General features: G+C 38.1%; 1 long non-coding RNA gene across 1 annotated transcript; it reads left to right on the forward strand.

The window, feature by feature from the left end:
- Window positions 1-10,227: 10,227 nt before the first annotated feature.
- On the forward strand, window positions 10,228-39,673 carry LOC140515526 (uncharacterized). The gene is made up of 3 exons (XR_011971067.1): window positions 10,228-10,610; window positions 11,599-11,641; window positions 34,437-39,673. It is a non-coding gene; the product is annotated as an uncharacterized lncRNA (long non-coding RNA).
- The last annotated feature ends 32,416 nt before the right edge of the window (window positions 39,674-72,089 follow it).

The raw sequence follows: 72,089 nt of genomic DNA on the forward strand, positions 1-72,089 counted from the left end.
AAGGAAGGAAGGAAGAAAGGAAGGAGGATGGGAGGGGGGGAATGAAGTAAGGAAGGAAGGTGAAAGGAAGGAAAGAGGGAGGGAGGGAATGAGTGAAAGAGTGAGGGAAGGAATGAAGTAAGGAAAGTGGAAAGCATGGAGGGAAGGAAGGAGGGAAGCAGGGAGAAGAAGCAAGGAAGCAGTCAAGCATGGATGTAAACTCTTATATGTTACAGGGCCTGGGTTAAGCATTTTCCAAGCATTATCTCGTTTCCACATTAGTCGTGTTGTGCAAAAATAGTCAGAATGAAAAGACCCCTGGAATCTCCCTCTGAACAGTGGTGTGACCCCTTCACCATTGGGGGACTGAGAGCTCCAGAAGCAGGGGCTGCCATCAGCCCTGCTGCTACAGTCTTTCCCAAAGCCTTCTCCTGCTTTGCTGTGGTCAGGGCTGTGCTGGTAAGGCCTGCGTTGGGCTGTGCACCTCTCTCACTCTGGTGCAACAGATCTTTCCTGCTGCCTTTCCAAGTAGTAGGAGGCTGGAAATTGGTTTCACTCTGTCTTTCTGTGGTTTCTGCTGCTCTAGAATTTGTTGAAAGTCATTCTGAAAGGTATTTGAAGGGGTTGAAGGGGTGTAGGGGAGAACTCAGGGAGGTCCCTACCTTTACTCCCCCATCTTGGCTTGCAAGTTTGTGGACACCAGCCTTAGCTTCTAGATGTTTGCTGCTCACTTCTCTGTTCTGTCACCTTCCCAAGTTCTTCATCCTTGCTGACTAGTCTAGACTTTGTTCCCAAGTTCACCACTGAGCTCTCCTGGACACACTTTGGTCTTAACTTCTGTGACAGCTCATTCTCTTGGATCTTGGAGAGGCAGCTAGGGGCTGCAGGGGAACCAGAAGGCCTCCCACAGGGATAGACCATCTGGTGTGCTTTTAGAGAAGGCAATTTCCATTTGTCTACCTCACTTTCCTCAATTATCAAATTTGAGAAGTTCAGTAATACCTCTTTCACCCCTGCCCAAACAAGATTGATTATGGAGGAACAAGCTACATCCAATTGCTTGCTGTCTTGGGGAGGGGACGGGAAGGGACAAAAATCTGGAACTCAAAATCTTACAAAAATGAATGCTGAAAACTATGTATCTATTGGGACAAACAAAATCGTGTTGTCTTTCCTGTTTTGATGTCTGTGGCTGAGATCCTGCTTGTAGAGGGGAGATGGAGGCTGGAGGAGCTAACTGATGTGCCTCCCCAGGTTTTCCCTCCCCCCCACACGTTGATGTTCCATTCCCAGCTCTGATTCTGGTAAAGACTGAAGGCACAACGAGATGGAGACAGGAGGGGGTGAGGTAGATAGTGTCATGGATACCATGAACCTGAATTTGGAGGTTAGAAGGCCCCACCATGCTGTTTTCCTTGAGATCATGAAGAGCTGAACACCACTGAACAACAGTGGAGAGCTAATGAGTCAAGAATAATTCATAAAATGATAGAAAATTCCCCTTATGAAAAAAGAGATATCAAAACGTGTAATTCTCCTCAAACTCTCTACAGCAATAAAGTATAAATCAATGAATTTGACAGGTAACTAAAAAAACCAAAACTTAACTAAAAAAACAAAGAAGACATTCTGGAAATTAAAGAAATTTTTAATAGACCTGAAAGCCAAAAACCCACATTAAATTGATAAATAAAACTTGGAATTTGTCTTTGGAAAAAAGAACACATCAAAATAGATAAACAGCCAATCTGATTTTTAAAGACAGCGATAGCAAATTGTTAATTTCAAAAATGAAAACTGAAAGATTCACAAGTGAATAGGAAATGGAGTATCAGAAGGTGCTGCTGCATTAAATGTTCCAATAAAAACCATAGGAGTAAATGGATGGATGCTCATAAAAACATCAAATGTCCAGATTAACAGAAGAAGTAATAGATATTTCAAATAACCCTGTATCAGAAAATTATATCGAATAGGCTAAAATGAATTTTCAAAGAAAAATCTTCAAGTTCAGATTCAATTCAATTCAAGGGAACTGCATCCTAGATTGAAACAAAGATTAACCCTAATATAGCATAAACTGTTTGGAAAAATGGAAAATGAAGGGAGTCTCCCAATATCTTTCTATGATACAAATGTGATTGTAATACCTAAATCAGGGAGATACAAAGCAGGGAAAAATGTGTATATGAGAATGAAAGTTGACACAAATATTTTAAATAGAATATTAGCAAAGACACTGCAACAACATACTAGAAACCCTAATCTATTTGGATTTATATCAGGAATGCAGGGTTGATTCAATATAAAGAAAACTTTAAACGTAATGAACTGTATCAATGATTCTGAGAAAATAAAAAAAAACTACATAATTATAGCAATAAATCCTGAAAAATCTTTTGACGATATCGAGCATTCATTTTTGATAAAAAAAAATTGTTAAGCCTTGGGGGAAGAAAAAGACTTTCCCATAACTTAGTAGCATTTATACAGTGCTTTAAGATTTGCAAAGAACTTTACAAGTTATCTCATTTGATCTTCAGAATGTTAGAGGCACCCTCGACACTAATAAGGTATCAAGGAAAATTTATTACAGCAGAGTTCAGGGGAATTAAACCCCTTGGCCAAAGTGGGCCCCCATTCTTTTCAGGAGGAGAGAATGTCACATACAGAAGCAAGATTGGCTTTATACTGTTAATTCAGGACAGAATCTCCCATCAGGAGATGGATTGGTCCATTCTCCATGAGGTCACCATCTTCTTTACATGCCCATTACGTAACCTGCTTAGTGTGATTCCCCCTCCCGAACATGCTCTGTCTTAGGACCCATAATCAGAAAACGGAGGGATAATTTTATGTGCGGTGTATCTACTTATATGTATGACATTCATTAAGCAAGGGCAGTGAAGAAAAGCCTTCTCCACGTAACTCTAGGTCATTTTTCTTGGCTAGTTCCAGTTAGCTTTAGATTTGGTTCCTTTATCAAAAACTTTGTAATTTTCTGAAGGTCACTGCCTGTCTTGATTGGTTGAGTCCACTGGCAGTCTGCTGAATTTCTTAATATTTGACTTATTCTCAGTGACTTCATCAACTAACAATAACTTACTGTGGAAACTTAACTTTTGCTGTCTCTCACAAGAATAACCCAGTTGGGTAGGTGCCATTATTATCTTCATTTCATAGATGAAGGCTGAAAGTAATTAAATGATTTTTCCAGGCTCAAACAACTAGCATTTGAGGTCAAATTTGAACTCAGATCTTCCTGACTCCATGTCCAACACTTTATCACTGGGTTGCATTATCTAAAACCAGGGGTAGCTAAATGTATCAGTGGATAGAACACTGGACCTAGAGTAAAGAGTTCAAATCTGGGCTTGGATGCTTATTAGCTGTGTGATCCTGGGTAAGTCACTTAACTTCTGTTTGCCTGTTTCCTCATCTGTAAAATGGGGATAATAAAAACATCTAGTTCCCAAAGTTATTGAAGAATCAAACAAAATACTCATTGTAAAGTGCTTTGTGCAGTACTTTGCACATAGTAGATGCTATATAAATATTAGCTCTTTTTGTAATAGCAAAGAACAGAAACCTAGGGACTGTGGATGGGGGCGGGGTGGGAGACATCTGCACACTGACAAATGTCTAAACAAATTATGGTATAAGAATGTAATGGAATATTATTGTGCTATAAGAAATGATGAAATGAATGGTTTCAGACAAATCTGAGAAGCCTTGTATGAACTAATACAGAGTGTAGTGAGCAGAATCAGGAGAATGATTTATACAATGAAGCAATACTACAAAGAATACTAACTTTGAAAGGGTATAGAACTTAAATGAATGCAAAGACAAACCGTGATTTTTGAGGCCCAAAGATGAATTGTGCTACCCAGGCTTAATAACTTATTTACTAGCTGCCTTTACCCTAACCCCCAACCACTGAACAAATTAAAAAAAGAAAAGAAAAAACCCTCACAGGAAATATATGAAGATGAACAAATTCTCTAATTGGCTACATCCAAAGATGTATGATTCATTTAACACTTTAAGTCCATCATCTCTATGGTAGATACCCTGTGACCCACTGCTAGCTGTGTGACACTAGGATAGTCACTTAACCCTGCATGCCTCAGTTTCTGCCTCTGTAAAATGAGCTAGAGAAGGAAATGGCAGACCAGCCCAGGAAATTTGCCAAGAAAACCGCAAATGTGTACATGGAGAGTCAGACTCAACTGAACAACAACAGTAGCAAACTCAAGAGGAGTCCACAAGGACAATGTTAGTTTGGAGCTGCTTTAAGAGAGAGGCACAGCTTCCAGGAATAAGGAGATGGTAGATCGATGGGCCCTCCGTACTCTGCCCTGGTCAGACCACATGGCAACTACTGTGATAAGCACTGGGGGCCATAGTTTAGGAAGATCACTGATAAGATGGAAAGTGTCCAGAGGAGGTCAGCCAGGATGATGAGTCCATGCTATATGAGTATTGGATAAAAGAACTAGGAATGTCTTGCCTGGAGAAGAGAAGACTGGGGAGCAGGTAAGGGACATACTTATACTTTGCATGTGCTGAGATTTGTAATCTTATAGCACTTAATTTTGTGCATTTAGAGCTGAAAGGGACCTCAAAGGTCATCCATTCCAGCCTCAAGCTACAGATGTGGAAGTGGAGGCCAAAGAAGTTAAGTGACTTGCCTAAGATGGCACAGACTGTCAAGACTTGAATCCAGGTTCCCTACATTTACTCCTAACCCTCTTTACACATCCAAAGTACTTTCCTAAACACTATAATCTCCCATTTGCATTCAAGCAGGATTTTTCATTTTAATCTTAAATTTTAGATAGAAGCAAGGGATGGATTTGGAGTCAAGGGTAAAAAAGCACATCTCTGATTCTTGCTAGCTATATTACCATGGGCAAGTCATTTACCTTCTCTGAGCCCCAGGCAGTTCTGTACTGCCACTTAACTCTTACCTGGTCTATTCCAGATTTCCATGAGACAAAAGGGTTTATAAAGCTGGAAGACTCACCTCATTTTCCAAGGGAAAGTGAGGGCTTTAAGAGAGAGGCACAGATTCCAGGAATACGGAGATGGTAGATCAATGGGCCCTCCGTACTCTGCCCTCATCAGACCTCACGTCAGCTACTGTAATAAGCGTTGGGGGCCATAGTTTAAGAGGATCACTGATAAGATGGAAAGTGTCCAGAGGAGGTCAACCAGGATGATGAGTCTATGCTATATGAGTATTGGATAAAGGAACTGGGAATGTCCTGCCTGGAGAAGAGAAGACTGGAGTGCAGGTAAGGGACATACTTATAAAGTTGTCCATTCAAAAGCTGTCACTTGGAAGATGGATTTGACTTGCCCTGTTTGGTCCCAGAGGCTGGAACTAAGAGCAGTATGTGGTGAATATTGTAAAGAGAAAAATTTTGCCTTGATTTCAAGAAAACCTTTCACCAGTCCAAGAGTGGAAACAACCAATGGTGCAGGAGGAAGTGATTTTCTCCCTCAGAGGAGGTCTTTAAGTAATAGGTTGGATGACCATTTGCTAAGTATGTTGAAGAGGGATTTTTTTCATGTATGTTGCATTAAATAGCCACTGAGATCTCTTGCAACTCTGGAATAGTGTGATTCTGCGGTGCCCTTTCTTTAAGATCCCCTATTCAGGCAATAAATCATGTTTTGTTAAGGGGCATTTTTTTAAATCATTTATACTCCCAACTGTAAGTCTATAGCAAGCCATTTGGTTCTCTGCATGTCTCAATAGATCAAGGATCTCTGATTTTCTTGGTATGGAAACTTTCTTCACTGATGCAGCTTGCAACCCAGCTATATTTAATAGATAATATTTTACAGATCTGCCTGAGGCTCAGAGAAGGTAAATGACTTGCCCATGGTAATATAGCTAGCAAGAATCAGAGATGTGCTTTTTTACCCTTGACTCCAAATCCATCCCTTGCTTCTATCTAAAATTTAAGATTAAAATGAAAAATCCTGCTTGAATGCAAATGGGAGATTATAGTGTTTAGGAAAGTACTTTGGATGTGTAAAGAGGGTTAGGAGTAAATGTAGGGAACCTGGATTCAGGTTATCCAATTTCTGTTTTCAGTGTTTTGATGCTTCATTGTTGATTTGCCTATCTATTTCAGAAATCAAGCCTGCTATTTCCTACCAAGGAGATTATGAATATATTATGGGATGACTTTACCAAAGGAAGCAATTGTATTCTTATGCCAGTATCCAAGACTTCAGCGTTCTTCTGCTTGTATCCAAAGCTTACTCTGGTGTCGAAAAAGACAAGAAGGGCATTAGAGTAAAGGAGATGCTATATGCAGCATGATTCAAGATTAGATCATCTCAAATTATCAGGTTGGCAAACAAACAAACAAATAAATAAACAAATGAAATAAACAGGGAAGGGTGTTCATAGCTGTTCAAGTGAATTGTGATAAACTCTTCTTGGAACAAATCTGTGGGAGCTTAAACAAATTCTCATCCCAGCTTAAAGTCAGTCTTTAAAGTTGGCAGTTAATCAAGTTGTTTTTTTTTTTTTTATCATTTGGGTCATTCTGGTCACATTTCAGTTATGTCCAAACATGTAAGATACTTTCGAAAGCTAATTTTTCCCACAGCTAAAAATAACACATCACAACTTCGGATAGTGACTCTTTACAAAATAATACTTATTAAAAATAATCTATAGTCACATGCTTCATCTTTAAGGTCTCATGATATAGAAGTGCCACATACACTGATCCATCATTTTATTCCATCATAAGGTCTATTATAGATCACTGATTCAGACCTTGGGGTTTCTTTTTAATGCCTCCAGTTCTTTTGAAAGAATTATTATATCATAGGCTTGAAAGACATTTCCTATTCTGCTTTAGCTTCTGAAAGATGCAAGCTTTATACTAGAGTCCCCAGGTATGAATCATTTCTATAGGGTTTTAAATATTGCAAATTCTGTAATTCATATTTTAAAATGACAGGGTTGTAAAACTGCTTATTGCTTTTTTTCTCCCTTCTATCTGCAAAGCTTTCAGTAGCTCACTTTCAGTTATGATTATATATATATATATATATATATATATATATATATATATATATATATATATATATATAATAAAGATCCTTTATCAAGGAAGATAAGCCAGAATAATGCAAATGGATTAAGAAAAGAAGACTGAACTCGGATCTGTGAAGTATAATTGCTGTACTTTGTCTAAGACTATATATTTCTAAAGAACTATTAAATTGTCTGTTTCCTTTAAGAGGTAAAGATAGCATCGTGACAAAATTTGAATTACACTTACGTGTGTTGGCAATGATTTTTCCGTGAATTAGAAAACACTGGAATTTGTTTAGATAAAATGTTTATGTGGGAGCTCCGACACATTTTGTCAGATACTGACCTCAACTGCAGTCAACATTTTCATTTTAGGAAAACGTTTATGTAGTTAGCAAGCTGTCATTCAAGAAAACTTGTTTTTTTAATTAAACAGATGGCGATAACAAAGAAATTAATGAACACATACTTGTTGCTTGCTGTACTCATTTGCATTTTTAAATCATTCAGGTTATGCAGTCATTAGGCTTTAATAGATTTTAGACAAATGAATATCTCAAAATGAATGACAAAATGGTGATGAAATTGACTAAGAAACATCTTGGTACCTAATTCCTGGGTATTGTTACCTGGCAACAATTTCAGGAGCACAAATCTGGGAAGAACATGGCTAATGCTGATTTACTTTCACTCAGAGGGTGGTTTTATTGTATTGTGTATAATATATCATGGAACTATTTTGTGAATGTGTGCATGTAACTGGATGTTATACATTTTACCAAATGGGATAACACATGTGAAGTAATTTGCAAACTTTAAGTGCTCTGTAAATGCCAGAGTACTACTATTATTATATACAGAACCTTGCAACTTCTTTAGATGTTTGACATACGAGTATATAGAAGTTGGCAAATGAATACTTTATTATCCCAATTAATTTTTAAAGTAACAAGCAAGTGTCCAAAGAGTCACAACTTGTCACTCATACTTGAAAAATGCTCGTTTTTCCATATGAAAACACCTACTTTGTTTCCACTTGTTCCAGGAAATAACCAATATAAACACCATCAAGAAAGTTACATCTAAGATACAGCCATATAGCTCACCTCTTTTAACAGATGTAGTGAACTTGAAATTTTCATAAAAAAAGAGAAATAAGACCTCATAGGTATTGCCAAGGTTGGAAATATAGCAGTTTGTATTAGACAAGAGAAACAAGATGAAGGGAGATGGCATAATAGGTTAATATATTATACATCTATGTGCATGTAAGTGTATATATGTTTATGTGTGTGTACAGATACATATATACGGATGTGCATTGTGTATGCATTTAACATTTATATTTAAATATATTATATTTAATATTTAACTTATTTTATATATACCTATATGAAAATCCATCAGTCTAAGATTGGAAGTATTTGATTAAGGATAAGATTAGAGGAATAGAAGTGACATCGTTGTGAGCATAGATTATAGACAGTTGATTCAGATGAATAACATGAATGATGACCTAATTTAGATTATGTGTCCTTCGTTGCCGAAGAAGACCATGCCATCAGAGAAATGATGACATGACTCGCACTTGACTTTGTTTGGAGTGAGGGAGGGCAGTGCAGGTCACCAGCCTCACTTCTCCTCCAGGGCCATCTGAATCCAGTGACCAGATGTTCATCAGGATGACTGGAGATGACCCAGGATGAGGCCGTTGGGTTAAGTGACTTGCCCAAGGTCACACAGCTAGTGAGTGTCAAGTGTCTGAGGGGAGATTTGAACTCAGGTCCTCCTGACTCCTGCACTGGTGCTCTATCCACTGCACCACCCAGCTGCTCCAATTTAGATTATAAAACTGGCATAGAAGCAGAAATGGAGGGGAGTGAGGTTAAGGAGGCAAAGTAGTAGAATGGAAAGAACATAAGTAGCATTTAATAATAATAATCATAATAGTTAATACTTACATAACTATGCCATGCACTGGGCTAGGTGCTTTATAGCCATTATCTCATTTGATCCTCACAGCAGCCTTGGAATGGAGATACTATTATTATCCCATTTTACAATGAGTAACTGCAGCAAACAGAGGTTAAGTGACTTGCTAGTAAGTATCTGAGGATGGGTTTGAACTCAGGTATTCCTGAGGCCAGCACCAGTACGCCACCTAACTGCCTTTACATGGAGCTATAAAGTTGGCAAAGAACTTTACATGTGTTATGTCATTTGATTCTTCCAACAACCCTGTGAGGAGTTACTATTATATTCCCATTTTAAAGAAAAAGAAATTGAGGCAAAGAGAGGTTAAATGACTCGGCCAGGGCAATTGCCACTTCATACTAATAGTCACGTTCTGAGATAGCATTTAATCTCATCTTCCTGACTCCAGATCAGGGGGGAAATATCATCATTCTTATTAATGTTCCTTAGATTTTGTTGTGATTTAGAGAAATGCTCTTGATAATTTGTGGGTGTATTTTGTAGCCTGCAACTTTGGTGAAGCTATTGATTGTCTCAATATCTTTTCTGATTCCCTCAGATTTTGTAAGTCATTATGTCTCAGCAGATAGGGATTAGTTTTACTTTTTGCCTGTCTGCATGTCTTGAATTTCTTTCTCTTATCTTTTTACTATTGCTAGTATTTCTTAGAGCTATATCAAATAATAGCAGGGACAATGGGCATGCTTGCTTTCCTCCAATATTTATCAGAAAAGCTTCTAGTCTTTCTCCATTGCATGTGATTTTTGGTTTTAGATAGGTTTTTTATTTTATTAAGAAAAGATCCTCTATGCCTATGCTACGTAGGAGTTTTGTTGTTGTTTTAGCGTGACTAATATTATATTTTATCAACAATTTTTTCTGCATTTACTGAGAATTGTGTGTTGTTGGATGTTTTTGTCTTTAATACGATTATATCCATAGTTTTCCCATTATTAATCCACCTTTACATGCCTGGTATTAATCCAACCTGTTTGTAATGAATGATTTCTTAGAGAAATTACTGTAGTCTGCTTTAGGAGATTTTATTTAAAATTTTTAAATTGATATTCATTAACAATATTGACCCATAGTTCTCTTGTCATTTTCTCTTCCCTGGTTTTGGTGTTAGCACTATATTTCTCTCATAAAAGGAGTTCAGTAGAATGCTTTTGTGAAAATTGTGATATTTGAAATGTATTGTGTGATATAAGTGATAGGACTCCAACATGGAGTCATTTAGACTAAGTGGTTTTAATGACCATGAACATGTAAGCAATGACAGATAGCCTGTACTTCTCCACTGTTGTAATTTATTCTGACACTGTGTCAAACGTAAACCACTGTGGTTCCTGCTTGGATGAAGCTCTCTGCTGACTGCAGCAGCTACATGCCAACACTCATTTCTGGGTTCTCCATGATGGATTTAGACCCTCAATCAATTTCTGGTCCCAGTTAGGAAACTCCTTCACCCAGGTCTCATACTGATAAGTGACTTGGAGAATTTCCCCATAACATCTGACTCTGATGAGGAATGATCCTTTTCGTATCTGGCATAGAGGACTTGTTCTCAACCAAGACCATCTTTAAGGTATGAAATTTCCCTCTTCAGACTCCACCAAGATTTTGTAACTATACACATCTCCTTCACATGAGTGATTCTGAGCATGTATGATTGAATTTGTCTGACTGTACTGCCATATCGCGTGTGTGTGTGTGTATGTATGCTTTTATTGTTGCCTACTTGCTGCACTACATAGTAATAAAAATCGTGCTTGCATAAGCATTACACTTACATCCTTGAGTACTAATTTTTTGGTAAATCCTTAACCCTAGGTCTTTACTCTAACCTGAACTGTGAGGCCAAATAGAGCAGCTTTCTTTCTCAGTTTTTGAGAATAATTTATATAGCTTTGATATTAATGTTTCTGTAAAGGTTTGATTAGAATTATAATGTTAATCCATAATGGGGAGGAATTTTTTTTTCTTTGGTGGTTCCTTTATCTATATTGGTTTATTTATCTACTTTTATTTCCTTTTCTAAGACTGGAAGGTTTAAAATATCTATTTGGTGTTTTAGTATTTTATGTCTTTGTTGGTAATTTTTATTTCTTCTTTTGTTCTTACTTTGCCATACAATTTAATTGTCCATAGTGAGTTCTTACAATTCATTGTTTTCTGATTTTATTTTGATTTCACCTTGCTCATTTCCTATTTTGTTTATTTGATTTTTTTGCCCACTTTTTTCATCATTTTGGTTACAAATTTATCAATTTTTCTAGTCTTTTGAACAAATGAGCATTTAATTTAATTTCATAAGGTTTTATAGACTTTTACTTCCAACTTATAGATTTCTCCTCTAATTTTCAGTATTTCTTCTTTGTACTTTGTTTAATGAGTTTATATTTTCTAAATACATATTCATTTTATATTTCCTTTTGGTTTCTTTGTAGCTAATGTATGTGTTAGGGATATAATTTTTCCCCTGAGGACTGTTTTAGCTACTTCCCAGAAATTTTGACACATTGTTTCATCATTATTATTGTCACTCACATACTCTATGATTTGTTCTTTGACAGATCTACACATTACTTAGGATTTCATCATGAAGGTTCCATTAAGGTCTGTATTTTTTGTTTTTTTCTGCCTATATTGATAATTAATTTTGCTGTGTTATGGTCTGTACAGCATGTGTTTTGTATTTCTGCTTTTTACATTTATTTGCAATTTCTCTGTGCCTTAATATATATTTCAAGCAACTTTCATATGGTGCTGAGGTGTGTGTGTATGTGTGTGTTTGTGTCTGTATATATGTGTGTTGGTGGGTAGGCAGGTAGGTATTTGTTAATGCTCTAATTCAGGTGTCTTAAGTCTTTTAAATCAGGTTGTTTTTTTTAGCAATTTGTCTTGTTCTATAATTTTTTTTTTTTGCTTTTTATTGTTAGATTTTTCCTTAGAGAGTAACATTAAAGTATCCTATTGTTGTGTAACCATTGACACCTTCTTACAAGTAACTTATTTTTTCCCTTGTGAATTTAGATACTATGCCATTTGGAACATGTAAGTTTAATATTGTCACTGGTTTGTTGTCTAGGATTCCTTTCAGCATAATGTCATTTCTATTCCTATTTTGAATTTATTTTTTTTGCTTTGTCTGTCACCATAATTGCAACTCTTGTATTTTTGGATTTACTTACTACATGGTAAATTTTGTTCCCCCTCTCATGTTTATTCCATGCACATTTTTGCAATTTAGATGTATTTCTTTTAAGCAATAGATTAGGGGGTTTTCTTTCCTTGGCCAATCTGTTATTTTCTTTCATTTTATTGGATTGTTTAATCCATTCACATTTAAAGTTATGAGAATTAGGTTTATAGCTCCCTTCATTTAGATCTCTTGTATTGTTTTTCTGAATCAGAGTTTTTTGCTCTTCTTTGTCTTTTAAGTAAATAATTTGTCCCCATGATTAGTTTTACTTATTCTACTTTAAGGCAACCCTATTCTAACAGGTTCTCTTCCCTTTGCCCTCAGTTCTTCTTCCCTGAATATTTGCCAACCTTATGCCTAGTTTTGGAGCTTTACTTAGCTTATTTTTTTCTTTTTATTTCTTCCTTTCATTTAGTTACTTACTTCTTCCCTTCTTTTTTCTCCTTTCCCCATTCTCATCCACTCCAATAGCTTTTTTGACTAGCCTCTTTCTTTTTGTAAATTTTTTCTAAGAATTTTTTCCCTTGTTCTTTTTATTAATTCTTTTTCCATCCTGTTTATTCTAAACTTTTTCTCTTTAATTCATGGTCTATGTACCTTCTTTAACCTCCTTGTGCTCCTCTACGAATGAAAGCTTCTAATATACCAAATTTGAGTTCCTTCTTTTAATCAATTTGCCTTTGTAGATCTTGCCCTCAAATGTCTTTTTTTCCAGTTGTGTTTCACTTTTAAGAAGCATCAATTCATGAGAGATATAATGATTACAGAAACATTGCTCCAGAGTAGGAATTTCCTTGGAATCCAGTGATCCAATTCTATCCCCAGCCTGCCTCAAGATAATTTTCTTTCTTATTTCAAATGCAATCTTCTCTCTGATTCCACGACTTCCCATCTTTTTATAAGTTGACTGCTCCTAGAAACTTTCATTTCTCTTCTGAAGCTGAGCTGTCTATAGAGGTACAAAACTCACTTAGAGGGCGCATACTCCCTGTATAACAGCTCTTCCAGATTAGACCCATTGGAAAATGTCCATCTCTCATTATGAAATATAGATAGATTAAAAGACAGAGAGATAGATATAGATACAGATATATAGACATATCTCCTTCAATGGAAATGCTCTTCACTTCTCCCTCCCCCCCAATTGAGTAGAGATTTCCTTCTTTCTTTCCCCAATTTCAATCCTTTCCATTGCCATCTAACCTATTCAACTTTAGCCTCTCTTTTTTCTTAGAGAATACAATAATTATTTTCCCATTGACTTGATTAGGGCATATCACATATTCTTTTACCTCCCTTCTCCTCTTTTATATGCCTTTACATTCTGTAGAGTATTCTTCTAATGCTTTCAGATTGCTTTACAGTGTGGTTGGACCAGTCTATAATATTTTTCTAAGTTTCTCTAAAGTGTTTAATATGAATAATCCAAGTCAGTGACATCACCGAAACAACCTCCTATAAGTTCATGTGATTCCCCATCCTTTAGACTAGGAGAAGCAAAGATGGCAAGAACGATCAGGCTTACTTTGAACCAATGAATAAATACAACATGTAAGGATAATGTGCTTTGATCAAATCATTCAACTTGATGTTGTCAACCAGGACTGAGGATCTTTGGGCCAGTACGTTGTTTCCAAACCCAGAGAGGCCCAAATAAAGCAGAGGGGTTAATTTTTTCTTTAAAACCAAGAGCAAGTTAATAGTACTTGCTCCACAAAGGAATATGAAATTCATTAGAAACCTAGAAGGTTCCTACAAAAAAATTTATTTTTAATTGTGTGATTTGGAGGCCTAATGCTTTGGAGTGCTTTCCTTTCGAGCAATGTGCATTTTGTTTTGTGTTTTTTATCCCTCTTCCTCCAGGCTCTTTTGAAGTATCATGATTTCTATCAAGGTTCTGAAAAAGCCTGCAATAGAATTGTACAGTATTTGAGACCTAGGGTAAAACAAAATGTAATAAGCGAGGAGAGGTAAGGGATATGAGGAAATAACAGTTGCTAGTTGTTCAGTGTTTCTCATGCTTTGTTACTGTTCTGTCATGTCTGACTCTTAATGACCATACAGTCCATGGGATTTTCTCGCCAGATATACTGAAGTGGTTTGTCATTTCCTTCTCCAGTGACTTAAGGCAAACAGATAAGTGACTTGCCTGGGATCACACAGCTAGTATGTATCTGAGACCAGATTTGAACTCAGGTCTACTTGACTCCAAGACCAGCATTCTATCCACTGAACCACCTAGCTGCCTCATGTTTTAGTAAAGAATAGCTCCCAAGGATTGATTTGGGTACACATGAATCAGAAGGAGGAGGAGGGGTCATGTTAGTGATGGTAGTATAGGCTTAAGACATAGGATAAGAGAAATTAATAGCAATTCCCATTAAAATATAATAACATTGTCTGCTTTCTTAAGAAATATGGTTTATCTAGGTGCTGGAATTTCCTATGTTAGAAAGAGTAATTCATTAGAAGTCTGTTTCTTGTAGACTCGTTTTGGATATCATTTGAGAATCAGCATAATAATGAAACTCTCAGGGGATTAAATTAATTTGACTCAGACCCCAAATAAATCACTTAATACAAATTTTTCCCCCAGTCTTCAGAAAGAGATTGTGCTAAAAGTGGGAAGAAATGAATGATTACTTAGCTACAGCAAATGAAAGTTGTGTGTTGTGGCTTAATAATGCAGAAAATGCAATTTGAATTCATTCAAGTTATTAGTGAATATATTCTCAAATGGAGGTGATGGGAAACCTTTGGAAACATCAGAAGCTGCTAATATAAGTAAAGAAATCTTCAGAGAAAGAGAAGTTGGATTGAAATTTGACAAATGCATATAAACACTCTTCTGTTTTGTTATTGTGTTGATCTTTAGGTGCATGAGCAGAAAGGAGCAGGAACAGTGTTCATCTTGTAAACAAGAGAGAAAAAAGGTCATTAGTTTCAAAATAATGACTATCCATTACATGAAATTGAAAAGCTTGTATACAAATATGCCATTCCTTTGCCTGTTTTCTGAATTAGAATACAATTAGTGAATACTTACTGATTTTTGAAAGAAAAACTCTCAGATTTCTGGAAATCCTGCTTGTGAAGAGTGATGCCCATAAGGGATCTGTCTCTGAGGAGAGATGTGGTATTTCAGTGTCTTTTTCTCTAGTTCTGAGACAGTTCTTTTAGGTAAGGCTCTTCTTGCTTTGAGGCAACATTTGTGAAGTGGGTGAAAACTGACAGTTTTGGGGACAGAATTACCATGTTTCTATAACATGTTTTCAAGCTCTTTTGAAGATTGACTCCATTTTTGCAAATAAGCATTAGCAGTTCAGTTGTTCAATTCCTTACCAACGAGGCCTTGACCACGTGTTATTCTGTTGGATGCTGACAACTCCAACAGACTGTGCCAGACACCAGAACCTGGAACTGCAGAGACTTAGTGTTGACTCTGTTGGGACCTCAGGCAGTAGGCAGATGTGTTCAGACAACCATGGCCTCAGATGCCAGGTCTGATACAGACCCAAGACTGTGATTGGGATACTTTCTGGGTGTATACCATCTTGGCATTTCACTATTCAGCTGGTGTCATGTGGGAATTGAGTCATAGGGGAACCAAGACCTCTAGTTTGAATGCCTCCTAACTTCTATCTCCACGTTTCCCCTATCTTATCATTTGGGAAAGGAATGCATGTTGAACCAGTGGGACCCTCCATTATGGCAGGCCCCTCGCTCCAACCAACTGGCATATCCATATAGCAGATTTACACCTCCGACCTCTGCCCCCTTATCTCAGGGATTCACAGTTATTCTCTTCCCAAGATCCATCCTCCTCTCACAGCTACCTTTGCCCATCCTCTTGGTTCCAGCCAACTCAAGCGGATTGTATAGTAGTGATCATTTTAGGAGGGTTTTCTTTGACTCTTTGCCATCTTGTAGCTGCTGCCTGTTCTATAGCCATTTTCTTAGAAAATAGTTCATTCTGAGACAGTTGAAAGGCCCTTGGTTTAGATGATTTCTTATTCTCTTATATTAGGGCCGAATTAGGAACAATATGGAGAAGTTTCAGGGAAGCATATTTTGGCTCAATAGAAGGAAGCCGCTATTTTATAGTAGTGAGCTTTCTGTGATTGGAAATGTTTAAGCAAACAGTGGGATTGTTTCTTCAGGGATTCTGGAGAAGGCATTCTAGTCCAGGTTGTGAGCTTGGTGTAGTAGAACTGGAGTGGGCCTTAGAGGTTATGGTTCAAGCCCTTGGCTTCTATTCATAAATGTTTGCTTGCTGAGGCCCAGAGAAAGAGAGTGATAGGTTCAAGATTTCCTCAGTTTCATCATCTGAAAAATGGGGATAATTGCGCTTATCTCTCAGGGTCATTATGAGGATCAAATGAGATAATTGTAAGGTGCCTAGCACCGTCAGATATAGTAAATGCTACGTAAATAATAGCTGTCATTATTATTTACTGCCATCCAGCCCCTTTCTTCCTCTGCCTCCTCTTTCCATGTCCATCAAGCTCCCTCCTTAGTTATTAACAGACTTTTCCTCATTTTCAGTCTTCTCTGCAGTTGTCTGCCATTTTTCTTAGGAAGTATGGACCACCTGCCAAGAGCACCCTTCTCACCCCTTAATTTCTTTGCCAATTCTCTCTTCCTTTACTGCTTTCTCTATAGAAGTGGTAATTCTTTTTGCCAAGACCAGTCCCTCTACTTTTGCCCTTAATCTCATCTATTTCTGTCTCCTCCAAGAGTTTGCTACTGCAGTCTCTCCCTTTGTTTGTCTGTCTATAACTCATCTTCAACCTCTCCTGTCTGTTAGTTGTCTCAGGCCCGCTCCTAATATATCCATCCTTAAGCTATTTGTTTTGGTACTGTACCCTACAACTTATTCTTAGCAGGCCCTTGATAAATGTAGGTTAAATTAACATTTTTTGGTTCTATCAATGTGGAATGACCAAAGGAAATTGATCATACCAAAATGTATAGCTTAATCTAAAAATAGTTAGCTTTGCTTTGAAATAGTTCATATGTATTACATCTCTCTTATACTTTGAAAGGATTGTGTTGAAAATCCAACCTGCTGTGAGAGAGGCACTTTAAGAATATATCTGTCTGTAAGTATGTTATTAAGTGTGCATGATGGGAAAGGGGCTGAACAGAGATTCCATCTATCCTCTCCTTAAGGTAGTAATTATCAAATGCCCATGTTTTCAAATTAATGTCTCAATTTAAATATGTGTTCAGGCATGAACTATAATAAAATTAAAAATATAAAAAACCCTTTTCAAATGAATGTCAGATATAAGGAAACACTATTTTAAGAAACTGACATTATTTTTGAGAAACTAATTCCCAGATTGCCTTTATTTCAAAGAATATTTCAAAAGAAAAATTTCACAGTACTAGGCACAGAGGAAACAATTCACATTCATTTGGTACATGAATGAATGAGCAGTGGATTTGTAGTCAAGGGACCTTAGTGAGACCCTCAGTTACAAACAAGACATATTCAGGGTAGGTAGAAGGTAATGTAACATGGGGTAGGGGAAGGGTGAGGAGGGTTTGGGAAAGGCTTCCTGCAAAAGGTGGGATTTGTGATGAGTCCCGAAGAAAGCCAAACCTGCTTTAAAATCTCAAATTAACCCTAACTCTAAATTAGTTCCTAATCTTAAATTTTAAACCTAAATTCATTTCTGACTCATGGACAATTCACTTAAACCATTTGCCTCCAGTTTCCTTTTGGGGAAAATGAGGGACTTGCTTTCAATCTCCAAAGTCCCTCCCAGTTCTAAGTCCTTTGATCCCCATACATTTACAATCCATTTGGGGAACATTTTGACATATGTTCTCTCCATTAGAGGTGTCAAGTGAGGCCTGAACCAGATGCAAATATCACTGAAAATATTTAACAAAATAAAAATACAAGCATAGATAATATTAATGTTTTTATAATAGAAATGATTTTTAAAAGTCATCATGGGGCTCTCAGAGATTTTGAGTTTGACACAGAATGCTCCATGCCCTTAATAGAGGGCAATCATGGATCCCTTCTCTCTTCTGTAACTCAATGACTCTCTGGGATGCCCCTCCAAGGCTTTAGTGGGTTACTGCTCTGCCTGCTTGGTCTCTGGAACTGCAATTGCAGTGCCTGGGGCAGGGGTGGAGAACCTTTGGCCTTAAAGCCTCATGTGGTCTTCTGGATCCTTAAGTGCAACCTTTTGTCTAAATCCTTTGACCACAGGCTCCTCGCCACTGGCCTGTGGGGTTTCTAAGCCTTTGGTCACATGGTTTATATTTTGTCCCGTTGAGATACCTGAATGAGGGAATTCTGAAAACGCCCATCCCCATTCTCTTCTCCTACATCTTCTCAGCTTTTGCAAGCAGGTAGCTCCATGGTGTTTAATTCAATGCAACAAACCTTCATTATTCACTTGTTGTATGTCAAGCACTGGCCTAGGAATTGTTGAGAAACATGTAGGGGCTGAAGAAGGAGAGCTTAGCACTATGCTCTATGCTCTTAGGTAAAATCACTCATTTCCTACTACTGGAAGCTTTCTTTTAAGCCAACATTCAGATGCTCTATGTTCATTCTGTCCAAGTGACCATAAGAATGAATGGATTCAGAAGCCATGGAACATAAATAATAAGAAGAAAAAATAAAATTATATGTGTCTATGTATGTATCTACACATATTCATACATACACACATACATGTGCACACACATCAGCTCTCCAAAAACCAGAAGATATTTGTAGAGGATTTGGTCAGGCTCAGGGAGCAGCTCTGCATCTCCACTCTTCTGCAGAAAGCCTTGACCATGTGATTGATCCAGCCAAGTACAAATGGGAAAGATGGCTTCCCAGACCTACTAGGGATTTGGATGCCATATTGGAAAGCCAATCATAATAGCCTAGACTGGGGCTTTGGGGAGTTTTCGATCCTGTCTGGTACAGTTTCATCTTTATTCTTAAACTAGCTCTTCCTGTTTTGAAAGGAAAGCAATCAGAAATGCAAATGAATTACATCTATTCTGTATCTCCAGAGGACTTTCTTTCAGGTAGAATGACTTTACTAATTAAAATGAGAGATTCTGAATGCCCAAACTAACAAGAAAAATAAATGCAAAATAACTGATAAGATTCTATTTTCTACTTTTTAAATCTGGCCTTAAATCTTATGGGAAAGATAAATGACTCACCTAGATTAAGAAAAGGGTAGTAGTGGGTGGAGGGAATGCAGTGATGAATTGTGCAGATTAAAGTAGTGAAAACACATGCTGCCTTTAATATAAAGACATGATCTCGAATATGATTAAAGTTTAAACTGATTTAAATGTGACAGCTTAAGATTCAAGGTGGCATCTAAATGAGTTTAAACTGTGAATGTGATTTTGCCTCTAACTGAAGTGAAGCAACATTAACATCTATTTGGTAAACAGATGAAGGTATGAAGCTTCTAACTACCTTTGGTTTCTAACTTTCATTTGATGTATTCAATAAACATTTATTTTGTTGTTGTTCAGTCATATCGAACTCTTTGTGACCCCATTTGGGGTTTTCTTGGCAAAGATACTGGAATGGTTTGCCATTTCCTTCTCCAGCTCATTTTACAGATGAGGAAACTGAGGCAAACAGGGTGAAGTGACTTGCTTAGGGTCACACAGCTAGTGTCTGAGGCCTGATCTGAACTCATAAAAATGAGTTCCTGATTCAAAGCCCAGTATGCCAGCCACTGTGCCACCTCGCTACCTCATTTATTTAATACTACTATGTTGCAGGGATCTCTTTTTTGTACTATACACTATATTCCATAGAAATAATTTTCCTCTACTTTCTCCCTATCCTTGAAAAAGAAAAATCTGTAAACAAAAACACTCAATCTAGTGACCAGGTCTGCCTCTGTATGTACCATGATGCCGTGGTAGGCTCCCACCTTGGACAGGAGGGAAGTCTGTTTTTTATCTCTTCTCTGGGACCACTATGGACTTTTTATACTATGCTTTTAAAGCCCTTCAGAACCTGTCTTCCTGCTGTCTTTCCAGTCCTCTCACATTTGACTCCTTTCCTCATACTCTACGATCCAGCAACATTGGTCTGCTTGCTCTCCCTCAGATCCAGCTCCAATTGTGGGCCTTTTCATTGGCTGTCCCCTGGGCCTAGAGTGCTCTCCATCCTCATCCTTGCCTCCCTGGCATCCTTCAAGACTCACCTCCAACCCCATCTTCTACAAGAGGTCTTTCCCAGGCCCACCATTGCTGATTCCTTCCCTCTGAGATCACCTCCCATTTACACTGCTTCTGTTTTCTATGTATGCAGTTACCTATACATTGTCTCTTCCATTAGAATGAGGGCTCCTTGAGGACAGGTAATGTTTCTGCCTTTCTTTGTATCCTCAGAGCTCAGCACAGTACCTGGCACATGATAGGTGCTTGTTGACTGTGCATGGCACATAGTAAGCATTTAAAATGCTCATCTGTATTTTAATTATCCTCAGTTCAGCTCCCTTTTATTTATCTTTTCACTTCTATCTTGTAGTCATCAAACATATTGTTCTGATTCTGCTAGCCCTTCTACTGAAAAGAAACCTACATCCATTTCCTTTCTGACAAAAATTGACTACATTGACTTAAAATATCCAAAATATATCATTCTTCATATTCTTGAAACATGTATTTTTAAGGGAAAATATCCCTAGTTGATGAACTCTCTGGAGCTCCTCATGTTATTATATGTCTAAGATGGAGGCTTATCTGAAGTGAGGTGAGTAGAAGGTTGGGGGAAGGATCTGGGCTGTTCTGGTGCCTCATACATTCAGATAATGAGATAAGAAGTATCTGGTGAGGAAGGATTAAGACAGTTTACTGCATGTATAGACATAACTTACCTCCATGATGGTCCTATTCTTAGTGCTTCATCAGCTTATAAGAGGTGACCTTGAGTCTTCTGGAACAGGGTTCTGCAGACTAGCCCAGTGCCTGTTTTTTGTATGGTCCAGGAGCTTAGAATGGTTTTTTCCAGTTCTGTTTAAAATTAAATTCGAGTTTGTAGTTATTCTAAAGCTATGAAAGTAGAGCACTGGTAGGTCCTACCAGAGGGAAAAGGCTTTGAATATAGGCCTGGCACCAGCCTGCATTCGATTTGTTTCATGGTCTACCTAGCTGATGCTAGAGTCTCATCATTAGGTTGGAGACTGGATGATGAACTGTTCAGACATGTTTTCTTTCTGACACTGGAATTTATGCTTGTCGAAGGGAGCACCTTGAAATCCTAAAGCAAGAAGACACGTGGGCACAACCCAAGGGTCCCATTTCAGAGTTCCTTAAAAGGAGTTCAACTTAAAAAATTTTTATCAGCAGGATAGAGGAAGATGGCCTGTGCTTTCACAAACAAAAGATTCATTTGCATCCAAGCATTTTGTCTAAGCCTAAGCCTCCAAGATTGACTGTGCTCAGTGAAATTCAGTTCCCACTAAACCCCATGGGATCAAGCTTCGACTGTGTGTTATCTTCTCACCACACCATTTCCTGGAGCTGGAAGATCTCTCCCACTGAGATGACAGGGGTTGTCATGGTTTCAGAGGCTGATGTGTTTTTTGGTGGGAACATTCTGCTTTGCTGCCTTAAAACACATTTTAATGTGGTACAAAAGTTTCAAATCAACCAAGTTTAAAACTGATAATAACTGATATTTCTGGAATCACCGCAGGCTTACAAAATGCAAAATCGTACTTTGATCTTGGAGCTGCCTAAGTACAACAATAATAAACCCACCTTATGGAGGGGGAAACTGAGTCTCAGAGAGGTGAAATGATTTCCCCAGATGCACACTCGTAATAAGTGACAGAGATGAAACTTGAACCCACCTTTTCTGATTCCAAATGAAGTCCCATATTCATTATGCCACACTAAATTTAATCACATTACATTAATGATGCTTGGTTGTCTCTAAGTGGCCTTTAAGACTTGAAAGCACAGTCCTGATGGATGTGGCCAACCCTGGGGGTTCTTCATCTTTTTTGTGCCATGGGCCCCTTTGGCAGTCTGATGAAACCGAGGGACCCCTTCTCAGAATCATGCTTTTAATTGCATAAAATAAAATCCTTAGGATTACAAAAGGAACTAATTTTATATTGGACTATAGTTATCAAAACATAATAATGCTTAGTATTAATATAGTGCTTACAGGTTTGCAAAATGCTTCATATATATTATCTCATTTGATCCTGAAAATAACCCTCTGAGGTAGATGTCTTTATTAACTCTTAATTATCAACTTATTTAATTATTAACTCTCAGTTATCAACTCTTATAAATTACTTTATACCTGAGGATAGGGGTAAATGGGGGCAGGTAGGTGGCACAGTGGATAGAGCCTGGAGTCAGGAAGACCTGAGTTCAAATCTGGCCTCAGACACTTATTAGCTGAGCAAGTCACTTCACCCTGTTTGCCTCAGTTTCCTCACGAAATTGTAAACCACTCCAACATCTTTGCCAAGAAAACCCCAACAAAAAGGAGTCACAAAGACTTGGACACAACTGAAAAATAGCTAAACAGCAATAAGGTTAAATGCCCTGCCCAGGGTTGTGTAGTTAGTAAGTATCTGAGGTGAGATTTCAACTCCAATCTTCCTGACTCCAAGTCCAGTGCTCTATGCACTATACCAAAAACTATTTTAATATTTTTTTAAAAAAATTCAAAACCAAATTCATGGACCTGAGGTAAGAATCGCTAAACTAGGCCATCCACATGTTTTCTGATTCATGGCAGTTGTAACCAATTATCACACATTTGTGAGGGAACTGGTCATCTTGGTCTTATGAGCACCATGCATCAAATGAACTCAGTGGAATGTCCCTTGTTAATGGATCAAATTGGATTTTGAGTCAGCTTGGAGACTTGCCTTTGAATCGAGCCTCCAACATTTAGAAGCCATGTGACCCTGGGCAAGTCAGTGTAACCTGATTCTTAGGTTCCTCATCTGTACAACGGGAATGATAAGACCTGGGGTATCTACTTCTCAGAGATAGTGTGAGGTTTAAGTGTGATACTGTATGTATAGCACTTTGTAGACTTTAAAGTCAACTATGTGCATCAGCTATTATAATATGGGTGAGTTTCTCTTTGTTCCTTCTTCCATTCTCCTCAGTTCCAGATCCACTCTTTCTTTAAATTTTTGTCCTTCATTACTGTAACTCCTTTCTTCCTTCCATAATCCATGTTTTTCTCAGACGAGAATGAAACATATTTTAGAAAACCTTTGCATAAGGAAATACAGTATAAATCTTCTATGGTACTTGTGAGATCAAATCTTAATGATAGAATTAATTAGAGAAGTCTTAATATATTGAATTTGTAATAAAAAATGATATTTAATAAATAGAAAGTGATATTTACACAGAGGTGGTGATCTCATGACATACTCCTGAGAGAAAGATTTAATATATCTGGAGAATATGTTTCTCCTAATGATGACACGTTAATCTCCATTCATCAGTTAATTTGATTCTTAATACTTTGCTAAGAAAAATAATTGAAATTGATATCACAAGCATGTCTCACAGTTGTCTGGGTTTCTTGGAACCTAGTGAGAGGTGTCCTTTTTGTTAGTTGAAATGGCAAAGATGCTGCTGGTTGTAGTAGAGCCAGCTTGCAAATAAATTGGCTATGGTAGGTGGATTTCTTGAGCTTAGGAGTTCTTAGTCACAGTAGAGCTAAAGCCCATCAGGGGTTCACATTAAGTCTGGCACCAATATAGTGAACATCAGGCAGCAGAGGGTCACCAAGCTGTCCAAGGAGGAGTAAACAAGCCCAGATTGGAAAAGTGGAGCAGATTAAAGCCTTAAAACTTCTGTGCCAATCACTAGTGTAATTGGGACTGTGAGAGGCCACTGAATAACTTTAATGAAATAGTCTGAAATAAAGATGGAAGGAAGTAAGGAATGAAGGGAAGAAATAGAAGGAAGAAAGGAGGGAGGGAAGAAGGGGAAGGAGGAAAGAAGGAAAAGATGGTACCATCCTTTTCACCATCTTACATGCTGCTCATTTCACAAAGTTGACATTCCAGTGTTCATCTTTTCCCCTTCTCATTGGCTATCCTTATACTAACTTGATAGTTGCTCTTAAACTGCTTCTTTCTTGTGGTCATCTCACTTCTACTTACTCGTGGTGGATAAGAGGTCATGGGGGGCAAAGAGTCTTCAGCAAGACTTCCTGGGTGAGAAAACTTTCCCTTTTTTCCATAATGACATAAGAGCAACAAAAATAAACAAAAATCCAGTATATACCACATTATACATAGCAGGACTTTTTTTTTCAAAATTCATAAATTAAAATTAAAAGAGATCATACATATAATCTGGTCCAGATGTCTCATTTTATAGATGAGGAAATAGATCTAGAGAGTGAGAACTAAGTTCTATTGCCTAAGGTCACACAGTTAATAAGTAGGAGATTGACTGTAGATCCTCTGTCCACAAGTTCAGCACTCCTTTCCCTGAAGTACATTACCTCCAAAAATTGGAAACAAAATGGTTGTCTATCAGTTGGGAAATGACTAAAGAGATTGTACTGTACAAATGTAATATAATACTGTTCAATAAGAAATGACAAGTATGAGGAATTCAGAGAAACATGGAAAGATTTGTATCAACTGATGCAGAGTAGAATGAGAACCAGAAAAATAATTTTTACAATGCTTATGACAGTGTAAATGAAAAGAAGTAAAAAAGAAGTTGAGTAAAGAAAAAACAAGTGATGGTCCTGAAGAACAGATAATGAAACATTCTTCTCCCCATTGGCCAGAGCCATAGGGGACCAAGAGGGCAGAGTGGTACATACATTGTCAGACTCCATAGTATCAGGTTTTTGTTTTGTTGGTAGTGGTAAAATAAGACAGGGTTTAATTCTAAGTGTTTTTTGAGGGCATGTTTTCAGAAATGCCTGTGATGTGATAACAAAAGGCACCAATATAACTTAGAAAGAGGAATGGCAGGAATCCAAAATCTTCTATTTGGGAAGGCTGCCTTGCCATTATAGCTGCTATGAGAATTTTCCCTAGTATAATATTTGTCAGAATACAAGAAAAGAAAAGATTGAGCATGTATTGCATAGTTTGGCTAATATACAAATCTTATGTGGAATTTTGATCATCTTTTACTTTGGAGAGGAACAGTCAGACCTGATTAGGGGTGTGTAGGTAAACAATGGAATTACAAAAAAAAAAAAAGTTCACACAAAACACTTTTAGGATTAATCTGCATTATGATCATTTTCTTCACCACATCACTTTCTTAAGTCTAGACAATCAACAAAACGATAAATCAAGCCCTGATCTGTAACTTTTGCTGATTTCCAAGGTATAAATATTCACACTGAAAATTAGCTTTGGGGTGCCTATTCAAGCTGCCAGCATAACCCTGGACACAATAAATATATATTTGATTGGATTGAAGTTCATAGATAGTATCACAGAATATAAGAGCTGAGAGGGATCTGAGAGATTATCTAGTCCAAACCACCCATTTCACAGATGAGGGCATTGAAACCCAGGGAGAGGAAGTGACATTCCAGTTCTCACAGTCACATATGCCAGGATCAATAGTTAGATCCAGATCTCCTTCCTCCAAAGGTACCACTCTTTCCACTGGACCACACTACCGCATTCAAATGAGAGGAATGAATCCTGAATAGTTCTTATATTTACATGTGAGATATATAAAGTAATGTGATCCCATCTGTAGGATGACCAAACAGCAAGAAATTGGAGAATGGGGGAAGGGGGGTGTGGTGGTGGAGGCAGATAGTTTAGTTGTCCTGAATCACTAAGGTAAAATAATTAGTTGACTGACCAGGATTTTCACATTTCATTTTCCTGGATACCCTAGGTCCTAGAAGAGACCTCAGAGGTCATGTAATAGTTTTACACATGAGGAAACCTGAGATCCAGAGAGTTAAATGACTTATTGACACTTAGATCAAAAAATACTGGGTAGAGCTGAGCTTCAAGAAATTACTGTTCTTCTGACTCTAAATTTAGTACTCTGTACACTACACAACACTGCTTCTAGGCTCCTTAGAGCAGCGTTTTTCGATGTATGGTCTATAGACCCCCTTGGAGTCCCAGAGATCCCTTCAGAAGATCACTGAGGTCAAAATTTTTCATAAAAAGAGAAGATGCTATTTGCCTGTTGAAATACTACAACTTTTCCAACTGCATAGCTGGGTGAGGCTGCTTTTTTCTTCCTGTACTTCATATAAAACAATGTATCTGCAACAGATGGAATACAGAAGCAGAAAGGAGAATCCAGCCATCTTCTATTATGCCAGGCAGTAAACAGAGTTTCAAAAATATGTAAAACAATGCCACTCTTCTCACTTGTTTTGTTTTTGAACATATAATTACTGTCACAAAATGTTATGTCTATTTAGTTAGATTGTTATTATTCTTAATGAATTAATAAATATTTTTAAACTTTCTAAATTCAAATTTCTAATATAATACATGTTGATGGATATAACCCACACAAGTAATAGCTCTTTGGAGTTCTCAGTAATTTTTAAGAGTGTCTAGGGGTCTAGAGACCAAAAAATTTGAGAACCACTGTCTTAGAGCATTTAAAGGAGGGAAAAAAATATGACAACAGTTTATCTCTTGAACTAAGTTGCTGTCTCCTTGGGGAACCAAAGGAAACCTTAGTCAAATGTCCTTAATCAATCCTTCCCACCTATGGAGTACATCACAACAAGCATCATAACAAACAGCTAAACAGGGAAGGCATATTTTTATTCCTAAACGATATGAAACATTAAGTATCTAAAGTTAGCAAAGTAATTGTAAACTACTTGATCCTTGGAACTTTTGAAGCTCATTTGGATTTCTTCTCCTAAAAAAAGTTTTATTGATCCTTTCTTGAAATATTTCTATCACTCTCCAATGACTTCACTACCCTAAAGCTTCAAAGAACCTCAGATGAGAAATTGAGCATGGTTCCCAAAGACTGGGGGTGAGGGCCAGAGTTGGGAGCTCAAGTTGTTGTTTTTCCCATGCTGCTTGGAGGGAAGTGAAGCTGGGCATGACATCTCTGCTCCATTGCTTCCACAGACCTGGAATTTTCTCCCTCCTCATCCTAACCCTAAAAAGATGAATCTCCCTTCATGCTAGTGTCTTTTCTCTGAGACTATCTCCAATTTATCCTGTTTGTACATAATTATTTGTATATTATCTCCCCCTTTAGCTCCTTGAGAGTCGGGACTGACTGCTTTTTGCATTTCTTTATATTCTCAGTCCTTAGCACAGGGTCTAGTACTTTTCTTGTTGTTGGGGTTCAGTCATGTCTGACCCTTCGTGATCCCATTTGATTTTTTTTGGCAAAGATTCTAGAGTGGTTTACTATTTCCTTCTCCTGCTTATTTTACATATGAGGAAACTGAGGCAAACTGGGTGAGGTGACTTGCCCAGAGTCACATAGCTAGTAAGTGCCTGAGACCAGAATTGAACTCAGGAAGATGAATGAGTCTTCCTGACTCCAGGCCTGGCACTCTATCCACTGCAATACCACCTAGCTGCCCCTCATATATAGTAGGCACTTAAGAAATGTTGAATGACTTAAAGACTCTATTGGACTCACTATAGAGACTCCATTCATCCTTTTCTTTGGATCAGCCTTGTCATGTCAGTTTGGATATGGTACCTAGAACGTCTTCCTGATAAGGATAGACTGACAAAAAGCTAACAAAAGCAATACAGGGTGCCCTCCTCTACTAATTGCTCTTTCTGGAATCTTCCCTTTGGCCTGTATGCCTTAGATCTATTGGCTTTTGTTTTACTTATCCTAAAAACAACTCTTATTTGACTTTGCTATTCTTTTAGATCTCTCCTCAGGGCATCTAGGTAGTGCTTCAGTGGATAGAGAACTGGGCCTGGAGTCAGGAAGATGCATCTTCCCGAGTTCACTTCTGGCCTCCCACACAAATTAGTTGTGTGACCCCGGGCAAGGTTTTCCTCAGTTTCCTCATCTGTACAATGAGCTGGAGAAGGAAATGGGGAACTTCACTTCTACCTCTGAACTCATACAGCACTTAGTTTTGTAGCTTTCTGAAACAGTTGTCATGTAACGCTCAATAATTAGTTCTGCTACTGTTTGGTTCCTCCACCAGATTTACTTAGTGCTGCTGTGCCATGTATGGTTAATAATGTACTTTGAGTATTTTGTTTAACATGAAATGAGAGATTCACAAAATGGGGAAGGAGGTGGTTGATGACAAAGACATCAAAATAACATTTTACTTAAAGAGAGTAAACAAAACACTGACTGTATGGAGAGGCACCCACATGTGAGGGCTGATCTGCGATGATGGAAAGAACACTGTACTCAGGGACTCAGGAGACCAGGGTTGGCATCTCTGGCACTAGCTAGCTACCAGTGTGCCCACAGGCAAATCTCATCGGCTCTCTGAGCCTCTGTTTTCATCATCTTTAAAATGGAGATGATAAATCTGCAGTCAGAATATTTGTGAGCTTTAAAGTGTTATTGAACTACGATATGATATGTAAAAACAGAAAGAGACTATGATTTTTGGCAGTGTGGGGAGCTCCCAACCACCACCGAACACAACTTCCTAGGACATAGAAGAAAAATCTTAAGGAGTTGCCTGAGGCACATATCAATTCAATGAATTGCCCAGAGTGACATGAAGACTGATGGAGGATGAATTTGAACCCAGATCTCTTCAAGTGAATATAAATTCTTTGAGAGCAGGGATTGGTTCAATTTTTAAAAATTTATTTGGTTATTTTTGGTCTTTGTAATCACCAGAATTTCATACACTGCTTGACACATAGTAGGTGCTTTAAAAATGCTTGTTGAATGATCACTTGACTCCAAGAACAGCCCTCTGTCCACTTCAGTGTGGTGCCTTTTTGAAATAATAATAATACTCATTTAGACTTTGAGAAATTTGCCTTTCATGACTTTGATAAGCAGCAGAGCTCATGATCATTTGGACAGGGTCTCCTTCATTCTCCCTACCTGAAGGGTAGCCTAAGGTTCCTGAAGTTTTTTTTTTTTTTTAACATGCCTCAGTGATTCTTTCTCTTGAAGTGGAAGCCTTCTTGTCATTTGCAGTTAAGGGCAATTTTCGAAGTAGAGTTCATCATACGTGGCTCTTCTAATGCACTAGAAAACCCATTTGTCTTTGACCCAGATCAGTTTTGGTCACTTGCCTGTACATCTCTCAAAATTACTCATGGCCATGAGAAGCCGTCAGTGGGACACGGATCATCAAAATGGCTCCATGTCTACCACTCCTAATCGTGCTGTATTCTAGCCACATGGATCCATGATCAGTTAGAAACAACATACAAACTCTTAATTGCTTTTGACACAGAAGGACAGAAGGACCCTTGATATACAACTGCGGAGCAATGCAGCTTAACAAGTTTAATTTCTTGTGCAGATGAAAGACAATAAAGAGGAAACAGGAGAACAAATTAAACAGTATATAGGTCAGGCATCCTATTAGGACTCTTAAGGGATCACAGATCTAATTTGCATAATTGTATTTCTACTGCAGCCAGAATGACCAATACATATGCTTGGCAAGCTCAGAAAAATGTTCAAGATGGCCATTTCTTGTTCTGTCACCAGAATTAAGAGGATGCAGAGAAAAATCTTTGTTTTTACTTCAGAATTTAATGTGAAATAGCAATGTGAAATGACTATAATGAGGAGGGGGCATGAGACTCTGCAAAATGGCCCAAGAAAACTAAACTTGAAACCTCTTTAGGGCCTTAACTATCATTCATGGCCTTCTTCTTGACAGAAATACTAATTGTGATTCCCTGTAAATTCTCAATATTGCTGATCCACTGTAAATAGTCGTAGAAGCTTCTGAAACCATCTCATTAGTTTCAACATCATCTTTTTTAGGTTAATGTTCTGACCTCTTCTTTGCAGGATGCAAAAACAAATGAGAAGCAGGCATTCCTTTCTGTGAGAAACTCAGCAGGGTTCACAATTGATTGCTGAACTCATTTCTCTAAATGCCATCACCAAGTGACAATTCATGCTAACGAGGTTGCAGTGGGGCAGACTATCTAAACAAGGGATGATCCAAAAATAGTGTGTATTTGGAATGGATTACAGGTTTACTTCACTTTGTACAGTAGATTAGACTCACCTCTGAAAATATGTAAAAATAACATTTGTATATCAAATCAGGTTTTCCGACTGACTTCTTTTCTAACTCTTCCCCAGGAAGCCCATCCTACTTTTGGACATTTCTACTTGTTAGGAACCTTTTTCTTACCTCAAGCTGAAATCCACCTTTCTGTAACTTCTACCTAATGGTCGTAATTCTGCCTTCTGGGAGCCAGGTAGCTCGAGTCCTACCTTTCCTCCATTGGATAGCTCTTCAAATACTTGAAGACAACTAAAATGTCCTCCCTGACATCCTATCATCTCCAGGCTAGCCATCACTAGTTCCTTCAATCTCCTTAATCCTTTTTAAGACGTGATTTGGACTCTGAGAAGATCTTAAGGCTATAAAAAAGCTACTCTGATTATATGGTAGGGAGAATTCTTCTTAAAGAAATAGAAAAAGGAAGAGTTTTGTTTTACAGAGGGTATTGCTGGTAAATGTTTAATAGCACGTTCTCTGAGGAAAAAACGTGCACATGACACACTTTTGAATGTAATCTGCATTATTAATATTTTCTCCATCACTTTATTAACTCTAGCCAATCAACAAAACAATGAACTAAGTCCTGATTTATAGCATTTGACGATTACTGAGGGGTCAATACACCAAAATTTAACATTTAACTCTTGAGCTGACTTCAGCATGAATCTGGCTTTAGAAAAATAAATGTCTCCTTACATTGTAGAGCTACCCAGAAATGGAAGTCAGCAGGTTCCCTCATTGGAGATTGTTAAGCAGATGTTGGACAATCACTTATCAGGGATGGGGAAGATGGGATTATTGGCCCTTGCTGCTGTTCAATGACCAACAAGTAGACATAGTCTGAGAGGAACTGAATCATATTTATTGACATACCATGGCTACAAATGGAACTAGAAGATGTTTAACTGGGAAAGGTAGACTGGCCATACAGGAAAAATAAGGAATAAGTGATAGACAGCCCCCCATGTTCCATGGGTAGTCATATAATAGCATGACATCTTCAGAAAGTGATTCTCATAGGAAGGATTTAGAGAAGGTCATGGATGAGTTATGAAGGCATGAAAGAATTGCCACGTGCATTGCTGGAGGAATACCAGCATCCATGAGACTGTAGAGTTGGTTACAGTAATGTAACTGACTGAGATTCAATTCCAGCCAAGACAAATATGTATTATTAAGTAGTACCTGGCTAGAAATAAAGACAGTAAGCTGTAGGAGGAAGGAAGAATCCAGGGCTTCAAGTTCATGGATTTCTGGAGAAAGACATAAAGCTATTTCTTGCGTTATGTTAGTTCTATGATCTATGGATTATACTAGTTACTGCTTTGCTTCAGGAAGAATTTTTTGGTTGCCTTTTGAACAACTAAAGGAGTTAATGACCCCATTCTTCTAGGCCTGCCTCCTGTTACACAACAGGGTCACACAGTTAGTAAGTTTCTGAGACATGATTCCTGCTCAGGTCTTCCTTACTCCAGACCCCACACTGTGTCATGGCACCATCATTCCATCACTGCAAAATCAGAAAGCAGCTGCTTAGCACTGAGGGTCATTTTGTAGTTTTCTTTGTGTTACAGATTACCATGGTCCAAGAATTCATCACCGAATGGCCTGTGTACTAGTAGTGAACAACTCTGCATTCCCCTAACCTAGGTCCTTGGAAAACAGACAGAAATAGTTGTAAATCCAGGGTACACATAGTCTGATTTCCTGATCTGACCTCAGTTTAGCTTTGTAGAATGATCTTACTTTAATCCCCTTTACTTCCTCTTCATTCCAGCCCAACTGGTATATTTTTCTTCCCCACATATAATATTCCATCTCCTACCTTGAAGCCTTTGCTCATGCTGTCCCTTCTCCATGGAATGCTCTCCCTCTCTCTCCTCACTCCTACTTTACACAATAGAATTAGTAACTTCCTTTAAAAGCACACCTTGGATACCACCTCCTACCAGAACCATTTTCTGTTGGGGGAGCTCTCTAGACCTCCAAACTACTTTGTACTTACTCTTTATATATTTTGTATTTATTCAACTGTACACATCTTCTCATCCCATGGAACGTAGCTCCTTGAGAACAGATCCCTTTGTTTATCTTTGTATTTCCATTACCTAGCACAGTGTCTGATGTATAGTAGGCACTCACTAAATGCTTGTTGAATAGTATTGAACTTCAGAAGGTAGCTCTGAACTTCGTTCATCAAAGATGTTTAAGCACTAAGGGTTAAGGAAAATCTCATGTTACCTTGTTTCAAGGATAGAAGGAAACTCTCCCAGCTTTTTGGTAAGTGAATAATTGATTCAGAGTAGTTGCAACCTCCATCAAGGCTGGCTGAGTCCCATCCAGTTGAGGAGTAGTCATGCCTCCTTCCTTTCTCATACAGCTTTTCTTAGCTCGGATCCCCAGTGCTGTGCTTTGTCTTGATCAAATGTTGACTAGCTGGAGTTGGAAAGACATTTCATAATCATCATGTCAACTGACAATGGGACCATCCTGCAGCATCTGACTGGTGGGCACCAAGTTCTTTGTTTGGTTCCTCAGCATGGGAAACCAACTGTTAATCACATGGCTCGGCCTCCACCACTTCCAATGCTTCACATCTGATTAGTTCTATTAACAATTCCATAGCCAAGCAAAAATTGTTCCAGTCAATTTTGTTCACCTGCCTTAGGAGTCAAAGAAATCCATGTAATATGCCAGTAAATTTGGAATACCTAGAAGCCTCCAGCTTGATCAATTGTCTTTCAGACTGTCTCAACATCACACTCCTTGAACTTGAGGCAATTGCATAGTTAGAAAGAAGTAGGTTTGAAATGATGAAGGGGATTCAGAATCTAATCTAAGTGCATAAATAAGAAAAATGCTAATTGTAACTGAAATAACTATGGATCTGGGTTAAAAAAAATCAAATCACCCAGTTGAGGGAGATTTACATTAGTGGACAATCAATAAGAGATAAATCAACTCCAGGGCTGCTATCTATCAAATTTCATATGCCATGGATTTTTATATTTCTCTGTAAATGTGTGCAGTTTATGAATTTGTACAGCCCATCAATAAACCTGTTAAGTGCTTTGCTTGAAACAGAGAGTGCTTTGAAAAATGCCATAGAAGTGAAAACTTTTCCTAGTTTCTCTGACAGGTTGGAGTATGGTTTTTTATTTCTGTTTTTTTGTCAAAGATTTTAAAAGAGTTTGGGGCAAAGTGACTTTGTGGTCTTTTAAGAGCCAGGCAGCATGTTGTCTGTCCTCCTTCCCTTATGTCATTTTCTCTGGGTGTGATGGCTGGTCTGTTCACTCCCTAGGCTTTGTTTTTCTACTGAGTACAATCTGCTTTCAGGAGAGCTGTCCATGGGTCATGATGTCTGTACCATGTTGTATGACCAAATCTCTAACACTTCTAATGCTCAGAGGACTCAAAAAATCTTATGCCTGATGTACCATAGGCACTCACTAAATGCTTGTTGAATAGTATTGAACTTCAGGAGGTAGTTCTGAACTTCATTCATCAAAGATGTCAAAGATAACATGAGATGGTGCTGGAGGAGCCCAGGTACTGGGCCAAGCTTACTTCCTTCACGTGCTACTCCCTTCACACATGGCTATTGTTTCCTAAACAAACTGAAGGGGCAGTTAGGTGGTGCAATAGATAGAGCTGTGGGCCTGGAGTCAGGAAGACCTCAGTTCAAATCTGGCTTCAGATACTTATTAGCTGTGCAAACCTGGGCAAGTCACTTAACCCTGTTTGCCTCGGTTTCCTCATCTGTAAAACAAGTTGGAGAAGAACATGGCAAGTCACTCTAGTAATTTTGTCAATAAAACCCCAAATGGGGTAACAAAGAGTCGGGCACGAGTGCAACAGCTGAACAACAGAAAAACACAATGAATTCTATTACTATATGTGTTGATGTTTTAATTTTTAAAATAGACTATAAGGTTAGTGGAAGGATCAAGTAAGAATAGTAAGGGCTCAAATTCATTTGAACTTCATGTCAGAATTCCTTTGAAGTGGAGGCTACAATTATTACTTTTTGTCTTTTACAGGTAGGGGAAACTGAGGCTCAAGAGTGTGTGTGAAGTGACTTGGGCATGCTCACATAGCAGGAGCAGTATTCAAATTGAGGTTGCCCCTCCTACTCACATTTTGTGATGGGGGAGAGAATATGAAAAGGAAGAGTATGAAAAGAGGAAAAGAAGAAGAGGAGGAAGAAAGAACTATGCACCCTCGAACCTGGTCCCAACGCCACAAAGTTTGTCTTCTCTAGGAACAGATCAGTGATTCTATTGAGAATACTAGCTGCTGCCTCTGAACAATCAGATAAATAAGCCAGCTGACTATAAGGAATCCTACATAGAAATCTGTTGTTGTTCGATTGTATTCAACTCTTCATGACCCCATTTGGGGTTCTCTTGGCAGATATACTGGTGTGGTTTGCCATTGCCTTCTCCATTTCATTTTACAGATGAGGAAACTGAGGCAAACATGGTGAAGTGACTTGCCCAGTGATACACAGCTAGGAAGTGTCTGAGGTTGGATTTAAACTCAGGAAGATAAGCTTTCCTGACTCCAAACTGAACACTCTATCTGCTGCACATAGATAAATTAATCCTGTCCTATGAACACGAAATCACAGGTAGATAGGAAGAATAAATGCAAGGATTCTCAGCTTCTTCTTGGGTATGTCTATAGCAAGGATTCTTAATCTGGAGTCAATGGACACCTCAAGGATCTGTGGATAGATTTCAGGGAGTCAGTGAATTTGAATGGGAAACATGACATCTCCATTTTCACTAAGCTACAACTGAAACTGAGCATTTCTCCTGAGAACTTGTTCATGGGCTTTACCAGCCTGTCAAAGAGGTCCATGATATAAGAAAAGTGAAGGAGCCAAGGCCTATAGTGACAGCTGCATCAAGAACTGGCTAATGACCTTCAAATCTAGAATGTTCTGTGATGGAAGGAAAATTGTCTCTTTTATGTATATTCATTAGCGATTTTGTTCTAACTTAATTTAATCTTCAAAATATGAAATGAAACATTTAGTTACCAGCTAAATTTTTTTTTCAGCCACAGATATTGCCTAAATACAAACAGGCATCCTTCTTTAATGGAGCCATGCTGTTTTTTGTTGGGAAAAAAAGTCATTTACATTTCCTTATTTTATTTACACTTGTGATAATTACTTCTTCCATATACGAGGAACAACTCATTATGATTATTAATGTCTTACAGTAAATCCTCCCCTCCGAGCTTTTGGTGAACTGTGGTCAGTCAAATGGCAGAGCCTGACTTGGGCTACTGGCATGTTTTCAAAGAGATTTATTGCTTGAGCACTTTTTCCTCCTCCCTCCCAAGCTGTGCAATTTTGTATATTAAAGTGGTTGCAGTTTTAATTACAATTTTTATGGTTACCCGGTCTATTTCAACTTTCACTTTCAATTAAAAGAATAATGAATCATTTCCATTTTTAATAAAAAGTGAAATGTATGCTGATTTGGAAGCAGCTAATTAAGCCATGCTGGTTCCACAAACTTCAAATTAGGTATTTGTTGCATGCAAGTGACTCCCAAAGTAATGGAAAAGAAAACCATCCTTTAAAAAATAGGAAGAAAGTGATGAATTTAGAAATGCCAGAGGTGAAAAGCAGTAAGTGTTTCTACTCTTTATGCAAGCTGAGAGAGTAAAAGCCTTTCAGAAACTGTTAATGTCACCTCTTGATGCCCTGCAGGACTTACCTTTCTGTCCTAATTACCCAGAAATGGGTCCCTTTGTCCTGTGTCACCTATGCTAGAATTACATTAGCATGTTTTTAAATTACCCCAGATGTAACTTTTCAAAAATGACTCCTTTCATCTTTCCCTCTCACAGCAACATATTCTAATCACTCTAGAACTTTAGAAAGGAATAAGTCAGTTAGATCCACCTCCTGGAAATTGAAATGTATCTCTGGCATTACATGACAAAATCATTTCAGAATAGCAATCTCCAAATGGCAATAATTACTGTAGCACACACAGGCTTTGGACTCAGTACCCCATCCAATATTAGTGCTGGCAGGTCAGGTACCCAGAGCAAGGCTACTACTTCTTTTCAGAGTTCTAAGGGTTTCCCTGGGTAGTTTGGGGATGACTTTCTTTAGTACTACCTATTGATATGTCTTAATCTGAGGTATTCCCCCCAACACTTTCACCAGTTAATATTTCTCCAATATCATTTGCCAGTTAGTCTCCCCAATTTTACTTAACCTGTCAATATCTCCTCAGTATCAATTAACCTACTCTTTACTTCCAGTCCATGGGGAAAATGTACTGAAACTGAACATGGTGACTACCCATCCCCACCTTCACCCTCTACTTTCACTTCTGGGGATATATATCCAAAGAATAAAATACTTTCTTCCTTGCAGGACAGAGTATCTCAGCTGCGAGGTCAGTCCAGTGTTGTATTGGGTCTTGCAGTTTGCTTGTACAGGCAAGTGCAAGCTTACAAGGCTCAGCTGCTGTGGCTACAAGCAAATTCTGTTATGGACTGCAGTTGCCGGATCTCTGATGACTCTTTCAACCTTTGAAAGCTCATAGTATTGTATGTTGGTCCATCAGTCTCCAATATCCATTCACTAAATCAGTAAAGAACAGACAAAACAGGGCAAAAGAAACAGCACCATGTGTTTGTGGCCGCATGGTTCCCACAGAGTTGTTCATTTTTTTCCTCTTCATTCAAGGGCCTACAGGAAGAAAGAAAGATTATTTGTTGATGCCATTTGTATGAACACTCAATTCTGGGTCAACAGCCAGTGAAAATGCTTTTCATAACCATGTATGTCAAGGAATAACTGCATATGCTCTGAATCAAAGGCAGGGTCCCTCCATTATGTGCCATCAGATTTCCAGAAGTAGGCTCACTAAGCTTCCACAGGTATTGCCAGCAAGCAGAGAATACTGTATATGCTCCAAGGACTTCACTCCATTGGCCAGTCTACAATGGATAAATTGTTTATTTATTTATATCTCTTTATTTATCTCTCCCTCTTCTTGCAAGCTTGTTATTCTAATCACTTGTAAACCTTAAAAAGAAATAAATCAACTAGGAATACCTGTGGAGAGAACTGGGATCAGAGGAAAAGAATGTGAGAAAGATGGCTGATTATTGGAATTACCAGAAGCAGTCTGGAGTTCATCAGTTCTTATGTTGCAGTTAAAAGTTGATATGATGGATATGGCTCAACAGATTTCTGAGCAGGAACAGGCAGACAAATTAAATATGAGACTTGGCTTTCAGTCTTGATTCTTGACATGTCCCTAGCTTAGTGACCATGTGAAAGTCACTAACCGTTTTGGAGTCTCAGTTTCCAGATCTTTAAAATGGAGACAATAATACCTGCTGCATCCATCCCCACAAGGTTGCAACGTAGGATTATAGGATCAAAGATTTACAGCTGGAAGGTACCTCAAAGGTCACCTAGACCAACTTCTTTCTTTTATAGATGAGCCAACTGAGGCCCAGGCAATTGAGGCAATTTGCTCAAGTTAGTACAAATAATGAACCATGATGTTGGGAAGCTCAAATGAAATTGCTTATGTAAAATATTTTGCAAACTTTAAATTCCTACATAAAGTCAGTTCATCCTCATCCTCATCGTTTTCAAAAACTACTCCTCATCTTATTTGATGGAGTTCAGACAGAAATGACCCTGGGCCAGGTCACTTTCTTGGATTTAGTTTGTTTTATACCTTATGTTCTGAGAACTATCATACAGATGGATAAACAGCTATTTTTTGTAGCTAAATATCAGTATGAGGATATATGCTCATCATATGTGGGCTCACTAAAAGCATCTTCAGGATAATTCTAGTAGTACATAGCATGAGGGGGATGATATGTGTGCCTCATCCTATTCCCATAGGATTTTGTTTTCTTCTCCCGGGTACTTTAATGCTGTCCATTTTTTTTGTGGTAACACTATGAGTATTTGTTATGATGACATCCATTAAAGATATTCCTAAATTTGCCTGTCAATAAACATTTACTAAGCACCTGCTATATGCTGAGTACACTCTGCGAAGTGCTGGGCTCAAATACAGGTAAAAAAAAAAAAGACAGTTCCTGCCCTCAAGGAGCTTAAAATCTCATGGAGGAAGATAGCACACAAAAGATACTGCAAAAGGGGGAGGTGGGGATGGGATAGAGTGGAGATATCCAAAGAGGTCCAAAAGCAGCATAGCTGGTGAGAAATGGGGAGAAGACTGTGCTGAACCCCTTTCTTAAAGAGAGGCCCTGGAACTCATGACCCTGCTCCTCCAGCAGGCTAGGAGCAGATGGTATTGATAGGATGTAAGTACCAAGCAGATTCAGTCCTGAAGGATGTTGAGATTGCTCAGAGCTGACTTTCCTGGAAAGAAGGTATGATGAGGAGATCCAAAGACATCCAAAATCAGTGTATCTAGTGGGAAATGGAATATTCGAATGAATATGTGATACAGCTATGCATTTGTAGGTCACAATTCTGTCTGTGCTATTGCTGACGTCCTAGTACAATTTATTTGTTGTTGTTCTAGTTACTATGCTTCCATATTGCAGACCTTCACAAAGTTTTCGTTTCTGAGTAAATTAATTGGCTTTTCTCCTCTATTTTCACTCTCAACACTCAGCCTTCATATCAAAGAAACACACAACTTTTAGAAATTTGGTTTTCTGTATGTTGAGACACTGCAGCATTTTCTAACAGTTCCCAACTAGAGAAAATGGTGGCATCCCTTTTCCCAAGTGTAGGTCCTATAGTGAGGAAAGAGGGCTAGAGGAAGTGGCAGTGGTGTCCGACCAGCCCCAAGTTATATCTGAAACAAACACCTGCTTACTTGTACCAACTTCTCTGGGCAGTAGCCAGTGGGGGATTGAGTCTCACTAATGAGCTATCTGCATGCCTTGTTAGATCTCTGCGGGGAAAAATCCCAAGATATACAGGTGAGTTCAAATCAAATTGTAAAAGGTGCTCTTCGCAATGATGACGTCAGCTTGGAAATTTGACTGAATTATTTAGTGAAGAAGAGTCATAAATGTGAAGACAAAAGAGACAAGACCTCATTATGGATGTGATCCCAATCATTACAATACCATCTCATTAGTAAAACAGCTCTTTAAATTGTAATTTTAAGACTCTTTCTCATTAAGGGAAAGATAAATAAAATGGAAGAAAAAATAAAGTATATGTGTCTTTAATCCTTGAGTATGTTCTGGAAATTATCCTAATATATTTTAACCTGCAGACCCTATTACTGCTGCACTGGGCCTATTAAAAATATGTTCCTAACAAACTGAATAAATAAAAATAAATATTTTGACTCTTGATGAAGCTTCACTCTTTTCCTCTATAAGATAATGGCTAATTACCAAATCATTATGCTGCATATGTGTGTTATCTAAATATATAAATGTCACTAGTGAGTAGAATGAATAGATATTATTTGAGGTCTGGAATATGTCTCCAGAAAGTAAAAGGACTGTGCCCACACCATCAATGGCCTAGCAAGGGTGGAGGGTAGGGAGGGACAGGCAAGATCCAGAAGACTTCTGTGTACTATTTGATAGAATAACCAAAGGACTTGTGATTTTGTTAGTGCAAAGAATAGATAAGGATAAGGCAGAAAGCATTCCTTATTCTGGGCAGATGAGAGATTTTTCTGGTGGGAGCTGATCTGTAGGCTTAGAGCTCCTAGGACAGGTATGGGGGACCTGCAGCCTCGAGGCCACATGTGGCCTTCGAGGTCCTCAAGGGCAGCCCTTTGACTGAATCCAAACTTCACAGAGCAAGTGTTTAGATTCAGTCAAAGGGCCATACTTGAGGACCTAGAGGGCTACATGTGGTCTCGAGGCTACAGGTTCCTTAGCTCCTGCTCTAGGACAAAGTCAAAATGTTGTACCAGACTTTTCAACCTTGCATATGACTTTGGGATTCAAATGTACCTAGAAATAAATCACAGGCCAGTGAGGGTGGCAGGCTGTGAAAGAGTGAAGCCATCCATGGGGGGGAGGGGGTTCAAAAGAAAGGCCACTTCTCCAAGGACAGGGAGAGCTCTAAGTAAGATGTTCCTACACAGAGAAGGAAGCTACCTCCTTTGGTGCTCCAATACCACTCAACTTTTCTTCCTCTCTAGTGTCATATGCTTCCTACTGTAGTGAACTGTAGTATACAGGACCTTTCAGAGAAGGAAAAGAATGTAAGCAATGATGCCCATAAAGGGATGGGGAACCCTCCTGGGTGAGGAAGTCACTTATGGATTCTTCACCTTTCCATCTTTGTCTTGATTCCCACCATGGTGTTCAACTCATGTCTCCTCTCACTCCATGGAATATGTGGAAACGCTTGCTTTGCCTTCCCAGGTTTCAGTTGACCTGAGAAGAGTATGTATTGAACTTTTATAGTGGACACTTAAAAATGAGACAAACCCCACACCACAGGTTTGAATTGTTTTGGCCAATATCTCATTGACTCCCTATTACAGAGAAAACCATAAATGTTTCTAACCCTTACTTTAAAGTTTAAGGCCCTCAAAATCTGATTGCAATGTACCTTTCTGGGTTTATCTCATATTATGCTTCTTTGAGTACCCTCCATTTCAGTCAAAGTGGCTTGACCTTGACTTGCCATCTCCTGTATCTCTGCATTTGTGTGGATCTTAGTTCAGACCTTCTTTACCTCCTTTAACTTCACCTTTTGGAATCCTCTTCTTTCAAGGCTCAGCTCATGTCATTCACACCACATGCAAAAGGAGATATCCTGAGCAAATGTTGACAGAATGGAGGAGATCTACATAAGGGACAGAGTTTCAAAGAGAGACACATATGGTTGCAGATTCCCATTAGGACTGAGATCTTCCCCCAGAACTTAAGAGAGAGACTTGTCCATTGGGTGAGATTGAGATGTCTTTATTGATTTGAGTTGAGATATCTTGCTCCTAGTTGGAGGGCTCAATTCACCATTTGTGTATTTTCTGGTATATTCTAATACGCAGAATTTCTTCAATTACTATTTGCTACTTTGCTCAAACAAATGAGTTTACTCATCTAAAAATATTTTTAAATTAAATATTTTAATAACCATTTTAATATAAATAATTAAAATAGATATTTGTTAAAAAATTATCATAAATCAAAATTAAATATTTATTTTGCTAAATATTTCCCAATCACATGAAAAAAAATTCATTTTCAAAAATTTTGAGTTCCAAATTCTCTCCCTCCTGCACTTTCTCTAGCCCTTGAAAATGTAAATGATATGACATTGGCTATGCTTGCAAAGTCATGCAAACTATAAATCCATATTAGACATTTTTGGGGTTTCAAAGTATTTTTATTTAGTTAGTTAAATATTTCTCAAGTATATGTCGAATTTTTTAACATTTTAAAAATTTTGAGATTCATAAATTAAATATTTAAATAAAATTTACTTGAATAAATGGGTTTACTTAAATATTTACCAAATATTTGTTATTTGTGAGAGTTTTTTGTGTAACTAGCATTTCGTGGAAAGGTGTTCACAGGAGATGGATGGTTGTTTTTCAGTCATGTCTAACTCTTTGTGACCCTATTTAGGATTGTCTTGGGAAAGATACTGGAGTAGTTTGCCATTTCCTTGTATAGGTTTTTTTTTTTTTACAGATGAGGAAACTGAGACAAATAGGGTTAAGTAACTTGCCCAGGGTCTCATAGTTAGTAAGTGTCTGAAGCCAAATTTGAACTCAGGAAGAGGAGCCTTCTTGACTTTAGGCAGACACTGCACCACCTAGCTGCCCTGGGTGTTTAATATGAGATTTTTAATTTGTTCTTTTTCTAGTTTTTTTTTTTTAATTTGCATTCCCAATTCTCCCCATTACATTTCACAAAGTTTTTTCCAGATTCTTGCATGTCTCATATTTTTTCATTCATAATTGCTTTATAGTATTCCATTATCTTAAAGTACCACAATATATTTAACCATTCACCTATTATTGGACATTTAGGTTGTTTCTGAGTGTGGGAGTTTTTCATTTAATAATAATACATAAAGATGCTATAAGTATTTTTAACAGATAAAGGTTTTGTTTTTGTCTTCTTAGATAACATTTTCAGGGTACATATCTCTCAGTAGAATTATTGAGTCAAAGGTTATGATTATTTTGATGACTTTGGCTGTCTATTACCAAACAGCTTCCCACCCACCCCCAAAATAAAATCTATGAATTTAGGAATTTAGGAATTTCCAACAATTTCTCATACCAATTTCAGAGTGGTTTATTCTGAATCAATATTGCATTTGTTTGAATTAGAGCATTAACATTATATGACAAAAATTCCATATTTAAGAAAAGTTTGCTATTATCTTTCAGGGTACAGTCCTGTAAACAATGACCTCCAGTTAATTTCATAAACCTCTCTAAAATCATTATTTCACTGTGTGATGGGAGGCTGCTAAATAAAAAAAGGCAATATGACTAAACCAATCTTAAATAGCATTTTTAGCAATGTTGGGTTTTTTTTGCCCCCTAGAAAACCTGCCTCCATGATTACAAACAGAAGACTTCTACCCAGAAAATTATACCAAAGTTAAAGCTTTATCCTTGAATTTTAAGCACGTTTCCACCCAGGTAATGGTTGTTGTTGTTGTGTCCATTCTTTGTTGCCGAAGAAGACCACGCCATCAGAGAAATGATGACCTGACTTGCACTTGACTTTGTTTTGAGTGAGGGAGGGCTGTGCAGGTCACCAGCCTCACTTCTCCTCCAGAGCCATCTGAATCCAGTGACCAGATATTAGAAAATAGTCTTGGCATTTGAAAAGAAATGGAAATCCAAATTGATTTGAAAACTGAACGGATCATTTCCTGAGCGTTGGGGCCAGGATGAGGTTCAGAACAAGCAAAAGAGCAGATATGTGCAGTATTAGGATTAATCTGTTAAGAGAAAGATGTTTGACCTTATTATCTTGGAACTAGAGAGAGACGGAAGTCATCAGAGTTCTTGATTTAATGGGTAGCTCAGTCCCTACCTTATGAAGACAGAATCCAATAGACGGAATGTAAAGAAACATATACTACGTGTCCCAAAAGGCTTGGTTTCATGCTATACTTTAATAGCTTAAAACTTCACTAAGCCTTTTGGAACACCTTGCGATTTTTAAAACCTAGCTCTGTTTGTGTACTCTTGGTATGTTATATTTATGAGAGAGCCTTTAAACTACTGAAGTAATTAGGTTAATTGCTCAATGATCAAGAAAAGGAAGGGGCCAGCTAATGCTGTAGAAGTAATGTCAATTGAGTATGTAGTGGGAAGAACATCTTTCAGGTAGGCTTCTAAATTTATTTAGGCTAGAAAGGGCTTAAAGGATAGGTCCAAAGACAGACTATGTGCTGTCTTATGGCCAGCCTAGCTATGTTCCGAGATACTCATCACTGCAACATTAACCAAGGGGTGAAATTTTTTTGGCTGAAGCCATTCATGAGGACTGCCTACAAAGGCATGGAGAAGTCGGGAGCTGGATGGGTAGAGAGCAGATCCACTCTGCTGAAATCACAAGTACTTGAAGGATAACTAGGATAAACAATCAGCTTTTCTATATAACCTATTTCATGCAGCACTCATGGATGTGAACAATAATTAACTGGTATGGCCAAATCACATGAATTTTAGGTTCCAAGTTCATCAGTCTTTTCCTTTATTTTAATTTATGTTCCTATTCTTAGAACATTTTGCATTTCACAGGATCCTGGAATCTCAAAGATGGAAGGGACCTTAGTGACCTTCTGGCAGTATCATTTATTTCCATATTGTGGTCAGAGCAACATATATACTCTAGAGACTAGACTAGTTTTCCCCCAAAAGTCAATGAAATTGTCCTTAAGAATTAATTGGCCCAAGTGACTATAAGCTCAAACTGTCGATATGACTTCCTGATCACGTCAGGACCAAAGCCAAGTATTGGAGGTATGAGGGACTGGGGGGTCCTCAGAACTGACACACATTTCTGACTGTATGTACTACCCTGGCAAACACAGAGGCTTGGGGAATTGCTGTACCCTCCTGACCTAATGCTTTGTCTTTGCTGAATAGTTATTTCATGCCATTGTTAAGTAAACATCTTTTTATCAAATTTTAGATGGGCCATGAGGATCCTGAACCACTGGAAAGACCTGAACCAAGTCTGGCCCAGCACACAGGTAAAACTCCAGAAACACATCGTTTCGGTCAGGTTTGGCAGTCTGAGGGAGATTCTCCATTATACTGTGGATACATGCCCAAGGAAAACAGCAGATGCTTCTGTTGTTAAGATTTGGTTAATAATGGCTGCTTCAGTATTACCCAGCAGAGAGTCACCAGCCATGCATGACTCCTCTCTTCTTCCTCTGCCCCTGCATAATGCTTTGTTCTTGTTCAGTAGTGTCCAACTCTTCATGATCCCATGAACCATAGCACACCAGTGCTAACCGTCGGCTTTTCTTGGCAAAGATACTGAAGTGGTTTGCCATTTCCTTTTCTGGTGGATGAAAGCAAATGGAGGCTAAATGACTTGCCTGTGGTTCCACAGCTAGTAAGTGTCTAAGACCATACTTGAACTCAGGTCTTCCTGACTCCAGGTCCAGCACTCTATCCACTGAGTCACCTAGCTGCCTTGCACAATGCTACCTTCCAGCATTTATGGATCCATAGCATTGTTCCTTAGAGGACAAGCAACTATTTCTTCCACAAAGGGTTCATTTGCTTCCTCATAGCTATTCTTTCATTCAAAATGTCCCATGGCTCTCTTTCCTTTCCTTCTGTCATGGTTTTTCCCACATTCCAGCTTCCTGACAAAGGTCAGCATTCCCCTTTGCCTCTTTAGCTCTGCTCTCTGTCTTGTTCTCATATAGGAGTATTTCTTCCACTTTGAAAAAATAAAAAACAACCAAAATCAAAGCAGACTTTCTTCTCCGTGATAATCTGGAGAGTGGAGAGGCCTTTTTCCAGCCTCTTTGCTTCCCTTTCTGGGAAGGAGACTAGCCTGCTGTTAGAGATAAGTTATTTGGCTGTGACAGAAATGCAAATATCTCAGTCATTAATGCAGATTTGTTGCCGATTTCTCACAGCTCTTAATTTTTCCTGCAAGCCAGATCCTTCGTCCTTTGACATTCTTGTAAATAACTTTGTATTTCTCTGGAATATCTATACATATGCACATATATGTCTGTTTACATATGTACACATGTACATCTTGTCTCCTCTGATAGAATACCAGTTTCTTGAGGACAGGCACACTTAAATCTTTACGTCTGGATTCTCTAAGCTCAGCATAGTGACTGGAACACTTACTCAATGCTAGTTGATTGCTTTGAAAGAAGTAGGAACTCTGATGGATGAAATGATTGACCATGATTCCAGAGGACCAATGGGAAAGCATGCTATTCACTTCCTAATAAAGAGGAGGGGCACTCAAGATAGAAATGAAACAAATATTACTGAACATGGATGGCTAATATGGGAATTTGTTTTGCTTGACTCTGGATTTTTTTATGAGGGATTGGGGTGAGAGAGAAAAAAATAAATACTTATTAATAAATTACTGACTCTGCCACATACTAGCTGTGAGCCTTTGCAGAAGTCACGCAACTTCTTGGGGACTCAGTTTCCTTATCTATAAAATGACTGAGTTGAACTACATGATCTCTGAGGTCTCTTGGATTCAAATGCATACCAAATTGTTCTCCAAAGTGGTTGGAGCAGTTCACAACTTCACCATCAATGCATTAGTGTCAGGTTAGCACCTTCTTTGCAACTTCTAGAGAATTACCCAGGGCTCTAAGAGGACAAATGACCTGCCCAAGGTCACACAACCAATATGTGTCAGCCAGGTCTTCCTGGCTTCCAGAGCAGCTCTCTATACACACTTTCTTAGCACAGACATAATGGAAATAGTGTAATAGAATAATATGAAACTATGCCCAAAGGGCTATAAAACTGTACATACCCTTTGACCCAGCAATACTGCTATTAGGTCTATAATCTAAAGAGATCAAAGAAAAAGGAAAAGAACCTATCTGTACAAAAATATTTTAGTAGCTGTTTTTATAGTGGCAAAGAATGGACATCAAAAGAATGCTCATTAATTAGGAAATGACTGAATAAATTGTGACACATGATTGTGATGGAATATTGTTATAAGAAATGATGAGGGCAACGGTTTCAGAATCTGGAAAGACATGTGAAGTGATGCAAAATGAAGTGAGCAGAACCAGGAAAACACTGTACACAGAACAGCAGTACTATAACACTGATCAACTATAAAAGACATGGCTACTCTGATCAAGACAATGATCCATGGCAGTTCCAAAGGACTTGTGATGAAAAATGCCAACTACCTCTAAAGAGAGAAGTGAGGCACTCTGAATGTAGTTTGAAGCATATTTCCACTGTCTTTTCTTCCTTTTTAAGCAACATGACTAATCTAGAAATATGTTTTGCATATGTAATGGGTATCACTGTTTACCTTCTTAATGTATGGGCAGGGGCTGAAGAGAGGGAGAGAATTTGGAACTCAAAATTTTGAAATCGCATTTTAAAAAAATTAAGTGACATAAAAAAACTGCTAACCTGCATTGTTGGAGGGAGTTCACTCACCCGGGAGTTTTCTTTACTGATGGAATCACAAGTCTAGTCCTTGTCCCTCTCATACTCATTTGGATACTAAATACCTGTTTGAAGAAAGGGTTGGTAGCTCTAAAGGGCCATCAGGACAGTTTCCACAGCAGCACAACTGCTAGGCAGTCCAACATTCACATGCTTAGCTTTGACAGCTGTGTATGTACAATCAAACCATGGTTGCTCATGGCTCAGAGAATTCCCATTGTCCATATCCATTGCCATATCTATGATGAAAATCCCACAGTATTGTAAAAAGATGAAACAGACATATGAAACAGACTCAGACGAAAATCACAAGCTGAGTGCTTGCTGGAGAGTGGGATTTGATCATTTTAATCAAAGATGCAAATGTCTTTGAAGTTTTTGCTTACATTTATCTCTGAATACATGTATAGAGATACACATTGAAACAAAGTTTGCCTAAAAGACACCTATTTGTTGGTCTAGGTGATTCATTTTCTGGCTTGCCCTTCTCCATTTTTACTTGGAGTAGAGGTACATTCACTCCAATGATCTGGCAAAAATCAGACACTGACATTCATTTATCTTTCTTGAAACTCTCTCTTCTCTATAGTCTTCCTTGATACTGTACCCTTCTGGTTTTTCTCCTCTTTCAGTTGCATGTGTATATGCATGTGTGTGTATATGAATGCATGTATGCATATGTAAGTATGTGTGTTTTCTGTTTCCCCAAGAAGATTGCAAACTCTGGGGAACAGAGCACTAGGTTTTGCTTCTTTTGTAGTTCCCCTAACAGAACCCAGTACACAGCCTTGTCCACAGAAGCTACCTGACGAATGCTGTTGAGGCACCATGATATTGTAGAACAAATTCTGACTCACCTGTGTGACCTTAGGCTAGCTGCATTATCTTCCTGGACTTTAGGTATCTCATATTTAAAATGAGGAGATTGGACTAAATGATCCTTCAAGTCCTTTCCAGGCCTAAATACTAGAGCATATTATCATGGTGGTTTATGAGTCACAGCCAAAGTACTCGTGTTAAGGACACAGTTCTTGTGGCCATTATCAGCACGGTAAGCACTTTGATAGTGCTGCATAGTTTCCCAAAGATGAAACATTCAAATCTCCTTTGCCTCCTCCTCCTCCTCCTTCTCCATTGGTCCATTGCCCATTTGAAGCATTTGTACCAGATGCCCTCATGGATTAACTCAGTGGGCTCCTGATCAAGTTACTTGTCATTCTCTGGGCAGTGTGTGTTTTTCTCCTACTTTGTATTTCTGATGAGACTGGTTAAACTGATCTTTCTCATTCATTCCTGTAAAGCATATACAAATCTGGAAGCACTGTATAAATGTTATCTAGTTCTAGTTAGCAGAGAAGGTTTTATAAGATTCAGTGCAACCATACTGATCTCTTTAAAACACAGTTTTATCATATCTCTCATTTCAAAAAAGCCACCTCTGGTTCTAAGGTAAGATCAACACTCTTGATTCAAAGCTTTCCATGCTGCCTATCCAGACTTACTGCCCACTAACATAAACAAGCAAACTCTGTCCTCTAGTCAGATTGCTCCTGGTTTCCCTTGAATACAACAGGCTCATTTTATACCTGTAGCCCGTTCCTCTTGCCTGCTATGCCCTCTCCAAGGCATGGATCCTACCTAGCCTCAGCTCAAGGCCCACTTCCTCCATGAGGCTTGTGGACCATAGTGATGGAATCCCTTTTCCCATATCTGTTTTTCTTCAGCACTTCTATTCCAGTGAATACTTACTACAATCACATTGCAATAATCACATATAATTTTGCTCCTTATCAATTTCAAATGGGGGGGGGTGTAGAAAAAAGAGGGGAAACAGGTGTTACCTCCATAATGCATTAACACAGAAGTTCCTGGAGGAGAAGGGCCTTTGTTGTACATTTCTTCTGTATCTTTCTCAGTGCCTACCACAGTGCTGTGCAGTTGGTAGGGGTTCAGTGATTGTTTGGTGGATGGATGAATGGAAGTCAAGTTTGTACACTCCTATAGAAATTATTATAATATTTATACCTAGGGATAAATAACTACCTTCTTCCTTCAAAAGTGCCCATTCAGAGTCATTTCCAGGTGTTTTTAAGTCTATGGCAAGACTATATTCCTTTGTCTGAGGGCTGCCTCTGCTTGCCATACCCATAATACAATTCTGCCCACATGGTATTAGCTCCTATAAGCCTTCTGGGCCTCCTTCTCTGAACTTTTTTTGTCGATATTTTCTCCAGTTGGGGGGAGGCATGGGCAGTAAGAGTTCTTGTAATAAGCATAAGATATTCCCAGCTTGATTAATCTCAGGAACCTATCTGGTATGTGTCATTTCATTACATTGACTTCCACTAAAGCTTCTGAACAAGAAAATATATTAGAATGATTTTCAAGGATGAGTCATTTGTCGACTTCTCTGATATTTGATTTAAAGTGAGTCATTATTTTGTCGGATATAAGGTCATGTTCAGACCTGTACCTTGAGTTCAATATCTCAGGTTTGCAATGGAAAAGTGCAAATCACTTTGAAACCTTGTTGCCTGGCCAAAGATGTGAAGGCATTTTTGCAATGTGTTTGGAGGGCTGAATTTTTATTTTAAAAGTTTGGAGTACGTGGTATTGTCAAAATGACTATATTTAATTGTTTTTGGATTATATTACCATCGCAAGGCCTTTTAGGAATTCAATAAGATAAGGTGTTTGTGTTGGCCCATCCATCGGCTGATACTATTTTTACTTAACCCATTGTACTCTAACAACATAAACAGATTGTAGCCAGCAATTTGGGGCAGGAGGGAGAGAGGAGGCTCTTTGTAAAGCATATGATGCTGTCTGGGATCCTCATCTTGTTGGCATTGTCAAGGAGATCAGGATGGTAGAGGTAGATACTTGCTGGTTTTAGAAGAAATTTTTCCCCAAATTTGACTTCCCTATCATAGAGAGTATCATCCCAATGGTAGAACCAACTGAGGAGCAGGCTTTGACATATAAGCTCATCTCTTCCACCATTAGACTTGCAAGAAGAAGAAAAGAAGCCCCAGAAAGAGGAGTAGAGCAGTGGAGGGAGGGTGTTCTCCTGAGGATACAATGACTCTGGAGCCCAAGTGGTGTGAAGGAATCATCCATAAATTAAGTGAGAGTAAATCCTGTGCTGCTGAATTCTGTTGGGATTAGGAACCATGATCAGTTATTTCTCTTTCTCTCCTTCCCATTTCCCTCTGTCTTCCAGGAGGGTGAGTCCTTGTTTCAGTTCCTAATGTTTCCTCAGGGTTTGAGAGGTTCTTATTAACGTGACTTAAAAATACGGATAAATAATGAAGTAAGTCAAACCAAGGAAACAATATACACAATGATTCAAGTAAAGTAGATAAGAGAAAAGCAACGACAAAACAAGTGAAAATGAATGTTGCAAAATTACAAACAATAACCCTGGCCCCAAAGAAGAGAAAGAAGATGTCTCCCCCCACTCCTTTGCAGAAGTGGGAGACGCTCAAGAGAGAAATACTGTCATGAATTTTTTTTAATGTATGAATTAGTTTTGCTGATTTTTTTCCTCTTCTATCTCTTTTAATTGTTTCTTTTTTTAAAAAAAATGGTATAATGGATGGCTTTCTGGGAGGAGGCAAATTTATATCATGTGAAAATAAAAGAATTCAAGTTAGAGCAATGGTTGAAATGAAGACTAAATTAGAATAAAAGATAAAGATGAGAAGGAAATGAGGCATGAATTGAAACTAAACTCAAAATTTTTAAACCAATGACTTTGGAAAAAATGGGAAATGGATAATATTGACTCTAATCAGCATTATTCCTTAGAAAAGTTTAGACTATCTGGCACAATGAGAAGGCCCAAGAGTCAACAAGACATTTTATTTTTTATTTTTTAAAATTTTTTAAATTTATTTTTAACACAGTTTATAACAGATAAAGTAATTCAAACTTTTGGTCAGGTGATACTTCTTTTTAAAGCATTTACAATATGGACCACAGAAGAATTTTTTTTAAACATCAAGCAACTGAGACACACATTAATATTTATGTTGGTAACTTTACAAGCTCTTGACCTAATTGTCTCCACAGTATTACTAAGAATTAAAGGATCCTAACTTATTGCTGTTGGTCTAAAGTCCTATGCCTAGTAGCTTAATTTTAGACAACTTTGGATGTTCCCCTACCAATAATCTATAATTGAATAGATCTGGTATTAAGCTTACAAATCTTTTGACTATAGGAAATTGCCACCAAGAGTAGGACATTGCAGCGATACAATATCTCCCCAACTTCATGTCAATTCCAGGCAGAATTAGATTATCCACTTGCATTCAGTCAGGCTTAAAGTCTGCCAGGTGTCAGTGGGGAAATTGAGCCTGGAGAATCCCACCTCAGCCCATGCTGAACAGCTGCTCTCCCACCATTCCCTTGAGATCACCTCATGCAGTTCATACCAGCATCTCATCAGCTTATGGGCATCATGGATTGGAGGCTCAGATCGCCTGTCTTTCTACCCGTACCTCGAGTTAGACTCAGAAGAACAGTCACTTAATAGTCCCATAGCATCTAAAAATGGCAAATTCCAATAACCAGGTTTCAAATATGATTATAGTTTCACTTTGGTTAAGGAACATCTTTTAGGCAAGTCTCAAGTGGCTTACATGCCTTTCTATACATGTTCTAGTTCCTGATTAAATGGCAATCATAAAATCAAATTTACCATTAAAACCTTAACTTTTCCATCAATGCCAAATTTTACCTGAGGTTACCTTCCTCTAGGAAATTTAGACTGAAATACTTTTCTCCAAACTAAAGATGTCATTGATTTATTCTCAGTAATTAATTCAATCTATTGTTTTAATCCCAATTGATTTTTGCCTTACTTTATAACATGTCCAATTTTTCTCCCCATCACTCCCCTCCCCCCGCTTCCTAATACCTTGCATTCTGATTACTCCTGCCCTCAATGCACCCTCCCTTCCATCACGCCCCACCCCTCTCCTATCCCATCTTCTCTCTTTTCTTGCAGGGCAAGATAAATTTCCATACCCCATTCCCTGTAGTTCTTATTTCCTGATTATATGCAATAAAAATTCTCAACATTCGTTTCTAATACTTTGAATTCCAACTTCTCTCTCTCCTCCCCTCCCTCCCCAGTCCCACTGTGAAGGGAAGCAATTCAATACAGACTAAATATGTGTTCTTCTGCAAAAGACTTCCATAGTAATCATGTTGAGTAATACTAATTATATTGCCCTCTGACCTACCCTATCCCCCCTTATTTTCCCCCCTACAATTGACCTTGTCCCTTCTCAAAAGTGTTTATTTCTAGTGACTCCCTTCTCCCATTTGCCCTCCCTTCTAACATTCCCCTCACTCCACTTGTTGCCTCCTCTCCTACTTTCCTGTGGTGTGATATAAATTTTCATATCAAATTTAGTGAGCATGTTATTCCCTCAAGAAGACATTTTAGAGAATTAAGATTTGATCAGAGCAACATTGTCAACAAGGGCAGCACCATTTTGGAGTACAAGCTCATTTGCAAAATATTATAGAAAAGGATATAGAAATATTGGCAATGCCACCTCATAAAGCAGCAGAAAACAATGAAGGGAAAATGAGACTTCAGAAAGCTTGGTGTGATCTTCAACGAAACTAGATTTTCCTAGGAGCACTTAAAGATTAAAATAGGAGAATGACAAATTGATACAAAATGTAGCAGATTTACTTGTGTGGCTATGCTCAATTCAGCACCTCATAAACACCAGCTAAATGTAAGGCACTGTGCTAGATACTGGAGGAACCAAAAAGTGAAAGTCCCTCTTTTCAAGAATTGTGCATTCTACTGAGAAACTTTTTTGTATGTGGGGTGAATATAACATGCAAATAATAATCAATTTTGGACTGTCAGAGCCAACAGGTGGAACAATTCTTCAGTCCAAGTCTAAGTTGGAGGTTGGCAGGAAAGGTCTATCACACCAGGGTAGAGGTGGGGCCAGGTAGGTTTCACTTGGCAATGTCAGGGGCAGACCTTAGAGGCAGCTGGAGCAGTGGGGGTAGCAGCTTCAGGAACTCTCGGCACGCCAACAGTAAGAGGATTGGACAACTCATTAGAAAGAGATTACAGCGGACTTTTTTGGCTCTGAATTCAAGACCCTGCTGCATTGTCCATACACAGTTCTCAGTCACAGTTCCAGAGCAAAGGAATTACTAGTGTTTACAGTGGGTTGTAGGAGAGCAGGGACCGGAATCACAGTTTCAGGTCCAAAGGGAGAAATAGAATTTGCTATTGGATAAATATTAATTGCTCATGGGTAGGCTGAACCAATGTAATCGAAATGACAATTTTACCTATTTTTACATTTTCAGTGCCATTCCAAAAATTATTTTATAGAGCTAGAAAAAATAATAACAAAATTCATTTGGATGAATCAAAGGTCAAGAATATTAAGAGGATCAGTGAAAAACAATGTAAAGGAAGGTGGTCTGGCAGTATCAAATCTCAAGCTGTATTACAGAGTAATACTCATCAAAACAATCCCGTGCTGGGTAAGAAAAAGAGTGCTAAATCAGTGGCATAGATTAGGTATACAATATGCAGTAGAAAATGGCCATAATAATCTAGTGTTTGATAAATGCAAAGATCTAAGCTTTTGGGACAAGAACTTACTGTTTAACAAAAATTACTGGGAAAACTGGCAGAAACTAGGTATAGACCAACAAAGGGTGATATCATAAGCAAATTAGGAAAATACGGAAAATTTTACTTGTCAGATCTAGGGATAAGGGAATAATTTATGACCAAATGAGATAGGATCGAGAGAAGTAAAATGAACAGTTCTGCTAACCTGAAATGAATCAGTTTCTGCACAAATAAAACCAGTATGGCCAAAATTAGAAGAAACTGGGGGGAAATTACAGCAGGTTTCTCTAATAAATGCCTCATTTCTCAAATATATTGAGAACTGAGTCAGATTTATAATACAAGTTATTCCCCAATCGATAAATAGTCAAAGGACATGAACAGTTAGTTTTCAGAAAAAGAAATCAGAGCTACCAATTATATGAAAAAATTCACTAAATCACTATTTTTTTAGTATTCTTAGTATTTTTTTTTAGTAATTTTAGTATTTTTCTGCAATTACACATGTCTAAAAATTTTAGCATTCTTTTTACAAGATTTTAAGTTCCAGATTTCTCTCCCTCCTTCCTTCCCCTTCCCCCTCTTCTCCCCTCTTCCTAAAATGGTGGTCAATTTGATATAGGCTATGCATGTGCTATCATGTAGAACATATTTCTATATTAGTCACAGCGGTGAACGAAGAAACAGATTAAAAGGAAAAAAATACAAAATAGAATAAAGTAAGTGAAAAAAGTATGCTTTGATCTGCATTTGGAGTCCATCACTTATGTATTTGGATGTGGATGGCATTTTCCTTCATGAGTCCTTTAAACTAGTCTTGCATCACTATATGGCTGAGAAGGGCTGAGTCATTCGTAATTGATCATCACACAGTGTTGATGATACTGTTTACAATGTTTTCCTGGTTCTGCTCATTTAATTTTGCATCAGGTCATACAAGCCTTTCCAAGTTTTTCTGAAATCTCCCTATTTGTCATTTCTTATTGCAAAATAGTATTGCATCACATTCATATACCATGGCTCATTCAGCCATTCCCCAACGGATAGACATCCCCTCAGTTTCTAATATTTTGCCACCACAAGAAAGATTGCTATAAATATTTTTGCACATGTAACTCCTTTTCCCTTTTCTATGATCTTTTTTGGGAGACAGACCTAGTAACAGTATTGCTGGATCCAAAGGTATGCACAGTCTAGTTGCTCTTTGTACATAGGTCCATATTGCTCTTCAGAATGGCTGGATCAGTTCACAACTCCACTAGCAGCGCATTAGTGTCTCAGTTTTCCCACATCCACTGTAACATTCATCATTTTCCTTTTCTGTCTTATTAGTGAATCTGATAGGTATGAGGTGGCACCTTAGAGTTATTTTAATTTGTATTTATTTAATCAATCATGATTTAAAATCACTATTTGCCTTTCTTTGTATCCTCAGTGCTTAACACAGGGCCTGGTATATAGTAGGTGAAAGAAAAATGATATCCACCTCCAGAAAAAGAACTGATGGAGTTGAAATGCAAATCAAAGTCTACTTGTTTTGCTTTCTTTCTTTTTCTTTTCCCTTTTTTTTGGGGGGTGAGGCCCTGTGTTTTTCTCAATATCGCTAATATAGAAATATGTTTTGCATGACTGCACATGTATAATCTATACTAAATTACTTGCTTTCTTAGGGAGGGCAGAGGTCCAGGAGGGAAGGAGAGAATTTGAAACTCAAAATTTAAAAGACAAAAAACCAAAACTAACATTGCCTTTTTTGCACATAATTGAGAAATATTTAATGAAATAAAAATACATGGGGGGATAAAACCATTCTCCAAATGTGTCAAAGCCATATCTGTAATCTGAGTTATCTTAAAAAAATGAGAAATAGAATACTAGGACATAATTAATTGTGAGACTCTTTACTCATTGATGGAACTTAAATAAAGGTACTCCATTTTTCTTTTCTTTCCTTACAGATAAGTCACTCAATAACCATTTATAAAACACCTATCATATGCCAGGTCCTATGTTAAACATTGAGGATATAAGGAAAGGCAAAGAAACAAAATAAAGCAAAATAATCCTTGCTCTTAAGGGTCTCACAATCTAATGTGAAAAATAACATGAAAATAACTATGTATAAACAAGATATATGCAGGATAAACTCGAGATAATCATAGAGGGAAGGCACTAGAATTCAGGGGGACTGGAAGGTTTTTAGCAGAAGGTGAGACTTTAGCTGGGACTTGAAGGAAACTAGGGAAGTCAAGAGACTGAGATGAGGAAGGAGAGCATTCCAGGCATGGGGGACAGCTGGAGAAAATGCTTTTTGTTTGAAGATGGAGTGTCATTTGGGAGAAATGACAAAGAGACCAGTGTCACTGCATTGAAGAATAGGAGGTAAAAAGACTTGCAAGATAGAAAGGGGACAGATGATGTAGGTCTTTAAAAACCAAAGAGAAGATTTTCTATTTTAAATAAGGGATGGCTCTCTGGGAGGGAGAAGGAGAGACATATGGGTGGAAATTTAAAACTAAAAATTCAAACCCAAATGCAAAACCAAAAACTTGAATGTGATATAAAAACAAAAGGCATCAATAAAAAGTAACTCCATCAGAGTCAATTTTCACTTCAGCTATTTGAGACTGAATTTCTTTTCAGCAATAAAAACCTGGTCATTTAAATGTCAAAAAACAACAACAACTGATGATCCTTGGACCTTAGGAGGTCTATAGCTACAAAAAAGTTGATGAAATTTCTAACAATTTCTAGAGAAATAAAAACAAAGTAGATGAAGAATAACTGTTGTACATGTTACGTCATGCAACTGCATAAGTATTCTATGATTTTTGTCCATTGATCATTGACAGACATTGGAGTGGATGATGTGCTGAATCCAAAACTGAATAGAAGAGGGACAGCAGACCAGATTGTATATGGAAAACTACCAGATACTTTAATCAGTGGTTGACATACAAAATCGCTTTTTTTGGTTTGTTTTAGGAATTAATTATATTTATATATTTTTGCTTTGACAGCAGAGATTTTACAACAAATACCCAAACCTCCCTACAAAATAGATTCCCCCTCAAAATGGTTAGTTTATCTACTATTCATAGAAAATATGAACATCTCCTTTGGCTTTGGTAATATGATACTAATTCTGAGCATTATATTCGACCAGAATTTTGTTGCCTCTCTGTGTTGAGATAAATTGCATCGTTGGAGTTATCAGGTGTATTGTTTGTCCCTTTAACTCTGCTTTCTTTGTTCTTTATCGTTTGGTATTTCTTTGAATTCTTCTTTTTTATGTTTTCTTATGGTACAGTAGTATACCATTACATTAATATGCCCTGGTCTGTTCATTCATTCTCCAATTTGGGGACATATATTTTGTTTTTAACTTTTTGCTATCACAAATAATATTCCTATGAGTATATTTTGTGTATTGATCTTTTTCTTCTGTTAATAACTTCCTGGGGGGTGTCTAAATATAAATAGAGAAATCTAAATATTAAGATATATTCAACTTAATAATACCTCCTTGAACAATTCATGACCAGCCTATCTCCTTTTCTAGTCATATGCTTTCTAGCTGATAACTTTGATTCTACTTATTATGTGGAAGTCATTGTTGGTGATGTGCTGCATCCTATCTGTACCCACCAGGCATTTCTCCATTGCCCTTTGGGTCAAAAGCAATTTTGATTGTGGGAAGATTGTGCCATTCTGTGACTTGCAGCCATGAAGAGACATTTGCAACATGAGGAGAATTGTGTTGCTAAAAATATTGGTTAAATTACTCGTAATGAGAGAAATGCAAATGAGAACAACCCTATAGAATCACCTAACACACCTCAAGTTAGCAAAGGTGCTAAAGGATGGGAAACTTCATTGTTACAAGACACATGGAAAGATAGGCCTGCTAATTTACTGCTGGTGAAGTCACAAATTGGTTCAACCATTGTAGATAACAATTTGGAAATGTGCCAGGAAGCATTACTAAATTGTTATAGGATAAGCCCTGCTAAAGCAGGCAGCTAGATGAAGCAGTGGATAGAGCACTGAGCCTGAAGTCGGAAATACCTGAGTTCAAATCCAGCCTCAGACACTTACTAACTGTATGATGCCGGGCAAATCACTTATCTGTTTGCCTCAGTTTCCTCATCTCTAAAATGAAGGTAATAATAGCACCTACCTCCCAGGGTTGATGTGAGGATCCAATGAGATAAGATTTATTAAAGTGTTGATTACAATGATTTGCTTATAGGAGTGACTATATGAGTGCTAGCTATTATTTTTTCTTTCTTTATTTTAATATTTTTTTCTTTTTAAATTTTGAGTTCCAGATTCTCTTCCACTCCTCCCCTCCTCACTGAAAAGACAAATAATAATATCCATTATACATGTGAAATCATGCAAAATCTAATTCCATATTAGTCATATCACAAAAAAGCAAGATAAAACAAAGCAAGAAAATTATACTTTAACTTGCACTCAAGAGTTCATCAGTTCTCTGCAGGGGGATAGCATTTTTTCATCATGAGTCCTTTGGAATTGTTGTAGATTGGTGTATTGATCAGAGTAGCCAAATCATTCACAGTTGAGCATCATTACAACATTGTTGTTACCATGCACAGTGATCTCCTGGTTTTTCTCATTTCACTTTGTATCTATTCATATAGGTCTTGCCATTTTTTTCCTGAAACCACCTCCCTTGTCATTTCTTATAACATAATGGTATTGCATTACATTCATATACCACAACTTGTTCAGCCATTGCCCAGTTAATGAGTATCCCTAAATTTATAATTCTTTATCACACAAAAAGAGCTGCTAGAAATATTTTTGTGCATGTAGGTCTTGAAGCTGCAAGTACTGGTGCTTCTCTTGGCCCTGGAACTGTGACCAGGACCCATGTTCTCTTGTGACTTCTCTCTATCCTGGAGCTCTGACCCAGAATTGTTTATGAGCAAAAGAGTTGTCAATCAATGCCAGCTTCACCCAGAGTCAACAAAAGGTCCCCTGTAATTTCTTTCTGACCATTTACCCAACCCCCACAGAGTCTCTGGGTTGAGAGTTCCCAAAGTTGCTGCTGATGCCACCGCCTCCAAGGCCCACTGCTGCTGCTTTTGCTGAACTCCAGACCTGAACCTACCCTGCTGTTACAGACTTCTGTGGACCTTCTAAGTTCCCTTGGGCTGGAAAAATGTCTCCTCCTGCCCTTTTGTTGGCTTTGCTATTTCAAAACTTGATTTGAGGTGTTATCTTAAAGTTGTTTGACGGGGAATGTTGGGAGAGTTCAGTTGGGAGAGTTCCAGCTTGTACTCTGTCATCTTGGCTCTGCCCTCTTCCAATCTAGCTATTATTATTATTATTATTATTATTATTAAAGCAACATGGTGTACGTGAAGCATCCTGTATCTGGAGACAGAGGACTTGGATTTAAATCCTGCTTTTCTAATTATTAGCTTTCTGACTGTCTTTCTAGGCTTCTGGTTTCTCCCCTGTATAGCAAAGGGGTTGGACGAGATGAGCTCTAAGGTCCCTTTCAACTAAAAACAAAATACTATGATTTTATGACACGTGGAATACAAATAATGTTACTTTCTGGGATTATAGAATAGAATGAAGTCCTTCTGGACATGACATTCTTTTTAAATTTTGAACTTCGTGCAGACTCATGTCCTTTCTACAGATTTAGACCACCACTGCTTGCATTTCCTGACTCTCATCTTCCACTCTAAGTGCTGTGTGTGGGAGACAGAATCTTAGTACTTCTAGTTGGTGAGTCGAGAACCCACAGAATCCTCTTGTGGTTCTTGGTATCTCCTGTTTCTCCATGCAGGGTACCCAACCCTAGACTTCCACGTATTGGTCATATGCATTCCACAGGGACTAATTTCTTCCTGGTTAGCTTTTCATATTGAGAAGCTTACATTATTATAGATTATTTTTGACAGCAAACTTATATATGAAAATTGCTATCACACTGTTGGCCGCAAAAAACGTTTACTTGGGGATTGTCCCAAGAAAAGAAAATGTAACCATGCCTTCATCTTATGAATCCATTATATCTTACTTTTCATTTAAGATGATAATATTCATTAAGCTTTCTAACAACCTTGTTGCTTTTCATATAATTTGTTAACATTAAGTAATGCACAATGCTTTAAATTTTTCCTTAGAGAATTAAGCCCTCATTTTTTAAATCAAAATATTGTGTCAGGAAGCTAGCTGGCCTTTAAATTTAATCCTGTTTAAAATTCCACAGAGAGAACATAGTTAAAATGTTACATAGAGAATAAATTGCTTACTTATTGTAGTCTCAGATTCCCCATAGGCTTTCAGTGCCCATGCTTCTTCCATAGGCCTTAGTTCCTCAAATCAATATGAATGTCTCTTTTCCAGAGTACTATGGATTAACAAACTGTGTCCAGGACTGATCATGATAGAAGTAGAGTATCAAAGATTATTAGAGTGGTAGAAACCTCAGGCACCATCTAGGCCTACCCAACAGTGATCATTCACTTTCTGCTGAAAGACCTCCATAAAGGAGAAACCTACCACCTGAGGTAGCCCATTTCACTTTTGGACACTTCTAGTTGTTAGAATTAAGCCTAAGTTTGCCTTTTTGGAACTTCCAGTCATTATTTCTATTTCTTCCCTCTGGGACTAAACAGAACAAATCTAATCACTTTTTCACATGAAAGTCTTTAAAATATTTGGACATAGAAATTCTTTTCCCCTGAGCCTTCCTTTCTCCAACATAAATATGTCTAGTTCATTCAGCCAGTCCACAGATGGCATAGACTCAAGGTTCTCCTCCTCTAGACAGTCTCTAGCCTATCTATGTCCTTTTTGGTACCTAGGACTGAACATGATTCTTCAAATATAGTCTGTCCGAAGAGGGCAGATGAGAAAGGGACCATCATTTCCTGCTTCCTAAAAGCTCTTCTCTTCTAGTGTGGCCCAAGCTCTCATTCTAGGTTTTTTTGACTGTTGACTTATAATCATCTTGCTGTCCACTGAAGTCCTCAGATGTTTTTCAGACAAACATTTCTAGTCATGTATCCTTCCTTGCACACTTATCATGGAAATTTTTAAAATCCAAGAGTAAGACTTTACTTTTATCCCTACTAAATTGCATCTTATTAGATTCAGGCCAATATTCTTGCCTGTTAAGATTTTTTTTGGCATACTTACTCCATTATCCACTGTATTAGCTTCTTCTCATAGCTTTGTGTCATCTATAAAAAAAAAGAATATGAGAGCAGTCTAGAATTAAGAAATGTTGTTGGGGCCCTGTACTCCCTTTCTCTTCCTCTGGAAAGAATCTCCACTCTGAATCCCAGGCAAGCCCTTTATTGAGAGGAGAGTGAGACTCCCTTTTCTCATATTCCTTGACTTAATAAACTCTGACTCTGGAAGCCCAGGTACCATTTTTAAAAACAGAGATTTTGGCTTACATCGAGGGTTTCTCCAAAAGAGGGAGTAGAAAGGTACTCAACGTACAGTATGAATTAGGTATAAAACAGATCATTGTTTCCTGCACAAAAATGTTTAAACATAAGATTTTCACAAGTGCACATGAACAGATAGAAACTTAAAACAATATTCAGTAACAATTTATAATAACTGCTGCAATCTCTCTGGAGAGGCTGATAATTAAGCCTAATTAGAACACAAAGCAGTTTGTGACTTTGTCAACAGGTATGACCATATTTCACCTAACCTCCGTACTGTCCAAACATCTCCCAGTCATCTATTTAGTGGTCATGCTTTCTGGTAGTCAGCGGCACTCATTTGTCCCAGGACCCCTAGACTTCTCGAACAAGGTCTAACTGAGAAGCCTTGTCACATCCACCTCAAAAATGATGTTCCAGAGAGGATACTGGGAAGAAGGCAGAGTAGGTCAGAAAACTCCAAACTCTCAAGATTTTCCTAAAGAGATGAAACAGCCCTTCAGGGCAAACATAGGGCAGAAAAATCAATAAGAGAAGGGGCAAAACAGGAGTCCTCCTGGGACAGGTGGAGATCTGAAGAAAAATCCCAAAAGGAAGTTTGGCCCTGGTGAAGAACAAAGACTTCTAGGCTAGAGTCCGCTTTAACAACCAGCCACAAGCTGCTTAAATAACAAGCAGCAAGCCCTGAGGTTAGCTGGGTTGGGAAGCTGCCTCGGCCCAAGCCACAGGAGCTTTTACCCCAGGGACAGTGAAGGGAGTTGGGCATCTGAACTAGGGAAGATCTAGGGAAGCTCTACTGGCAAGGAACGTCAGACCCAGCTGTGTTTTGGAGACTTTATGGGGTGAGAAGGAGCCAGCACACATCTAGTGAGTGCAGAAGCAATGGGGCGGGACGCTGGTGACCTTGGGCACTTACAGGAGGCTGGAGGTCTTGGCTTGGGTTCAAGGTCAGAGAGGAGAACTGAAGGAGGATCAGAGTTGAGAGGCAACATGCCCCATATCCCAGGATTAAAGGTAATTACAAAAATTAAGCTATTAAAAAATGCACAGGCAAAGAAGAAAGGATTCAAGCATAGAAAGTTGCTATTGGAATAGAGAAGATAAGGGTTCATCTTCAGAGAAGGATAGTGAAGCAAAGAAACCCTCTTTTACCCCAAAAAGTAATGTCAAATGGTCACCTTCTCTAAAAGAATTCATAGAAGAACTTAAAAAAGACTTTAAAAATCAAACAAGAGAGAGTAAGGAAAAACTAAAAAAAAAAAAAAGAAAAAAGAAAAAAGAAAAATCCAAGAAAAACAAGAAGATTTATGAAAAGAAAATCAACCAGTTAGAAAAGGAGACCAAGAATCTTAAGGAAGAAAATGACTCCTTGAAAATCAGAATTGGTCAAGAGGAAGCCAACAAAGTTATAAGAGATCAAGAAATAATAAAACAAAATATGAAGAATGAAAAATGGAAGAGAATGTGAAACATCTCATAAGAAAAACAACCGATATGGAAAACAGATCAAGAAGAGAAAACATAAGGATAATCAGACTACCTGAAAACTATGATGAAAAAAAAATAATCTTGATACAATAATGAAAGAAATAATTAAAGAAAATTATCCTGAAGTATTAGAACAAGAAGGGAAAGTAGAAATAGAAAAAAAAAACACCAATCATAACCTGCAAGAGATCCTACAAGGAAAACTCACAGGAATATTATAGTCCAATTCCAAAAACCCCAAAACCAATTCCAAAAAAGGATAAAATGTTATGAGCAACAAGAAAAAAAAAAACAAAAGAATTTACATATGGCCATGCCACAATTAGAATTATACAAGATCTAGAAGTGGCAACACTAAAAGATTCAGGTCTTGGAACACTATGTATCAAAGAGCAAAAGGATTGGGCTTCTGGCAGAAAATACCAAACACATAATTCTGAATGAAAACAATGGACATTTAATGAATTGTCAGACTTTCAGGATTTTGTTAAAAAACAAAACAAAACAAAACAAACCTGAACTTAATAGAAGACTTGACAGACAAGAGCCAAGAGAAACATAAGGTATGTGCCAAAAACCAATTACAAGGGACTCAATAATGACAGATGGTTTACTTTTTATATACAGAAAATGTAAAAAGTATGTGTAACATTGTTATTAGTAAGTACTTGGTTAGTTCATAAGAAAGATTGGGGCAGACTTGAGTATGATAGGACTTCAAAAAGTAAAACCATTTAAGAGCAGCTAAAAAGAGTAATTATCTTATGAAAATCAGGTGCAAGAGGAAGAACTGATACAGAGCAACTAGATAGGGAAGGAAGCCTGATAATTCTGGTAACCTACTTTCATACAGAATGGGTTTAAGAGGGAATAATACATATACATCTAGAGGAGTATAAAAGTCTTCTAAATTCAGAAAGAAATAAAATACTAAGGGGATAGGAAGAGGGGAGAGGATAAGGGAGGGATCTTTAGAAGGGAGGATGAGGCAATAGGTCAAAGGGTGTTTAGATTTATGGGAAGAGGAGGATAAGGGAGGGATCCTTGGAGGGGGGTAGGTTAATCAATAAAAAGGAAAGGTAGTGAATAGAAGTGAAATAGAGGAGTCAGGAGGAACAGGAAATAAGAGATATACCCAAAGAAAAATAAAGATTAGGAGTAGAATCTGCTAGGGAAAGCACATGTTTGTATAGGTATGTATGTGTGTGTATATATGTATACATGTATGTATGTATCTACATCTAAATATAATCATGTTTAATTATAGCCTGGGAGAGGGGAAGGAAGTGGGGAGGGAAAGAACAAAGTAAGAAGTGTACAGCAGAGAACAAAAAGAATCTACAAGGAAGCAAAAAAAAGATGGACAGCTCTCAATACAATGTCTAGTATTTCATATATAAGCTTTTTTGAAATGGAAATTTATTGCTATATATTTTGAATCCTCTCTTATGTTCTGTTATTCACATGACATTTTTCTTTTTTCTTTTATATTTAAGTTTTAATATTTAAGCTTATAATATGTTTTCTTTTCTTATTATCTATTTGTTTTAGTAATTTTTTCTTCTATAGCCAAAGGGAGCTTTATTGACAGAAAAGCAGTGGGCTAACCCTGGAAGAAGGACTAGCAATTCATAGAGGGACAGGGGTTGTTTTTTTTTTAATTAATTAATTAATTTGTTTTCAGTTTTCTACAACCACTTTCATATAATAAAATTTTTTTAAAAAAAGAATGATGTTCCATCACCTACTGAATTAATGAACCACAACATTGCCAAGGTCCCACATGCAAACTCTAATTTAATCCTTGTTTCATGTGGAGTAGTCACCAAGATGAAAGAGTGGTAAAGGGCCAACTATCCCCCATGCCTTACTAGATGTTATATGATGATGCATGGAGCGTGGAAGGAAGAGAGGACGAACTTCCAGCTGGCTCTCCTTTCAAGTGGTGCAGCTTCCTGACTCCCTACCTCTATCATGGCCTGGGGAGGACTGAAGAACCACTCAGGGTTTTTTGAGTCATACCAGTTACAAGTCCTTTCAGCAGTGAGCCACCACATGGCCTGAAGAAGCTAGGAAATTCATCATCCTCAGAAGGCACTACCACTGAACCACCATAACCCTGAAATCTCTTGAAGTTTCCAAAAGAGGTTTGAGGCGAAATGGGTGAATTTTCACTCAGTTGAATGTAGTTGGCATTTTGTCTTTAATGTTACAGGGAGACAGTAGGTATTGACTAATGCAACAGGCCTGGCTAAAAATGGAGTGTAACTGATCTAAAAATATGGAGTATAAACATGGGCTGTGGACATTAGCATAAAAAAGGCAGAGTAGGGGACCTGGGTAGAAAAAGGAGGTTGTATCATAAGTATCAGAAAGTACAGAACAAAGGCATCCTACAAAAAAGAGAGCCTTGTGGGTCACATCATCTCTAGGTTTTCTGGACTATGGCAAAAAGAAACTAGAGTTTCTGTCAAATATGTATCATCACATCCAGCCAAGCATTAGTAGGATCATTTTTCAAAAAGTTAATTCATTTGGAGAGCTTTATATCACTCTCACCCTGGGGAGTTCCTATCAACTGCAAACTTGTAAGGTGAGATTAGCTTCAAGCCATACAAGTGTCGCATCCTCCTTTCTTCCACTGAACACCTAATGGGTAATGGTAACCTTTAACAAAGGCACAAATGGACAAGGTTTTCCAAGGCTACTGGACTTTTTTTAATCCTTCTTCCTGTAAAAGAAATATAAGTATGCCCTCTTCAGGCCTTGAAATAAAGATGGAAGACATTACCTGAAGACATTTGTAGAAAGGCTGAATGGCTAAAATTAGGTGCTTTTAAATTATTCTTCTAAAATTACATATTTTTTAACATCATCTTGATAATGAAAAAAGAACTGTGAAGTTAGGTCACAAGACAATCATCCAGGAGAATGACTTTATATTATGTTTTCTAACATGATTAATCATTGATCAGAAAGCTGCCTTGTTTTAATTAGATGAGGTGGTAATATATCAATGCTACATTTGATTACAAAGAAATCTCAGCTTAATCTCCTACAAAAATGTGTTTCTTTGATCTCCACCTGCCCAAATGCCTGCTCAGACCATGTATTATCAAAGTTTAATTTTAAATTCAATTGGCTTCAATACTTTATCAGCTATGGAATATTAAGGTCGAGATTCTCCTTCCTGTAAAAATCAGTGAGATGTAGCTTTTAGACTGAAATATATTCTCTAAGTTTGGTAGTAGTGTTGTAGATGATACAGGTAAGAATTTTGGAACTTTCTTCTTATCCCAAGGTATTTTTATAAAGCAAGAGTTATTTCTTATGTGCCCCTTAAACTAACACTCTTTCATTCTCTAAGAGTAAGATTCAGGTTAAATTCAAATTGTCTCATTTTTCTGGATTTGTAGTGGAGTGGTAAAATCATCTTCATTGATCTGTTACCTGCAGGACTATTTGCCATTAAGTGCTTCTATACTTCTGGCAGAGCCATGAACCCCATGATGGTAACCCTGCCCTGCCCTCGCTCCCTCTTTCCCCCCATCCCCCTGACCCCTCTGGCACAGATCACAACTCCTGCATTCTTTTTCCTCCTGTGTGACTCTTCTACACACCCCTACATAAATCCTTCATGGAGGGCCTATCTAACCCAGTGCACATTTGCTTGTGATTCTTTGGACATTGTATGAATACCCATGAAGCCCTCAAGGAGGCCATTTGCAGATCAAATGAGATAACACTGGTAAAGTTCTTATCATAATTCCTGGCACATGACAGTTATTTCATAAACGCTTCTTTCCTTTTCCCATTCCTTCCTAGATATATACCCAGTCCACTTCCTTGTTTTGTCCGATGATACCTTGGTGATGTATTTTATGCCCCTTCTGAAATGCCAATCATCATTACTAATATCCCAGCCATGGTGTATCTTCCCTTATCATTTGATTAGCCTGCAATTTGAATTCTTTGGACATCATGGTTCCATGATTCTCAGACACAGAGCTGGGAAAATATAGATGTTTAAAGGTAGGTTTTTCTTGGTCTGAAGAGAAATTTCCTCTATGACATCCCTAACAAGTTATAGAGAACCAGTGGCCAACAAATAGAATTAAGAAAAAAAGCAGGGGAGGAGGAGCCAAGATGGCAGACTAGAAAGACACACGTAGGGTCTCCCCACACAGCCCACAAAATACCTATAGAGAGGGACTCTCAGCAAATTTTGGAGCAGCAGAAGTAGAGAACAACAGAGCGGAGGAGATTTCCAGCCCAGGGTGACCTGAAAGGCCCACAGAAATGTCGGTTGCGCTAGATGCTGAGCAGAGCCCAGCTCAGCCTTGGCCGTGGGGAGCAACGAGACTCTGGGAGGAGGACACCTTGGGGGTGGAATCTCCAGTCGCAGCAGCAGGTCCTCAGAACTCTCAACCCACAGGTGCCAAAGGTCAGTGACGGGGTTTTTTCAGCTGGCCAGGAAGGGAGAAGAACCTTCCCATAGCTCTGGCAGCAGGCAGTGGCCACAGAAGCTGCACAGCAGCCCATACAGACCATTCTTTGTTGGAATGTAAAAACCCCTGGGGGCACTGAAAAGCTGAGTTTTACCTCAGCCCTGGGTGGAGGCCCTGGCCAAGCTGGTTTTTGTGTCACACTGAATGGGGGCCCTGCCCATCCAGCTTATCTGAAAATCAGCCCCCAGTGCTGACTTGGCCAAACTGGAGGCCAGGAGGCTGTGGAGAGGTATCTGCGAAGATTCTGGGCACAAAAATCCCTCTCTGCATCCAGACCAGTACATGCTTGATCGTGCCACGTTGGAGGAACTGAGATCTCACAGATTCCCAGAGTACACCCTACTCTTGACAAAGGACGCAAAAGTCAAGTAACTGGTCAGGAAAATGCCCAAGAAAGGGGAAAAAAATAAGACCATAGAAGGTTACTTTCTTGGTGAATAGATATCTCCTCCCATCCTTTCAGATGAGGAAGAACAATGCTTACCATCAGGGAAAGACATAAAAGTCAAGGCTTCTGTATCCCAAACATCCAAAATAAATATTCAATGGGCTCAGGCCATGGAAGAGCTCAAAAAGAATTTTGAAAATCAAGTTAGAGAGGTGGAGGAAAAACTGGGAAGAGAAATGAGAGAGATGCAAGAAAAGCATGAAAAGCAGGTCAACACCTTGCTAAAGAAGACCCAAAAAATGCTGAAGAAAATAACACCATGAAAAATAAGCTAATTCAACTGGCAAAAGAGGTTCAAAAAGCCAATGAGGAGAAGAATGCTTTGAAAAGCAGAATTAGCCAAATGGAAAAGGAGGTTCAAAAGCTCACTGAAGAAAATAATTCTTTAAAAATTAGAATGGAACAGATGGAGGCTAACGACTTTAATGAGAAACCAAGAAATCACAAAACAAAACCAAAAGAATGAAAAAATGGAAGATAATGTGAAATATCTCATTGGCAAAACAACTGACCTGGAAAATAGATCCAGGAGAGACAATTTAACAATTATGGGGCTATCTGAAAGCCATGATCAAAAAAAGAACCTAGACCATCTTTCATGAAATTATCAAGGAAAACTGCTCTGATATTCTAGAACCAGAGGGCAAAATAAACATTGAAAGAATCTACCGATCACCACCTGAAAGAGATCCCAAAAGAGAAACTCTTAGGAACATTGTGGCCAAATTCCAGAGTTCCCTGGTCAAGGAGAAAATTTTGCAAGTAGCTAGAAAGAAACAATTCAAGTACTGTGGAAATGCGATCAGGATAACACAAGATCTAGCAGCTTCTATGTTAAGGGATAGAAGGGCATGGAATATGATATTCCAGAAGTCAAAGGAAGAAGAACTAAAACCAAGAATCACCTACCCAGCAAAACTGAGTATAATACTTCAGGAGAAAAAATGGTCTTTCAATAAAATCGAGGACTTTCAAGCATTCTTGATGAAAAGACCAGAGCTGAAAAGAAAATTTGACTTTCAAACACAAGAATGAAGGGAAACATGAAAAGGTAAACAGCAAAGAGAAGTCATAAGGGACTTACTAAAGTTGAACTGTTTACATTCTTACATGGAAAGACAATATTTGTAACTCTTGAAACTTTTCAGTATCTGGGTAGTTGGTGGGATTACACACACACACACACACACACACACACACGTACACACATGCACACACAGAGAGACAGAGAGCACAGAGTGAATTGAATAGGATGGGATTATATCTTAAAAAAATAAAATTAAGCAGGGAGAGAGAAATATACTGGGAGGAGAAAGGGAGAAATGGAATGGGGCAAATTATCTCTCATAAAAGAGGCAAGCAAAAGACTTTTTAGTGGAGGGAAAAAGAGGGGGGTGAGAGAAAAACATGAAGCTTACTCTCATCACATTCGACTAAAGGAAGGAATAAAATGCACACTCATTTTGGTATGAAAACCTATCTTACAATACAGGAAAGTGGGGGAGAAGGGGATAAGCAGGGTGGGGGGGATGATGGAAGGGAGGGCTGTGGGAGGAGGGAGCAATTTGAAGTCAACACTCTTGGGGAGGGACAGGATCAAAAGAGAGAATAGGAGAAATGGGGGGCAGGATAGGATGGAGGGAAATATAGTTAGTCTTACACAACACGACTATTATGGAAGTCCTTTGCAAAACTACACAGATATGGCCTATATTGAATTGCTTGCCTTCCCAAAGGGAATGGGTGGGGAGGGAGGGAGGAAAAGAAGTTGGAACTTGAAGTTTTAGGAACAACTGTCAAGTATTGTTCTTACTTCTAGGAAATAAGAAATACAGGTAATGGGGTATAGAAAATTATCTGGCCCTACAGGACAAAAGAGAAGATGGGGACAAGGGAAGGGAGGGATGATAGAAGAGAGGGCAGATTTGTGATAGGGGCAATTAGAATGCTCAGTGTTTTGGGATGGGGAGAGGGGACAAATGGGGAGAAAATGTGGAACCCAAAATTTTGTGAAAATGAATGTTAACAGTTAAATAAATTAAAAAGAAAGAAAGAAAGAAAAAAAGAAGGAAGAAAGAAAGAAAGAAAGAAAGAAAGAAAGAAAGAAAGAAAGAAAGAAAGAAAGAAAGGAAGGAAGGAAGGAAGGAAGGAAGGAAGGAAGGAAGGAAGGAAGGAAGGAAGGAAGGAAGGAAGAAAGAAAGAAAGAAAGAAAGAAAGAAAGAAAGAAAGAAAGAAAGAAAGAAAGAAAGAAAGAAAGAAAGAAAAAGGAAGGAAGAAAGAAAAAAAGAAAAAAAGCAGCTGGCACAAGCTGACTGGAGCTACCCTGTTCCAGAGAGCTTGGCACCTGAAGCAAGAAATCTCCTGAAGAGGAGGCATCTGCTCTCACCAGGCAGGGCTCAGACACAGGAAGAGAAGCAGAAAAAGTTACTGAAGCATTTTCCCTAATTTGAAAACTGTGTGAGGTTTCTGCTTTGAAAAAAAGAATTATGCCCTCCCTTCCCTGGCTTCCTGCCCCATAACCTTGGTACCTTAAGCTTTTGTGCCCACTCCTGTGAGTATGAACGAGCACTCCAGCTAGCGCTCTGTGGTTCTCCAACCTTGTACCCATTAGAGCCATGCTCAGCCAAGACCATCAGCTTCCATGAGATGAGAGATCAGCCAGAGCAATAATGAGCAGCAATCATGCCCAACTGATTCTTATGTGCCTTTCAGAGACTGCACATCCCTTGACATCAGCAGCGTGGAGACAGAGCAGGAGCAGGGCAGTGATGTCACCAGAAGACATCAGCAGTAACCAGTGTGTTGGCCACATGTAATCTCTACGTGGGCTCCTCTCCATACATGTTATCCACATATATGGACCCCTCCCCCATGATGTATATATTTATCAGAGTATATTCCCCAAAGTTTTAGGGAAAAGGTTTTATTGCTACTTTTATTACAGTGACATTTCACTAAATTTCTTTGTTGTGAACTAATTGTAGCTTCTGGTTTACTTGTAAAGGTAAATACACTGGTTGTGTGTCTGGGTGCTTGTGAAATTGTGCTTGGTTTTGTCTGCATGTGGACCCACAGAGGGTGAACCACTGTGCAAGTTTTGGGAGAAAAGAGTGCTTCGCAGGTGCTATAACTAACATGTTTTTGCATCACAAGAACAAACACACATACACATACATGCACACACACAAACATACACACAAGTACTCAATTTACAATTTTCTTGAAAGTTCTAAAAAAATGTAAATGGTTTCCACAATAAACCTCCCTTTGGGAGGCAATTTCTAGCTTATCTCCACCTTCTTCTTGAAACATGAAACTTAACAGGTCATTAATCAAGGTAAGCTAATTTTTCTTCTCTTGTGACCCTAGCCTCTAGTATGTTAATCAAAAATCACTAACATATCCCCCACAAATGGAAGCTATATATTTGATTCTCAGTTGATTAGCAGCAAAGGTACATGGCAGAAATGTATGCAATGAAATACGGAATCAGTACTTGTTGCCTATATATTATTAACCAAAGATAATGACTATAAGGTACACACAGCATGGGGTCAGGAAGACTCATCTTCCTGAGTTCAAACCTGGCCTCAGACACTTACTAGCTGTGTGACTTTGGGCAAATCACTTAACCCTGTTTACCTCAGTTACCTCATCTGGAAAATGAGTTGAAGGAGGAAATGGCAATGGCAAACCACTCTAGCATCTTTGCCAAGAAAACCCCAAATGGGGTCATGAACAGTTATACATGATGGAACAACAACAGTATAGATATGCAGTTGGCATTTAATTTTCTTTTTTAGCATTTTAAAAATCTCATACATTTTAGGACAGTTTTTTTTTCAAAATAAAGGACATGAGAGGAAAAAATAACTTTAAAAAATTATTTTTACAATAATATGTATTATTGAATGCCATTCTTATAAAGGCCACATATTTCAGGATCGGGGATTTCACAGACTCTCATTGATTAGGTCCTTTGAAAGTATCATTTTGACAAAAACAAAATTAATTTTTCTTCTAAGCTTAATAAAGGCATAGAGACAGAGAAACTGTATGCAATACTATTTTCTACTGAAAACAAAATCTGTAGGAGTCAGCTAGGGATAAATAGAAACACATTTTCTTTTTGGCTGACCAGTTATTGTGAGATGTTAGGGAGCTAGAAGTCAGTCCTCAAACATTTTTTTAAGATGACAATTTATTGTGATATCTCTTATCCACTTTTATAACCAATTCCAAAATAGCGTAATTAAATCTGATTGTCATGAATATTCATGATCTTTGCTCTAACAACAACAACAAAAAACTATATGTGCTATCCTTATAAATAACAGATTAGAATGCCTATAAACCCTCTAACCTGTCAAATAGCATATTTAAAGGTTCATCTTTTGGACAATATAATTTTAAAGTTTCTTATAGAAACTTTGGCCTTTTAGAGAGAATACAAGAAATTTTTAGTTTCTAAGTATTTTACCTTAATATGTTACTATAAAGTCAGATTCTCCCACTGTATATTTTGAGGAAGTAAATTCAGCCTGT

This window comes from Notamacropus eugenii, chromosome X, assembly GCF_028372415.1.
Source record: "Notamacropus eugenii isolate mMacEug1 chromosome X, mMacEug1.pri_v2, whole genome shotgun sequence".
NCBI classification, from domain to species: domain Eukaryota; kingdom Metazoa; phylum Chordata; class Mammalia; order Diprotodontia; family Macropodidae; genus Notamacropus; species Notamacropus eugenii.